Source organism: Psammomys obesus, unplaced genomic scaffold (genome assembly GCF_907164565.1).
Source record: "Psammomys obesus unplaced genomic scaffold, mPsaObe1.curated_primary_1811, whole genome shotgun sequence".
NCBI lineage: Eukaryota > Metazoa > Chordata > Mammalia > Rodentia > Muridae > Psammomys > Psammomys obesus.
In genome coordinates this window covers 36096046-36168134 of record NW_026585895.1, presented here as the reverse complement: position 1 = coordinate 36168134, position 72089 = coordinate 36096046, and positions in this window count along the sequence as shown.

Here is a 72089-nt window from a genome sequence, read left to right as displayed (position 1 = left end):
GCTTCACACTTATTGCTTTGAAGATTTTCCCTTTTTAACCATAATTTGACGATAACATGCATCAGTGTTTGAATTGCTCTTAGAGGTGGGTTATAATACCCAAGATTCAGGAAGTTTCAGAAGTTATTTTATAAATCAAAAGTTGTCTTTGTAAGTCTCCCATGATATGTCTATTGAGTTGCTTGAGAGTGTCCTGCAAATCACGAGGCTTTTTTCATTCTTAATCACTGTTTTCCACCATATTGATTATACTATTTCACTATGAGTGACTAAAATCATGGATTTCTTTATAGTAACTTCTTCAACTCTTGGCTCTTCTCACACCATATATAGGTTCAGAAATCCCTTTTGATTATGAAAGCTATTTGTGTTCACTGTTTTATTTTTCTTCTCTTGAATTGTGTTCTTCACCTCAGTAATTTCTGTCCGCTTTTTGAGTAATTTTATTTTATTTTGATGATTTCTGATATTGCTAATTTGACCATTGTGGTCTCACTGCACATCATTAAAACAATTAATAGTTTTGCTTTAAATTAACATGTCATTTGCTTTTGGGAGGACAAAAAAGATTTATCATATATTTAAGGAGAACAATATTATTATTTTAAAATGTATGAACTACATATAGTGTGAAATATTTGTCACAATCCTGTTAATGATCATACCCATGATCTTTCAAAAATTTCTTATCACTAATTTTATTAGAAGTTTTAATTGTGATATCATCACAGTTCAAAGTACTTATATTTAATTTTGGTGCTTACCAATTGTACTGATTAATGGTTTTCACTTTGGTATTTCCATATGTTTTCATATCATGCCTTGATCATGTCTATCTAGTTTCTTACTTCATCTTATTCATCAATCTATACAAATTTTACTCTCAGGACCCATTCATGTGATTTTGCTTCTTAATTTGAATATCTCTATATTTTGATAGTAATTACTTTAAAATCATTATTCCTTTGATGGTACTACATTATACCTTTTCATGTTCCTTAGTGATTTACATTACTGTTTTCATATTTGAAGTAGCAGCCACCTCTTCCTGTATGCTAGTCTTTCTGGATGGCATTAAGAAATGATAATCCTAAATTTGCATCATTCCTCTTAGTACAGAATATCCAGGCTCTCTGCATAGGAAACCAAGCAAGAAGGAGGACCCTAGGTAGGGTGATCAATCCTCACTCAAAAAGATAAACAGGATGGACATTGGAAGAAGGAGAAAACGGGAAACAGGACAGGAGCCTAAGACAGAAGGGCCTCTGAAAGATTCTACCCAGCAGTGTATCAAAGCAGATGTTAAGACACATAATCAAACTTTGGGCAGAGTACAGGGAATCTTATGAAAGAAGGGGGAGTTAAAGACCTAGAGAGGACAGGAGCTCCACAATGAGAGCAACAGTATCAAAATATGTGGGCACAGAGGTCTTTTCTAAGACTGATTCTCGAACCAAGGACCATCCATGGAGATTACCTAGAACCACTACTCAGATGTAGCCGATGGCAGCTCAGTATCCAAGTGAGTTCCCTAGTAATGGGAACAGGGACAGTCTCTGACATGAACTGTGTGGCTGGCTCTTTGACCACTTCCCTTGAGCCGGCTGAACAGTCTTGCCAGGCCACAGAGGAAGACAATGCAGCCAGTCCTGATGAGACCTGATAAACTAAGGTCAGATGGACTTGGAGAGGGGCATGAGAGGAGAAGAGGGAGGGAGGGTTGGATTGGGAGGGAATGAGAGAGGGAGCTACAGCTGGGATATAAAGTGAATAAACTGTAATTAATATAAAATAATAAAATATTAATAATAAAAAGAGTTCCATTCATTTCATGAAAACCATCCACTGAAATATCAGGGATTAAGAATGTAGTTTTAGCCCCCTAGACTCTAGTCAGTTGTTTATGTATGCTTGTGCATGATCTCCAAAAACTGCTGCTTAATGTATTGGGTCATCAGCAAGGGATATGAAATGTATAATCTATACATGAGCTATTTAGGGAGACTAATGAATGCAAAGTACACTACAAATTTCATGTTTGATCTCATGATAGAATTCATAAAGACATCTGTAGAAAACATTCTCTTCTTGAGTTAGACATCAAGTTTCTATGATTCCTCACCCCCACTTCCTCATTGTTAGTTTCCCCTTGTGACTGGGATAATCAAGTTTTATAATATTAATTTCCTTATGGAAAAACAGAGAGGCTGAAGGACATTATTGATAAGTAGAACATGCATAAACTGTTTTTACATCTCTCTAAAGTATCAACTTTATTAGTTTTGCATGTATGTGTAAGAGGTTGTATATTTAAAGCTCCAACACCAATGGTATACTGAGATTTCTCCATTCGTAGTATAAAAAGTGGAGGTCACTACCCTACAAGTCACTGAATAGGGAGACTCCAGAAGTTTGTTTTAAAGAACACATTATAGTGCTGTTGCTTTTAGTCATCCATCCCAATTACACATAGGACACTTTTACTGAAGACACCACTTTGGTTACAAAAATGGAGAAACTTTATGAAAGAAGGGAGAGATAGAAAGACCTGGGGTGGGGGGAGGTCAACAGAACCAAAAGTCTGGGCCTAGAGTTTTTTCTGAGACTGATATTCCAACCGAGGACCATGCATAGAGATAACCTAGATCCCCCACACAGATGTAGCCCATGGCAGCTCAGTAGCCAAGTGATTTCCCTAGTAAGGGGAACAGGGAATGTCTCTGACAGTCTCAAAGTTAAAAATAAAAAAAGTCCTTCCAGGTAGATGGCTTTTTTAGTACTTGGAATTGATATCCAAGTTGCTAGGAGAGGAAAGCCATTGATGTTCATATTTAGTACTGAACAGTACAAGTCACAATATTGACACATCAAGCTACATCTACCCATTAATGTAATAAAGGTATAATTCTCTCTGGTTAGATTTGATGCCTGCTGCACAGGAAAAAAACCCATGGCAGCTACTCTAAACCCTCTCAAAAATCTCAGGAGTGAGGAGATGATAAGCCTTAGGGAAGAAACTACTATTATTATTTTGTTAGGAGATCCTATAATCATACTGCCATTTAAAATTATTGTTTATACTCTGATAGGGGCTACTCTCAAAAAGAAGAAGAAGAAGTGAGAGAAGCTTATTTTTGATGTGGATAGGGGTGAAGGCAGAGATTCATACTGCCAAATGGCTGAGAAAAAGTTACCGCTGGGAGCTCAGCCCTAAATGGGATATTTTATAAACTGCTCACCAAGGGTAAGAGAAGATTGTTCAGAAGAGGAAGCAGAAAGAATGCAAGAGAAAGAGAAAAGAGTGCTGTGAAATGTCTTTTGGGCATTCTATGGCTATTACTATTATGAATTTGCGCTCTCTGAAACACAGGACCTCCACAAGAGCTAACCAACCATAATGCTAGGATGAATAGAAGAGAAACTCAGGAAATCCTACTCCTAACTGAAAAAAAAAAAAAAAAAGTTGGTGGAGATTTGTTATTTTTGGTGTGATGATCACTCCAAGGTGGCTTATGCTCAGGTGGCTGTCTTCACACCATGAACATATGGGTAACATTTATTTTACTTACTTAATTATTAAATTCCCTTAAAAATGATACATGTTTTTTCCAGTAAGATTTATTTTCTTATATATAGTGATATATGTAAATGAAACTAGGACTTTACAGCCAGTCCTGAAGATACCTGATAAAACAGGGTCAGATGAAAGGGGAGGAGGTCCTCCCCAATCAGTGGACTTGGAAAGGGGCAGGGAGGAGATGAGGGAGGGAGGGTGGGAGGGTTTGGGAGGGAATGAAGGAGCGGGATACAGAGTTAATAAAATGTAACTAATAATAAAAAATAAAATAAAATAAAATAAAAAGAAAATAGGATATATATATATATATGTATGTATTCTCAAAGAATATATAGTTTTGAAATAAAATAAAGCATTTTGTCTCCTAACAAAAGAAAATTTTGTGTGTCTACATCAATTTTATACAGAAAGATAAAAGCTGAAACTTACCCTTTCGTCTGCTGCGTACCACTGGACACGGTGAACAAGCTGCGGTACATTCTTGAAGTGTTACAAAGAGTAAACCACACAGTACCATTCTTTACTTCTGTGGTAAGTACTTTCAGATATGGTGGGAGAGCCATGTCATGATCCATGTCTGATCTGTATGTAGACACAATCACATAATTGTAACACTGAAGGATATTTTACCCAAATAACTATCTGCAGATGAGATAACCTCTCTAGTGTTTAAGTTTGACTAAGTCATAGAGTAGTTTTTCATAAAAGATTTAAGTTTCTTTGGCAATAGGTGCATTTGAAATCACTTAAGGAGACTAATGATGTTTATCTTATGTAAATTAAAAAATTAAGTCTAGGAGGTTTGCTCACAAAAATGAGGTTCACTGACTTTAATATAACATAAGGATTAATATTGTGTCTCAATGATTTATAATCTATAACATACATAAGAAATTTAAAAACAAAATATTGCTTAATACAAAGTGTCCAAAAATAAACAATGAAGAGTTTGAAATCAATTTTAGCTGGTTATTTAATAAATTTAATGAGCACTTTAACTTTATCTCACACATTCACTATGGTTTTCTACTATTTAAAAATATAAAATAAATCCACATATGTTATGAGTCAAATTGCACAGACACTAGCTCACATGCAATCTATGTAACACTCTGTGGTGATGTTCTAATTATTGGTCATCCAAAAGTTAAGAACTTGCAGTATTTCTTCAAGCATTTTTAAATTTTTTTTAATCACCATTTTACTAGAAGAAAGGTCTGTTTTTGTTCCTATAAGTTTCTACATCTGCACACCAACATGAAAAAAGCATTTTGAGAAACAGACATGGTAATTCTACTGATAAATAAGGGAAAAATACAGGTCTACCCTTTAATGTTTTATTAGTAGTAAATAAGTAAAAATGTCAATTAAATTTAGCCTTGTTTAATTAGCAATATTACAAATAAAGTTGAGTAGGATGCCTTTTCCTTTATGATTTGATTTAGTCTATTTTTAATTTTAACTTGTCCTTTTTGGAATTATCCCTATGTCTGTGAGGGATATGTGCACATGAGTACCACTGACACTATAGGAGAGAAAAAGCATGGAGTCACTTGCAGGTAGAGTTAGAGATGGTTTGAGATGCCTGATATGAGAACTGAATTGGGGTCCTCTACAAAAAGAATATGCACTCTTACCTGCTGACCATCTGCACAGCTCTTAGTCTGCTTTGATGTAACTTTTCATAGTTAGGAATACTCCACTAAAAAAAAAAATACATATGGACCTTTCTTTTTCCTTGAATGATGCTTCATACCATGAAATCAATGATTCCATGATGTTTTGGGGACTCCAGAACTCTAAGATATACCTTTTCTTGTAAAGTACACAAGTTTGGGTTATAAAAAGACAAACCACAGATAGATAGGTATTTGTAAGTACAGCTCACTTAAAATATTTTCTTTTTATTATTTATTACAATTTATTCACTTTGTATCCTAGCTGTAATCCCCCCACCCCCTTTATGGTCTCCTCCCAGTCACACCCTTCTTCCCTCTTCTTCCCCTATGCTCCTCCTCCAGTCCACTGATAGGGGATGTTCTCTCCCCTTCTATCTGACCCTAGTTTATCAGGTCTCAACAGGACTGGCTGCTTTGTCTTCCTATGGAGTCTGGCAAGGCTGCAACCCCCATAGGGAGGTGATCAAAGAACCACCCACTGAGTTCATGTCAGGGATATCTCCTGCTCCCCTTACTAGGGGATACACTTGGAGACTGAGTTGCCGTGGGCTATATCTGAACAGGGGTTCTAGGCGTTCTCCATGAATGGTACTTGGTTGGAGAATCGGCCTCTGCAAAGACACCTGGGCCCAGATTTTTTGGCTCTGTTGCTCTCCATGTGGAGCTCCTGTTCCCTCCAATCTTTCTATCTCCCCCCCCTTTTTTCATAAGATTCCCTGCACTCTGTCAAAAGTTTGGCTATGAGCCTGAGCATGTGCTTCAATACCCTGAATACCCTGATCAGCAGAGTCTTTCAGAGTCCTCTGTGGTAGGCTCCTGTCCTGTTCCCTGGTTTTATTCCCCTTCCCGATGTCTATCCTGTTTGCCTTTCTGGATGAGGGTTGAGCATCTTTCCTAGGGTCTTCCTTCTTGTGTAGCTTCTTTAGGAGTACAGATTATAGCATGTTTTTCTTATATATAATATATTTAATATTCACTTATAAGACACCAACAAACCAAGCAATCTAATTAAAAACTGGGATACAGAGGTAAACAGAGAATTCTGAATAGAGGAATATTGAATGGCAGAGAAACACTTAAAGAAATGCTCTGAAATGTCCATTTACAACCACCAGAGTGGCTAAAATCAAATATCAAGTGGCAACACATGCTGGAGAGGATGTGAGGAAAGTGGAACCCTCCTGAATTTCTGGTGGGGATGTGAACTTGTACAACCACTTTGGAAATCAATCTGGTGCTTTCTTATAAAATTAGGAATACAGCCACCTCAAGACCCAGCTATTCCATTCCTAGGCATATACCCAAAATATGCCCAACTATACAAGAAGGACATTTGCTCAACCATGCTCATAGCAGTTTTATTTGTAATAGCCCAAATCTGGAAACAACCCAGCTCTCCATCAACTGAGAAATGGATACAGAAACTGTGGCACATTTACACAATGGAATACTACTCATCAATTAAAAACAAGGAAATCATGAAATTTGCAGGCAAATGTATGGAACTAGAGAAGATCATCCTGAGTGAGGTAACCCAGAAACAGAAAGACACACATGGTATATACTTGCTTATAAGTGGATAAGTATTTTTTATGTATTTTTTTTGCATTTTATTTTCTTCACAATTTATTCATTATATATACCGATTGAAGCCCCCTCCCTCAACTCCCCCAGCCCCATCCTCCTTCTCTGTTCCGCTCATTCCTTTCTCCTAGTCCACTCCTGCCATCTGCTCATAGTTTGTTTCATCTCATCAGAACTGCTTGGATCCTCTTCCTCCATGGCCTGGAGAGGTGAGTGATCAGAGAGCAGTCAACAGAGTTCATGATTGAGGCTGCCCCAATCCTCTCACTCAAAGATCCACAAGGAGACTGACTTGCTTATGGGCTACATCTGAGTAGGGGGTCTAGGTCCGCTCCATGCATAGTCCTGTCTTGGTGCATCAGTCTCTGGGCTTTTAGGTTCTTAGTCTACTCATGGGGCTCCTTTCCTCTCATGTCCCTCTTATCCCACCCCTATCTTCCTCCATAAGACCCCCTGTGCTCTGCCCAAAGTTTGGCCTTGAATCTCAGCATCTGCTTCAATCCCATGTTGGGTGAATCCTTTCCCAGGTCCCTCTATAGTAAACTCCCATCCTGTTTCCTCTCTTCCACTGCTTTGGTGTCTATCTTAGATGGTTCAGCCATTAAAGGCTAGGTTCACAACCATCAAAATATTTTCTTAATGCCCCACCTCAAAAAATTTAACATCATAGTCTATAGTATATAGACTATGTTTATATAGAATTCCTCTTTATTTGATCACAAACCTTTATAATATCTAATATTAGTTCTATTCCATGTGCAAATATTTAGACTCCTTGGGATTATTTCACTTCCAGAGAGAAAAAATAATTTTTTGTAAATTCAAATCATCATGATAGATTTTTATCACCCTGGCCAGGTGGCCGTTTCAGGCCACAGAGGAAGATAATACAACAGTCCTGATAAGATTTGATAAGGTGGAGTCAGATGTTAGGCAAAGAAAGCTCCCCTTTCTGAAGACTAGGGGAGGGGGATATGGGTGAAGAAGGAGGGAGGGTGAGACTGGGAGGAGACAAGGGAATTGGCTACAATTGGTATGTAAAGTGAATAAATTATTAAAAAAATAAATTTAAATAAAAATCTAACATATAACAACTAAGAAAATTTCAGACCAAAAAAAAAAAGAAAGGTTTTGGTTCTGAGCCTAGCCTTTACATTTGTACAATGGAATACTATTCAGCCATTAAAAACATGGAAATTGGAGGTTCCAGGATGGCAGCGACCAATGTGTAAGGTGTCTGAGGGGCAGAAGATCCAAAACTCCAAAAAACCCCTCTCTCATCTTCTCCTTGTCCCATCTTTCCTCTCTCTTGCCCTAGTGTAACACTCCTCTAGTCCACTGATAGGGGAAGTCCTTCTCCCCTACTATCTGACCCTAGTCCATCAGTTCTCATCAGGACTGACTGGACCTTTTCTTTCCCTCTGTGGCCTAGAAAGGCCACCTCACTAGGGAGAGGTGATCGAAGCACATGAAACCCAGTTCATTTCAGAGGCTGTATACGCTATTCTTACTAGGGAGTCCACATGGAGACTGAGCTGCCTACAGCACTTTCTCAGAAAACAGGGAATAGTGCTCCCTCAAAACTCAGCTACACCACTCCTGGGCAACCAAAAGATGTTTAACCATACAACAAGGACATTTGCTCAACTATATTCATAGCAGCTTTGTTTGTAATAGCCAGAATCTGGAAACAAACTACGTGTTCCCAAACAGGAAAATGGATACAGAAATTGTGGCACATTTATAGGATAGAATATTAATCAGGATTAATAAATATTAATATTTATAGAATGGAATATTAATTTAAAAACAAGGAAATCGTGGAACTAGAAAAGATCATTCTGAGTGAGATAACCCAGAGGCAGAAAAACATGCATGATACATACTAACTTATAAGCAGATATTAGCTATATAATATAGAATAAATATATTAAAATCTATAGACCTAAAGAAGCTAAATAACAAGGGGGACTCTAGGGAAGATGCTTAATTATCATTCAGAATGGAAAAAAGGTTAAACACTGGACATGGTAGAAGAGAGAGAACAAAACAGAAGCCCACTACAGATGTCTTCTGAAAATCTCTACCCAGCAGGGAATCAAAGCAGAAGTACAGACTCACAGCCAAACTTGGGGCAGAGCACAGGGAGTCTTATGTAGGAAAGGAAAGATAGAAAGACCTGGAATGGACAGGAGTTCCTCAAAGAGACCAACAAAGTTAAAAAAGAAAAAGAAAAGAAAGAAAGAAAATCCAGCCAAGGACCATGCATGGAGATAACCTAGCCCATGGCAGCTCAGACTCCAAGTGGATTTCCTAGTAAGGGGAACAGAAACTGTCTCTGGCTCTTTGATCCCCTCCCCGTGAGGTGGGAGCAGCCTTACCAGGCCACAGAAGAAGACAATGCAACCAGCCTTGATGATACCTGATAGGCTTGGGTCAGATGGAAGGGGAGGAGGACCTCCCCTATCAGTGAACTTGGGAGGGGCATGGGAGAAGATGAGGGACTAAAGGTGGGATGGAGAGGGGAGGAGGGACAGGGCTACAGCTGGGATAAAAAGTGAATAAACTTTAATTAATAAAAATAAATAAATTTAAAAGTAATAATAATAAAAATTGGGTCATAAAAAAATTCTGGGCCCATGGAGACCTGCAGAGACTTATGCTCCAACCAAGGACCATGCATAGAGCTGACCTAGACCCTCCCTTACTCCCTGCACTCAAATGTAGCCCATAGGCAGCCCAGTATCCTTGTGAGCTCCATAGTAAGAATAGCATGGGCAGTCTCTGACATGAAATGAGTTGTGTGCTCTTTGATCACCTAACCCTGGCAAGGTGGCCTTACTAGGTCACAGAGGGAAAGGATCCAGTCAGTTTTGATGAGGACGGATAGGCTAGGGTCAGCTAATAGAGGAAAATGACTTTCCCTATCAGTGAACTAGGGGAGGGTCAGAGGAGGGCAAGAGAGAGAAAGGGTACAACTTGGATAAGATGAGACAGGGGGCTACAACTAGAATACAACGTGAGTCAATTGTAATAATAAAATAATAATAATAAATCACAAAATAAAATAAAAACAAGGAAATTATAAAAATTTCAGGCAAATGAATAGAAGTAGTAAAGGTCATCCTGAGGTAGGTAACCCAAAATGAGAAAGTCACACATGGTAAACACTCACTTACAAGCAGATATTAGCTTTATGATACAGGATAACCATATTGAAATCCACAGACCCAAAGCAGCTAAACAATATGGAGGACTCTAGGGAAGATACTTAATTCTCCTTCATAAGGACAAGTGGAATAGACACCTGGCATGGACTCTGCTCCCTGGTCTTTGATCACTTCCCTCTGGTGGGGCAGGCCTTATCAGTCCACAGAGGAGGAGGATTCAGGCAGTCTTGACAAGAGTTTATAGGCTGGGGTCAGATGTTAAGGGAGGAGGGCTCCCCTCTCTAAGGACTAGGGGAGGGAGGGAGTGGGGGGAAGAGGGACAAAAGGTGAAACCAGGAGGAGACAAAGGAGGTGGCTACAATTGGGCCATAAAGTGCATTAATTTTTAAAAATAAATTTACATTAGGAAAAAAACTGAAAACTTTAGCATAAAATGTTTTGATTTGGTTATTGTTATGTAACCCTCTGTATAAGTCAATAATATCTTATATTTGTAATAAATACTTTTTAGATCTATAGTTTCATTGTAAACTAATATTACCAGAATTCAAGTGTAATATAAATTATACTGTAGAATACACTTTATTTAGTGACTGATGCAGTTGATTTAAGTTATTTTGTAGCCAAATTAGTGACAATTCTCTCAGGTGGTATGGGAAGTTTATGGGAACACAGTAAATTTTAAGGACTTGGAGGAGAGGAAGAACTGAAGAAGTTATGAAAAAACACAGAGGAATAAGGTCGGTGATGGCATGACTTTGAGACCCAGGCTGATATTGCAAAACAATGATGAACTCAATTTTATGAAATGATTACAGTGCATTTGGGAAAAGGTATAGTTTGATATAATCTTAAAATTGTAATCATATGATCAGGACATCTGGAAAATAACAGTCAAAATTAAACTGAACTTCGTCTGGGTATTGCAATTTTTACATGGCTCTGTCAAATGTCAGGTTTCCCTCTCCCTCACCAATTTCAAAGATGTTTCCCCATGATTTCTAACAGTGAATCATCCTGTCCTGTGCCAACCATCTGTTTTGTCTGCCCCCTCATCGACTCAAATTAGATGAGGGAGGGCAGGGCAGGTTCTCAAGAGCAGCCATTAACACTGGGGGAAAGGAGATTCTGGCAGCAGACTTTCCATTGGAAATTATGGACTATTAAAACTGGCAAGGAGAAACTTACAGGCACACTGCTTAAGGGAAAAACAAAACTATGAGCAGAGAGAGGTGGAGAAATAGAAAAGTTCAAATAATCAATATAAAATAATAAATTTCCAAACAAAACTCAAATACTGCAATGCAACAAAAGGATAAAAGAACGAAGTGTAAAGTGACAAGCAACATTGGAATAAATCTTCGCACCACAGAAAGTTGTGTTCATGGCAGAAACTGCCATCCTCCATATTTCAATAATTAAAATGCATATTCATATAGAAATGTTGTAAAAATTATTTACTATCAATCTTTTGGTATTGATGCATGTTAAAGGGAATAAATAACAATAAAATGGGATTCTATATGTGTTAGATAATATATGTGATTCAGGAAAATTCTTCTAGATATCATGTAAAAGCGAAGCTAAGAAGACTATGGTGACCATAATTCACTCACAGGTAAAATTTATCATTTTTATTTGAAGTAGATATTCTTAAACTCAAATGAAATGTATTTACACAACTAAAAAGATATATGCTATTATGTAGCAATATTTAATGATTATTAATTTGAGAGATTTATTATAGATAAATATAAAAACATACAACTTTTAGTAATTGATTTTTAAAATATGTAATGAATATAAATATAAATACAGAGTAAGTAAATAGAAAATAATTAAATAGAAAAAAGGAGAATGAATGAAATGAAAATTTGTTTATTTGCATAAATAAACCTCTACATTTCAAGTTAATAGACTCTTATCTATCAATTTTCCAAACTCCTTTTTTAATCATGAGAATGAATTTTAAGATGCCCGTTTGTATTAATTTTTGAAGAGCTGTGTAGGGATTTGTTTAATGGAATTGCTGTGTGTGGTGCCAGAGTTTGAATCCAGAGCTCTGGACATGTGTTGTTGTAAATAAAAATAATAAGTGTTGGGCTATATAATGTTTATTATTAACCCTATGATTATCATGGTGGTATTATTTAACCCGCTATCACAAATAATAAGACACAGGTACCTGTTAGATATATAATTGTCTTATTTACCTTGGGCCGGGCAAATATTTTCCTGACACTGTCTCAATATCCTCATCATCTGTCTCCCATTCCCCATCCAATGCCATCTACCTTAATCCTCCTCATCTGGTCTACCTTCCATACATAATCCCATAGTACTTGCTTGTATTCTTCATCTGGGCCTTTGTACGCCATTATTGAAGTCCTTTCTCCAAGCTCATGACATTTCTTCTCCATGCTAATCCATTGTGGGGTCCACCTTCCTCCTCTCTTCCAGTCCATTTGATTTTCTATTGATCCAAAAAGCCCAGGAACCTTAGCTACACGTAACTCATTCTGCCCTGCCCAGGTAGAGGCCATTTAATCAACCAATCAGTTATGTCTTACACAGGTTTACAAAACAAGGATAGGTGTAACCAGATCTTGAGAGCCAGTAACACACATCAGACCAACCTCCAACAGGCATGTTAGGTAAATGGTCTATGGCTCAGCTAGATCCCAGACATCCAAATATTACACTTTTATTATTGTACCTTTCCTAAGAATATGGCAAATTATACAAAATATAATTTATTTTGAAAATTATATTTGCCACATCGTAGGACTATTTTTAATGTCCTGGTAAGAGAAAAAAATAGAACAAATAATGATTTTGAAAAAGTAACTACCATCTTTTTATTGTTTATTATTATTACATTTTATTAACACTGTATTCCGCTCCCTTATTCCCTCCCAATCCCACCCTCCCTCCCTCATCTCCTCCCTGCCCCTTTCCAAGTCCACGGATTGGGGAGGACCTCTTCCCCTTTCGTCTGGCCCTGTTTTATCAGGTATCTTCATGGCTGGCTGCAAATTCCTCCTCTGTGGCCTAGCAGGACTGCTCCTCCCTTAGGGAGTGGGAAGGTCAAAGAGCAGCGTTTCAAAACAGATACTACGACTCGTAACCAAACCTTCCACAGAAGGGGAGTTAGTATGACGGGGAAAGGATAGGAGCCCCACAAGGATCATATATATCTGGGCACAGGGTTTTTTTTTTTTTTCTGAAATTATAACTACCATCTTCAAGAAACTTACAACTTAGGTGACTGGAAGAATATGCTATATCCTTACAGCAGTGTAGCTAGTTCTTAAGCAACCTTCCATCCATACTCACGCTGCAGTAGTGAAGATCCTGTGTGAAGACAATAATTCAGTTAAGGTCTACATCTTAGGGCGTGTTAAAACTGAGATATTCTTTAATGAGAGAAAGACAGGGAAGAATAGTTTCTCAGATCCATAGGCAGGGAAGGGTAGGAAAAAACAACAATAATAGGACAGAAAAAACAGTAGGAAATTTTAGATAAATTTTTAATGTATTCAAGTTATTATTTATAAAATAAACACAACACAGGTAAATTGCAATTACATTTTCATGTGTTGTGTAAGTTGGATGAATTGATGCCTGTAAATCAGAGTTGAAAACTGAGAGATACCGAGTAGCCAAATTCCTGGTATGTAGATGGCACTTCTAGAGATGATTAGAACACTGAGCTTTGGAGCCAAGGGCATACTCTAGATGTGCTATCGGTAAAGTATGAAGTTGTCTAATATGAAGGTTTATGCACAAAGATGTATGCATATTATTTGAACTGATATGATTTTATTTCTGGGGAATTTGAATCAAAGTCACGTATACAGAAAAGCTTGAGAAGAAATGAAGACCAGAAGGGAATATAGGCTTTATAGTAAACCAAATATGTTCTGTAAGTAACAAGTCATGTGTCCAAGCAGATGACAGAGTAATAAGAAAAACTAAATAAAGGTTTGGCAGTGGTACAAAAAGTAAGGAAATATTGATGTTTTGCATTAATAACAAAAAATGCTAAAAGTAAATGAGTGCTTGTCTGTAAAAGGAACTTTTACTTAACCCGGTTCAATTGTGTATTAGAAAATATTGTCTCTGTCTGCTAACTGAGGCCTAGTTCTGGAAGCTTCTAGTCTCCTTACAATCTAACTTTGGCCTAGAATGATTCAGCCTTTGAGACTTACTGCTGAGTAAACTCATCCTTTCCTCTTTCTGAGCTTCAACTCAGCTGTTATAACTATTCACCCAGCTAACTTATTCAATCTGGCTTTCTCTTGGGCTCTGCATTGCTCTGCTTGGCCTCAAACTAGCTCCAGCAATCTGCTGTAATTGCCTGGCTTCTTCTCATTTTGTGGCTTGTTCTGTCTTCACCTTTATCTAACTTGTAGTCTCATTCAGCCTCTCTCTATAAAACTTTCCTAGTAAAACTGCCTCCTCCCTCATTTTGTATTGCTCCCATAAATAGATTCTCTCTCTTCCTCTGAGAATTGAGCACATCCTATTCAGTCAAATCTTTGCTGATTCTTCACTTTCTTTTTCTGTCATCACTTTCAAACATAGGTGCTTCCTTCTACAAACTAAATTTACCTTCATTGTTTGGGATTAAAGGCGTATACCACCACACCTGGACCTCAGCTTTTCTTACCTGATACTTGCTCTATACCAGGCTGGCCTTGAACTCAGATATACTTGCTCTGTCTTTTGGATTAAATGCGAGTTGATATTCCAGCCAGAACACACAGACCTAGAAGGTCCTTGGAAGTGATCTCTTGCCAGAGCAGCCATGTTCTGAATTAAAATTCCTATATACTTGTCTAATTTATATCCCAGTCAGCTTCGCATATCTCTAAGATTTGTTCCTACAGCTACAGTTCTCATACATTCCCATATACAATTTTTTTTTTCAGGATTCCCTTGAATATTTTGCTATATAAGTTTTCTATTTCTTGCCACCCCTTCCTCCTGTTATTCTACTTTCAGTTACCTTATTTCTCCCTATTCCTTTATCCTCTTTGTTCTCTTCTTTATCTCTCATGTACTTATTTAAAATAAAATTTTTTATTACGTGTAAAAGAAGTAAAATAACAGGACAATACGTTGAGGCTGCGTGCAATATATTTTATAATTAGATGGTTCGTATATATTTACATAATTTCGTAACTTAATATGATATATATGCATAATGGAATAAAAATAAATATTGATAGAGTATCGTTATTCTATTAATGTTTACTTATTTCTACTTTCCAGTTAGTAAAATAGCTATCTTTCAATAAGCGTGCTAAGGATAATTTTAGTGTTCAGTGTAAGCAGAGTAATATCTCCTCATTGTAACTGAATGAATGTCAGTTCTGCATTGCTCCCATTAATCATGCCGTGCTATATAGTCAGTGGAATAAGCGGACGAAGGCTATGAAGGCATTTTTCACAACGCAGAGAACATCACTGGACGCATATTTTAAGTTCCTACATTGAACAGCAAGTCCCCAAGTCCAGTTATCATCCAAGGAGAAAGGACATATAATCAATTTTGCAAGTATGGTGGTTTGAACTAGAAATATCCCCATAGTGTTTGAACACTCAGTTTTCAAATGATGATGCTGGAGATGGACGGTAGAGACGTGGTTGATGGAAGAAGTATGTCACTGAGCACGGATTTGGGGTGGTTTATAAGCCTGGCTATAGTTCCAGTTCTGTCTCTCAACTTCATGCTTCTGCCACCAGACCTGAAGTTGCTGCCATGCTTCTCCACCATGATGGCCTCTTCCCCAGTGGAACTGTATGTCGATGTAAACTGCTTCCAAAGGTTACTCTTCGTCATGGGTTTTGATCAAAGCAGCTAACAAGGTCAATGACATGTGAAGACCTCTGTAGACATTTATTTTTCTTCTGAGAAAGGGTTTCTCTGTGTAGCCTTGGCTGTCCTCCACTCACTTTCTAGATCACTATGGCCCTGAACTCACAGAAATCTGTCTGCCTTTGCTTCCCTGAGTTCTGAGATGAGAGGCATGTGCCACTGTGCCTGGCTTGTAGATGGATATTTAAAGCACTGAAGAGGTTTAGAATTTTGGTGGTTTGCAGAACCTTGGAATTCAGTTAGTATATTGTTTCCCCAGATAACATGAAGCTCTGAGACCTGGTGTATTGATGTACACCTGTAATGCTAGCACATCAGGAAGAGAAACAAGAGGCTCAGAAATTCAAGACCTTCTTAGCTGCATAGTGATTTGTAGCCTGGTACATCTGAGAGTCCGTTTAAATCATAATAAGAAGTAACAACAACACAGCTATAAATACATTTTAAATGCAAAGTTTATATATGTAACAGGCAAAGAGCACAGAAAGAGAATGACTTGTTAGTCCTGTTTCCCTGAGATTTGCAGAAATTCTGGAAAGAGGAACCTTTAATATGTCAACTACAGATTCCTGAATACACACAAGAATTTGGTATCCATTCTACATTTATTTTCATGACACAAGAAATGAGAATACAAGGAAAATAGTCAAGTTTCCATTATGAAAGCCTAATATTTTCCAAAGTCTAAGAACACAAAACAAAATCAGAAACCACACTCGACATGATTTATGACTACATTGACTACAGTAAAATAAACTGGAGACTCATTTGGACCAGGATTAGATACATGGAGAATTTTAGTCTAACATTAGTCACTCAAGTGTTGATGACCCCCAAATATTGCTCTTTCACATAAGACTTATTAATGGAGCACATTTTGAAAATAAAGACTGAATTAAATATAAGCAAATAATGCTATAAAAACTCCAAAAGTTATTAATATGGCTACACATCTAAGCATCAAAACTGTTAGCGACTATATATGATGACTCTATCGTAAATGCATGTACTGTATTTGTCCTATCTTGCTAATTTATTTAAGTATATAGAGATATTAGTTCAGGTGGAGACAAGTACCTAGTTAAGTCATGGGTCTCCAGAAATAGAGCCAATTTTGTTTTAAATAAAATAAAATAACAGACATTCCAGCTTAAATGATCTAGCTAAATGTCTGTGTGGGGAAGTTCACACATCCTCCACACTTTCTGCTTCCCTCTAATCACAGCCATTAGTCTTCTCATGCTTTTGAATATCAACTTCACCTGCAGTGGAAAAATACACTGCTATTCTTGTTTCCCCTATAAAAATACTAGCTGCAATCTGGAAATCATGCTTCACTTTTATTAAGAGACATCGCTTTCATTGAGAAGACACTGGTACTCTATATAATAATCTTCCCAACTCATTTTCTTTAATTTATTCATGAGACCTAATTATACACAACATGTAAACAAGTTGGGAGAATGGCTAAAAACTCAGGTGGTACCTTTCTATTCTAACAGAAATTTTAGCCTTCAAGTCTTTAAGTGAGTCAGAGCACAGAAGTTAGCAATTCTGAAGTTGGAATCAAGTGATGAAATGAAAGAAATAAAAAAAGAGAATTGGTGCACCTGGCATTTCAGTCAGTTCTGTGGTTCCTGTGCCATGTGCCTCCAAGCCTCAAAAGGTCATGTTTCTCATCTATAAAATAAAAGATGGTTCCTGTCAGGCAACTTTTGGAGTTCTATGGATAAAATGAGGGATATGTGTGAATGAACATTTGTGGAAGGTTATTGTTTTGATCAGGCATTGATTGCATTAAAAGAGCATACCCTTCCTTCTAATATATTCACTTCTGTTCATGAAGTACTTACTTTACTGAGTTTTTTTTCCTAAGTAATCTATTATTTAATTCAAATAGCCATTCTGTAAAGAGGGAATATTCATTTTATAGTTGAAAAACTGTAGGACAGTGTTAGAAGAGCCTTTCCAAAGAACATATACCTAGCGTGAAGGAAGCCTTAACTGAATTAATGAGAGTTCAAAATGAAAAAGTCATTAAAAATGCCTTTTCCATTCCCACTTCATAATGTCACAATAATATGGCAGGTATCACAAACGGCTTTTACTTTTGATTGTAAGATTTTAAATACCTAATATAACAAGCCTAAAAGCCTGATGAAGTATCATTTGCTATTTTTATTGGATGTACCATTGATTTATAAGGACTTTTCTTTTAACTCAGGGGGAATATTTGTCAGCCCTCATATTTGACCCTTTTGACCCACAATTGAATTCATTTCATTTAAGAGTGTAGCTAAATCTATATCACTGAATTTGTACAGATGAGAAAAATGAAACTACTTTGCCAAAACAATCACATTAACCAGTACCAATTATTTAATAAGCAGAAACATTTTAAGCCTATTTTTCTGTGTAAGTGACTTTATGGAATGATCAGCTCCTATGTTCTGCAAGTACATAGCGTTTGAATGATAAATTTTCAACGAGTCCCTTTTTGAAGATCTTCATAAAATATCTCAGAAGTTCTCAGCAGGTTTATCTGGTGCAGCTGATGAACAGTGGCCTACTTCTGTCAATAGTTTTCTGTTTGAACATTTCTGTAAAGACATTACTTCATCTAAAGCAATGGTTTCAAATATTGGTACTTGAGAAACACTAAGACTCATGGGTTTTTTTGTTTTTGGTTTTTGTTTGTTTGTTTGTTTGTTCATAGTTAGGACTCAGTACAAAATTGTTATCAAAGATTAATTAAAACGGAAGTATTATACTACTTGTGTGTTCATATAAAACTAGGTAATTTATAAACAATGATTTTAGAAACTAGTAGGGTCAAAATCTAGTTGTCAGCAGGATCAATGTTTAATTAGGAAATCTTTCCTATAAACTCACCCAGTAGAAGAGTGAAAGAATTGATTCCCACAAAGGACTTTTGTAAGGGCAAATTGCATTCTTGAAGGGACTGCCTTTCATGACATTATCACTTCTAAAAAACCACATTTTTTTTTTGAGGAGGAGGAGGTTTATATGTTTTTTTTTTTCTTTTTCATTTTTTTATTTATTATGTATTACCATTTATTCAAATTGTGTCACAGCTGTGGCTCCTCCCTCTTCTCCTAACCCCACACTCCCTCCCTCTTCTCCTCCTATGCTCCTTCCCAAGTCCACTGATAGAGAAGGTCCTCCTTCCCTTCTATCTAAACATAGCCTATCAGGTCTCATCAGGACTGGCTGCATTTTCTTCCTCTGTGGCCTGAAAAGGCTGCACCTACCCCAGCCCCCGCTGCCCCAGAGTGAGGTGATCAGAGAGCCTGCCACTGAGTTCATGCCAGAGACAGCCCCTGCTCCCATTACTAGGGTACCCACTTGGAGACTGAGTCTATGAGCGACACCTGAGCAGGGATTTTAGGTCCTCTCCATGTATGGTCCTTGGTTTGGGGTATCATTCTCTTCAGGGCCCCCTGAGCCCATTTTTTTTTTGGCTCTGTTGGTCTCCTTGTTGAGCCCCTGTCCCCTCCAGGTCTTTCTATCTCCACCTTCTTTCATAAGATTCCCTGCACTCTGTCCAAAGTTTGGCTAAGAGTCTCAGCATCTGCTTTGATATCCTGCTGAGTAGAGTCACTCAGAGGACCTCGGTGGTAGGCTCCTGTCCTCTTTTTGTTTCTCCCTCTTCTAATGTCCATTCTGTTTGCCTTTCTGAATGAGATTTGATCTTACTCAGGGTTTTCCTTCTTGCTTAGCTTCTTTAGGTGTGCAGATTTTAGTATGATTATCCTATGTTATATGTCTATTAGCCACTTATAAGTGAGTATATAGCATGTGTGTCTTTTTGCTTCTGGGATACTTTACTCAGGATGATCTTTTCTAGTTTCCACCATTTGCCGGCAAGTTTCATGATTTCCTTGTTTCTATTTGCTGAATAGTACAAAAATTCTACCAGAGAACTCTGACAGCTGATAAATATATTCAGCAATGTGGCTGGATACAAAATTAAGTAAAAAAAAAAAAAAATCAGCAGCCCACCTGTATACAAAAGACAAAAGGGCTGAGAAAGAAATAAAGAAATTAGGGGAACCACACCCTTCACAATAGCCACTAATAACATAAAATACCTTGGTGTGACTCTAACTAAGTAAGTGAAAAACCTGTTTCAAATCTCTGAATAAAGAAATTGAAGAAGATATAAGAAGATAGAAAGATCGCCCATGTTCATGAATTGGTAGGATTAACATAGAGAAAATGGCCATCCTGCAATTCCCATCAGAATACTAATAGAATTTTTTTTTACCAATACAATTCTTTACAAAAATTGAAAGAACAATCCTCAATTATGTATAGAAAAACAAAAATCCCAGAAATGCTAAAACAGTCCTGTACAAGTCATTTGGAGGTATCTCCATCGAGCAATATTAATAAAAACTGCATGATACTGGCATAGAAACAGAATGGTAGATCAATGTAATCAAATAGAAGACCCAGAAATAAACCCACACATGTACTGATACTTGATTTTGACAAAGAAACCGAAACCATACAATGGAAAAAAGATAGCAGCTTCAACAAATGGTGTTTTTCTAACTGGGTGTCTACATATAGAAAAATGCAAATAGAATCATATTTATCACCCTGTACAAAAGTAAAGTCTAAATGGGTCAAAGACCTCAACATAAAACCGGAAACACTAAACCTGTTAGAAGAAAAAGTGGGGAAGAACCTTGACCTCATTGGCACAGGAGACAACTGAACAGAACACCAACAGCAGAGGCTCTAAGATCAACAATCAATAAATGGGACTTCATAAAACCAAAAAGCTTCTGTAAAGCAAAGGACACTGTCATCAGAACAAAATGACAGCCTACAGTTTTGAAAAAGATTTTCACCATCCCTATATCTGACAGATGGCTAATATCCAGAATATATAAAGAACTCTGGAAGTTAAAACACAAAAATCAAGTAATCCAATTAAAATATGGGGTATAGATTTTTTTTTTGTTGTTCTGTTGCTCTCCTTGTGGAGTTCCTGTGCCTTCCAGGTCTTTCTATCTCCTCCTTCTTTCATAAGATCCCCTGCATTCTGCCCAAAGTTTGGCTATGAGCCTTAGCATCTGCTTTGATACCCTGCTGTGTAGAGTCTTTCAGAGACCTTCTCTGATGGGCTCCTGTCCGGTTTCCTGTTTTTTCCTTCTTCCAATGTCCATCCCTTTGCCTTTCTGAGTGAGGATTGATCATTTTACCCAAGGTCTTCCTTCTTTCCTCGCTTCTGGGTACAGGGGTCTTTTCTGAGATTACACTCCAACCAAAGACCATTCATGGAGATAACCTAGAACCCCTGCCCAGGTGCAGCCCATGGGAAATTAGTATCCACGTGGGTACCCTAGTAAGAGGAACAGAGACTCTCTCTGATGCAAACTCAGTGGCTGGCTTCTTGATCACCTTCCCCTGAGACTGGAGTAGCCTTACCAGGCCACAGAGGAAGACAATACAGCCAGTCCTGATGAGATCTGATAGGCTAGAGTCAGATGGAAGGGGAGGAGTTCATATCAGTGGACTTGGAGTGGGGCATGGGAGTTGATGCTGGAGGGAGTGTGAAAATGGGAGGGAATGAGGGAAGAGGCTACAGCTGATATACAAAGTGAATAAACTGTAATTAATATAAAAATTTTAAAAATGTGGTACATAGCTAAACAGAGAATTCTCAATAGAGGAATATCAAATGGTAGAGAAACACTAACATCCTTAGTCATCAGGAAAATGCAAATGAAAAAGTCCCTGAGATTTCACCTTACTCCTGTCAGAATGGCTAAGATCAAAAACTCAAGGGACAACACATGCTGGAGAGGATGCGGAGAAAGGGGAACCCTCCTCCATTGCTGGTTGGAATGTAAACTTGTACAACCACTTTGACAATCGATCTGACACTTTCTCAGACAGTTAGGAATAGTGCTTCCTCAAGATCCAGCTCTAATACTCCTAGGCATATATCCAAGATATGCTCAAGTACACAACAAGGTTATTTGCTCAACCATGTTTTAGGAGCTCTATTCGGAATAGCCAGAAGCTGGAAACGACCCAGAAGTCCTCAACGGAGAAATGGATACAGAATTCCACACTCTTAATTCACCTATATTGGCCTGTGACTTTACCTATAGAGACTTTGCAAGGGACAGTCAAACCCTAGTATCACACATTATTTTTTCATTTTTAATATTGCCTGCTATTCAGTTCATTTTGCATAAAATATTAGCTAAATGAACTAGAATTTAATATAATTTGCTCCATTTAGATATTTTCCAAAGCAAAAGTATGGAAAAAAATTTAAAAATAAGATTGATAATATTTGAACCAGGAAAGCAAGTAAGCTGACTGCAGACTTCATCTTTCCTTTTGCTTCTCCAAATATAACCCCAGTCTCATCCCCAGCTCTGTAGCTGAACAGCTGCTGTGATCTCCCACAACCAACCTTTCTTAGCCCATTATCCTCACCCCAACCCTGCCCCCTGACAGCAGGCATTTCCTAGAGACACAGCAGCTAAGCAGACCAGGGAATCAGATCCTTGCCTTACTCAGCCATCATCAGAGAAGTTTCCTCCTGCAGCAGACAGAAACAAATACAGAGACCCACAGCCAGACATTTCTGGAGGGAAGAAAGGAAGGGAGGGAGGGTGAGAGGGGGGAGGGAGAGAGGGAGAGAGGGAGAGAGGGAGAGAGGAAGAGAGGGAGAGAGGGAGAGAGGAAGAGAGGGAGAGAGGGAGAGAGGGAGAGAGGGAGAGAGGGAGAGAGGGAGAGAGGGAGATCTTAGAACACTCAGATGTAAATGTGAGGTCTCCATCCATTCCCTCCCTCTATTTCAGGGAACCTTGTGGAAGAGGAGGTGGAAAGAGTTTAAGAGCCACAAGGTTTGACACCAGGAGAAGAAGGACCTCTAGATGAACTGGGCAAAGTTCACAGATACTGAGGCATCATACACAGGACCTACATGCAGGCCATCTGCATTGGGTCCTCTGATATTTAGCTCTTAATTTAGTGTTTTTGTGAGAATCCTGAGTTTGGGAAGCAGTGAGTCCCTGACTCTTGTGCCTTCTTTTCTGCTCTTTTCCTTCTCTTGGCACGTCTTGTCCATCTTCGATGTGATATTTGTCGTTGTTTTATCTTATTATATTTTGTTGGTATGCTTTATTTTTTTTTCTCTTAGAAACTTTTTGTTTTCTAGTGATAGACAGAAACGGAGTGGATCCATAGGGAAAAGGAGGTTAGGAGAAACTGGGAGAAGTAGAGGGTGGGAAAACTGTAATCAGGATATGTTGTGTAAGAAAAGCATCTATTTTTAATAAAAAGGAAAACTGATAAATATTTGTGTTTGAAATTTGCTGGTTATTACCATAATATAAGGCCAAACTGCAGTTCCTCGGGACATGCAGTAACAAGTAGTCCAGAGAGACAAAGTAGCAAACTCTTGGGTGGAAAGTGAGAGCTGAGATAGTTACAAACATAGGATATATTTTTTATTTATATTTCTTCCATGCTAAGAAAAGTAAAAGTTAACAGTCATCTATTGAAAATGGACAATATCTAAGAAGCATCATTGTTCTCAGAATTTAGTAAGTAAGACAACTGTTGAATTTAAATAGCATTTAATTGGGCCAAACAGTCACATGGAAAAGTTTTCTCTTAAATTGAAAATTTTCTCTCGCAGGGAAAGTCCTTAAACAGGAAGATCACAACACAAAACTATTTCAACTTCCCTGAAACACACCAGATTCACCAGGCTCCTCTCTAGCAGAGTAAACTATAAAAGCAGAGTCCTTTTCTGACTAGGGAAGCCAAGTTGCAACAAAGACCCAGGATGGACCAGCAGCCTGGAAGACATAGAAAGCAGCCAACCTGTCTGGAAGTGGCATAGACCAACTGTGGCACCTGGAAGGAACACTCTCCAACATATTGGGCTGTCTTCAGGCTGTGCAGTGTGCACCAGGTTCCAAGATATCACCCATGCTGGGGTGAGCTTTGGCGACACATCTGTCTTTAAGTCATGTATGCCTTTGCAAGTAACACCTCACCCATATTCTTGTGACTAACCATAATAAAACTTACTGGTTCACCAAGTTGAGTTGTCATGATATTATTTCAGTACGTTGTGAGCTTTCTATCTGGGCTAAGTAGCCATGTGTGTTCTGTCTCCCCATGAAAAATGTTGTCACACAATACCATATACACAAAATGAATAAAAATAAAAATCCAAGAATAAAACCCTATACCACACTAACCTAATTTTCCACACAGGTGGCGAAGCACACATTAAAGAAAAGTCTTCTTGCAAATAGAGCTTTATAGTTTCTTTAACAAATAGAACTTCAGTGACTGGATATTCTCATACTGAAGAGTGATGTATGGAAATAGTCAGTAGCTTAACAAATAATTGCAAAAACTAGGAATGGTGGCACATGCCTTTAATCCCAGCACTCAGGGAGGCAGGGGCAAGTGGTTCGCTATGAGTTCAAGGACAGCCTGGTCTACAAAATGAGTCCAGGACAGCCAAGGCTAGACAGAAAAACCCTATCTCAAAAAACAAAACAAGAAAAAAAAATAAAGCAACAAAAGAAATGATGGCAAGAATGGATTACACAGAGTGAAAAGGCTGCCAGACAACAATACACATTCAAAAAGGCAGGCTCAGGTATGGGAGAAATGTCTCTGCTGGCTAGACATTTTGCATGACGTTAGTATCTAGAATACACACAGTGGAAAAATTAAATTTGAAACAACACAAGTAATCCAAACAATCAATAGGTGAGTTAATAAGATGAACATATACTTCCCCAAAGATAAAACAGAAATGTCGAGAACCTATGTGAAGAACATTCACTACCTTTAGCTATCAAGTAAATGCAAATATGAACTACAACTAGATTCCATCCTATTCTAGTGATAATGGGTATTACTAAGGAAACAAGAGCGTTAGCTTTGGTTCTCACTCTACTGCACCACCTCCTCTTTAGTATCTCCTGAGCCTACCTTAACCACTCAATACAGATAGATTATTTTTTACTGGGTTGAACAGAGATAACCTTTCTTGGTAGATAAAGCTGATACCTGAAGGCATAGATTATTAAATGATACTCTTTTGCCAGGTATGGAATATTTCCCATTGACTTGTATTTCACGAAGTCCTCTACGGCCCATTGTGTGTGCGTGCGTGTGTGTGTGTGTGTGTGTGTGTGTGTGTGTGTGTGTGTGTGTTTGCATATGTGTACAAATGATAGTGCTCATGATTTCCACCAGAACTAATTATTAAGATCATAATGCAGACAATGCTAACATCTGTTAACAAGACATAGCAAAGCCAAGCAGGAAGTGTGCTAGGAGCTTTCTCCATGTTTGATGTCTCTCTTTGTGCTAACAGGGTTCAAGCAGTGAACTGGGACAGGACTTTTACTCTCAGTTACTTAACCGTGGATTTGGTGTGCAATGATAGTGACAGGCTAAACAAAATGTGCTTATCCATGTGATAGTGGCAAAATCTGGTATGGTAGTGACCATAGACCTAATTTCTGATTAGATTTTATGCTCACTCCACAGGAGGAAGTTCACATCTGGTAACATGAGCCTAATTGAAAGCAGGTGGCCAAGGAGGTAATAGGCTCTAGTAAAGAAGCTCTTGCTATTGTTTCGCTAGCTAGATGTGATGGCCCTAATAAATGCCTACTAAATAGCTATGGTTATGCTCATAGAACAATGCTACTGTCAGAAATGGTCAGAAAAACCAATGAGGAAGAATGGAGAGACATTTTCTTCATGGCACATCCATAGATTAGAAGTACATGGTCCTACAAACAGCTTGCACATACACTTCCATGAACAAATCTAAAGGAACTCATTGGGTCATAAGAAGAACTATGGTTGAACAGTGGTTGATTAGGAGGAGGAAAGGAATTAATGGATGTGAGAACTGGATAAGAGTAGATAATGGGAATGAATATTATAAAAATTTATTATGTATATATTGCCTGTACATCTCATAGCAAAGCCCATTATTGTAATATGTACTTATATATGTAATATGTACCCTTTAGTAATATGTACTAATAAAACAACTTTAGAAAGAAAACAAATGTCAAATCCTTTCCAAAATAAATGAGCAGTGTCTTACTTTGCTTTTTGTTGCTGTAATAAACTTCATGACCTAAAACAAAATGAGGAGGACATTTTATAGCTCATCACTGAGGGAGGACAAGGGTGAAACTCAAGAAAGGGGCTGGAGGCAAAAACTGAAGCAGCAGCCATGAAGAAGTGTTTCTTACTGATGTGCTATTGTGATGTTGCTCAGTTTGCTTCTTCTATAACCCAAGACCTTCACACAGTTAACAGTAGTCAAGAAAATGTTCCACATACTTGTGTATTGGCAGTCTAAAGGAGGCTTTTCTCAATTGAGGTTTCTCTTCCCATATGACTCCAGATTACACCAAATTTACCTCACCCCCCCCCAAAGTTAACCGGGAGTGTGGGAAAAGGAATTGTTTGCATGGCTAATAGCCATTGTGAGTAAAAAACATATCCAAAGAACACCATTTTGTATTGGCGAGCATGTAGCCGGCCCTTTAGTGCGGTTTGTCTATTCATTTGCGACTCTAGTGGAGAAATTTTTTTTCTTTGTGAGTGATTGTCACTTGGTAGAAGCTTCTTTGGTAGGCATGGTGGCTTGTGTCTACTTCTCTTAGTGTTGGGATCCCACCTGGCTTAGACACGTACTGTTGTTTTGCCCCTGTCCCTATGAGTTTTATGTGCATCAATTCTTTTGTATCTAGAAGGCCTTGTCTTTTTGGTGTCTTCAAACCCTCCTTGTGCCTACTCTTCTGCTTTCTCTTCTGCCAAGTTCCATGAGCACTGTGGGGAAGGATTTGATGGAGACATCCCACTTAGGACTGAGAGTTCCAAGCAAGCTCACTCTCTGCTCATTGTCTAGTTGTTCTCTGTTTTGTTCCCATTTTGCTGAAGGTGGATGCTTCACTGATGAGCAAGGCAGTGATCTACGAGTATAGCACAATTTCTTTAGGTGTCCTTTTATTGGTATGTTCCTTTAGGAGAACAGTTTTATTGGGTTTTCTCTAGGTCCACAACTTATCATTTCTCAAATTTTTGCTCACCGGAGAAGTGTCAGGTATACATCCATTCTTGTACAGTTAGATATTTTAAATTTCATAACACTACATCTGACAGAGGGCTGATATCCAGCATATATAAAGAACTCAAGAAGTTAAACAGCAACAAATCAAGCAATCCAATTAAAAATGAGGTACAGAGCTAAATAGAGAATTCTCCATAGAGGAATATCAAATGGCAGAGAAACACTTAAAGAAATGCTCAATGTCCTTAGTCATCAGGGAAATGCAAATCAATATGACCCTGAGATTTCACCTTACACCCATCAGAATAGCTAAGATCAAGAACTCAAGTGACAACACAAGCTGGAGAGGCTGTGGAGAAAGGGAAACCCTCCTCCACTGCTGGTGGGAATGTAAGCGTGTACAACTACTTTGGAAATTAATTCGGTGCTTTCTCAGATAATTAAGATTAGTTCTACCTCATGATCCAGCTACACCACTCTTAGGCATATATCCAAAAAATGCTCAAGTATACAACATTTGCTCAACCATGTTCGTGGCAGCTTTATTCATAATAGCCAGAACCTGGAAACAACCCAGATGTCCCTCAACTGAGGAATGGCTACAAAAATTGTGGTACATTTACACAATGGAATACTACTGAGCAATTAAAAACAAGGAGATCGTGAAATTTGCAGGTATATGGTAGGAACTAGAAAAGATCATCCTGAGTGAAGTATCTCAGAAGAAGAAAGACACACATGGTATATACTCACTTATAAGTGGATATAAAACATATAATATAGGATAATCATACTAAAATATGTACATCTAAAGAAGCAGAGCTAGCAGGAGGACCCCGGATAAGATTCTCAATCTTCATTCAGAAAGGAAAATGGGATAGAAATCGGAAAAAGGTTAAAATAATAAACAAGACAGGAGCCTACCACGGAGGGCCTCTAAAAGACTCTACCCAGCAGGGTATTAAAACGGATGCTAAGACTCATAGCCAAACTTTGGGATCTTATGAAAGAAGGGGGAGATAGAAAGACCTGGAAGGGTCTGGAGCTCCACCGGGAGAACAACAGAACCAAAAAAAAATCTGGGCCTAGGGGTCTTTTCTGAGACTAATAATCCAACCAAGAACCATGCACGGAGATAACCTTGACCCACTGCATAGAGGTAACCATGTCAGCTCAGTCTCCAAATGGGCCCCCTAGTAATGGGAGCAGGGGCTGTCTCTGACATGAACTCAGTGGCTGACTCTTTGATCACCTCCCTCCAAGGGGGGAGTAGCCTGACCTGGTCACAGAGAAAGACTATGTAAGACAGTCCTGATGAGACCTCTTGGGCTAGGGTCAGATGGAAGGGGAGGAGGTCCTCCACTATCTGTGGACTGGGGAAGGGGCATAGGAGGAGATGAGAGAGGGAGAGAGAGCGGGATTGGGAGTGGACAAAGGTGGAGTTACAGCTGGGATACAAATTGAATACATTGTAACAAATAAAAAAATTATTTAAAAACCATAAAAAATTTTAACTGCATAAATGAACACAGCCTATACGTGTTTATCTTTACAAGCATGCATATATGTACAGCCCATATTTCCTGTTCCTTTTTCCATAATACTTGACTGAAGTATTCTGTGATTGTTTTCCCAGGAAATAATGATTTTTATTTTTTAGGAGCAGGAGACTGTGTGCCCACATTTTGGGAGAAATATTATAAGAAAAAAAAAAGTGGGTAGTGACAACCACATAGTTCCATGATACTGTCTTGAAGAATTTAGTATTGACTACATCCAAGTGCTCTTTCTTCTATGTGCCCCAAGTTGAGTTTGCTGGAAATATTCATGTATTCTTTTGGCTCTGTAAGCTTGTAGACATCACTGAACTGTAGTCAATAACCACAAACTTTTACTGTTTATATCTCAGCTAGTATTGAGTGAATTCCAATATGAAAGCAAAAAAAAAAAAAAAAAACAAACAAACAAACAAAAAAAACCAAAAAAACCAACAACAACAACAACCAAAAAGAACTATGGTTCCTTGGTCTCACCAAGTGCCAATACCTAGGTCTACAGTAAGGTAATACACTACTCGCACTTCCCAGGTTATAAAACTCAACATAATGACAACAGCTCTCTGAGGAAAGCTCTTTAAATTCACCTATATCTTTGTGCTATGACCTGACAGGGTGATCTAAAATCTTACAGAACACTTTCCATATAAACACTTGGTTTACATAACACGTTACCTTTTGTATTCCTTGTAAAAATTTATTTGTTCTTGCAAATAAATATCTGGACGCTACTCTCAAAGACAGATTGAAATATTGTAGCTTTACAGTGTGTTACACAGGGAATGGATTTCTTACTGTTTAACACAACCTCCAAATATTTTATTTTTCTCTTTTCATTTGTTTTAAAGTGGATGATGTAGCCCAAGCTGACCTTGAACCTATATGTAGCTAAGGATGACCCTGAATTTCCTGATGAAAGGATTAAACTTATAGATGTCTGTTACCATGCCTAGCTTTATACAGTGCTGGTCACTCCCCCCAGAACCTCATGCTAGGCAAGGATTCCACTTAGTAAACCACACCCCTATCCCTCAAAGGCTTCATGTATGTAGTTCACTTTAATCATTACAAAAATTCCAGTTAGCTAGCCACGTACTTTCTAACACTATGATTCTGCTACTGGAAGATGACAAAATTCTCTCAGGAAACTTTGTTTTCTACATCATTGTAATTTTTCATTTTACGGTGTTTTTAATCCACTGTTCTATAAGTACTTTATAGGAAATGTGATTTATAATTTTCTGTACTAGACAGATAAGACTTATATGTGTCCATAGCAATTTTGAACAAGTGAGAAAAAAAAATACCACCATTTCAGAAATGAGAATATCCGTTTCTTTTTTGTAAGGCCTGTTAGGATTTAATATAACACACTGTCTTAAGCAAGGATCTATCTTATATTCCTAAATATGCTGTTTCCTAGAGTCAAAAATTAGCACTAAACAATTTTTATCTCCTCTTATCTTAAATTTTCATACTTTTGTAACAACCCCAAGAAGTGTGTGCCAGACGTTTATATTTTACATTGATTCCCTCTGTCTCTCTCTCTCTCTCCATGTGTCTCTCTCTCTCTGCTTCTCGCTCTTCCTTTCCACCCACCTCTGTGCTTGTGTGTGCATGCACATTCCATAACCTTAGTCAAAAGATAATTTACTAATATTGGTTCTCTCCTTCCATCTTATAGGTTCCACTTATAAAATTCAGAATGTCACTTTCATAGCAAGAACCTTTAACAACAGAATCATCTCACAGTCTCCTAGAGAGGAAGTCAGAAGGTACAGGACCTCCCATGATAAATCCTAAGAAACATAAAGCTTCCCTGAGATTCAGTTGTGGCTCTGAAGGCAGCCAATAAAATCCTACGTACTAGCCAATAGATGAGAGTAAGATAGAACTTGTACAAGTAGTCCTCAGAATGAAGACATTACATTGAATAACTTGGCAACACTCTACAACCTTAGATAAATACAAAATTATGCTAATTCAACAACTGCAGCAAAGAAGGAAGGCCGTGTTTAAAAACTAAAAGAATGGACACGTCACAGTGAGCTTGACAATGTGCTCACTCATGAGGTCAGTGTGATTCTTCAGTCTTGCAATGACTTGCCTAACTGCTGAAGAAATAAAGGTGGAAAAGGAGAAGATTCTATAATAGAGTTTAAATTGGAAAGAGTTTACTTCCAAGGGTAAAGTTTTCATTTCTTCTTTTTCTAAAGATATAAGGTAAGTTAATTCTATAATAAAAATGTTTTTAAGTTGTTTGCCTATAAAATTTGCAGGTTCTAGAAAATGAAATCAGCATGCTCATTGCACATTGGAGGGGCTGTGATACTTTTTTTTTTTTAACTAATACTGTGTGTTTCAACATAACTGTAAGATTGAAAATGCAGGTGATTCTATGTGCTTGCAAACTCACTAGTAACATTTCACTTTTGTTCTTTAGTGCCCTAATCATTGTTACCATATAACAACTAAAGAATTCATAGAATATTTCTTAGCTATAACAAATGTAAATAAGTCTTAGAATTACATCCAGTAGTTTCCTTTTACTCAATGAATTACATGTATTATTTCAAAGCAGCAAAATTGACTAGAATAAAATGTCTAAAAACAGAATCCCTTCTACTGTAGGAACCATCTTTACTCCTTAGATGAATTTGATCAAAGTGGTTTTTCATCTGAAAAATATTTCCAAACAAACCGTACCCCATTTGGGGCCAAATACGGGAAAACAAAACAAAACAAAACAAAACAAAACAAAACAAAACAAAACAAAACAGAAAAACCCTTAGATGGCTATTCTAATACTTTCATATACTTACGCATTTGAAACCATCTGACCTGTTTGAAAACATTTGCCTAGAGCTGAGTTATGAGTGAATACATTCACTCTCTGTTCTCTGTTCAGTACAAAGTGTGCCATCAAAATGACAGTGCTGCTGACAGTGTCCTAAATGTCTCCAGCATGACTCTGACCAGGTAATCAGAAGGCATGACAGAGGATGAACAAAACTTAAAACTCAGCATTCCTCAGAAGCCTTGGGAAGCAGGGTTTCTGTTGGTCAGGAAAAGCCATTACTTCCCTTATCTGACCCCCAGAGCCAACTCCTGGCAAGAGCTTGTAGTTCACACAAACAAGCCAGTAACAGATCAAAGGCCCTCACTAGTTCTCAGCCTGTTGTAGCCCAGACTCCCCATCAACTTTCAGGCAGGTCCAGGCAACTCCACCCCCACCCTATCCCAAGAGATAGCCCCATCAGTTTGAATTCCCCATTAACACTTTCTTTTAGTATAGGGTGTGAAGAAGGAAAGAAGATGGGACTGGGATGAGAGAAGGGTGGGGTTATGATGGGTATGTAAAATGAATAAATTTTGAAAAATAAATTCAAATAATAAAAAACAAAGAAAAGGGGTTTCTTTTCAGCCATGAGGGATCTAGTTGAGTGGTTTTGCTGTCCCTGTTTTACATTTTATTCATTAACCATTAATTCAAAAAGATTAAATATTTTACATTTTTTCTAAACCCCAAATTCAGTTGAGTGAACTTGGATGTATAATACGTACTGTTCTTATTGCTGTAATGTCAAAAATAACAGATAAAAGCCACTGAAAGGAAGGTATAATTATTTTCTTTCACAGTTAGGAGGGCAGAGTCTTTCATGGAAGGGAAGGCTAAGTGGCAAAACAGATAAAGCAACCCTCCAAAGTGAATTTGCACTCAACTGATAGAATGAATGGGAAGTAGACTTGGGAAATAAAACATCCAAGCTCATCCTGAGTTCTCTTCTTCCTCCAGGAAGACTCTACCTCATGAAGGTTTAACAACTTCACAAAACAGTTTAACACCAGTATTACCAGCTAGGGAGTAAGTGTTCAAAGAGTCTGAATAGGCCATTCAGCCTCCCCCACCCCCCCAAAAAATGAAAGGTGATATTGGTTGTATGATAAAGACTAGAAAAAGATAAATATCAATACTTCATTTGGACACATTTTCTTTTTAGTACCAAATTTGGGGTCACAGGTTGTGTTCCAAGACAGGGTCACTATTAATCAGCCAACCAAAAGAGCAAAATTAAAAATGGAAAGTAGAAAGGGGATATTTATTCAATGTGGCTACATTGGGAAAAGGGACAAAGAGGTAAAGCAAAGGCATCAAGTCTGTCTTTGAGTCCTGAAATGATTTCAGTTTAAATAGAGGGTCATGTTTATGCCCTTCTAAGCACTCCTGGTCAAGGTGTGATCCTTCCCACCACTGTTTGTGTTTGGTCTCATTTTGCAAGGTGATCTGATAAGTTGGTAGAACCATCTGAATTCTCTTTTCAGAGAGCAGGATCATCTGCTCGCTGGTGCCCATTCCTTTTCCAAAATCAGATTCCTATGGAAATTACAATTTTAGGGGATCCATTCTTTCATTATTTTGATAACCAGATTGAGAGACACTCCTCTCTATTCTTCCATTCTGCCATGATAGTTATACGATTTTCCATTGAGCTATATACCCTGGAAACCTTTCCTAGATGTGATATGGGCTCTTATTGATGAAGAAGAACAACAGGTGAAGAATAACCAGGTGAAGGTTCCTTTAATTAAAGACAAGATACCATGAGCTGCAAAACTTTACAAGAAAGATTACAATAAATATTTGATATCCCATACCATATACCATTTTAGGACACAACTGTAGATTAATTCTTCTTAGGAAGTATGGAAGTTTGGAGATATTGAGTAAAGTCATGTAATTGGACATCAACAAATTCATTTTTCAAATTCTTGGCAAAAAGTACCAGCCACATGCAAATCAAAAGCTGTGATCACCCAACTCTGATGATCACTTCACAGAACAATGTCTACTCTATTTATGTCTTACACCCTGGTCTTCAAACAGGATTTCAACTTTGAAGTCCATTTCTCCATGGCAATCTCATGTGGTCCCAGCTTCAATTATCAACTCTGTGGGAATGACTCCCTTGGCCAGCCAATCATTCTTCCTTTGTGTTTATTTAAAATCTCCAATTTCTTTCTTCCAGGAATAGCACTTTCTGCATCCTTTTGTTCTGGTCATCTACAGACCTTTTGGGTCACCTTGAGAACATTACTAATCCAGCCTGCCCTGACTCTCATGATTATCTTAGGTGAGATCATTTCCTAGCATTACATTCCTTAATAACATTCACCTCCTCTTAATCCAATCTCAAAAGCAAGCAGATCCTTTGGAATACTTGCAAAGCCAATTCACTCCAATTGTGGTCTTTAAAATTACTGAAAGGAGCCATGTATGAACCCATTCATGCCCTATAAAATACTTTCTATCTTTTACAATATTTTAAGTTTGGAATAAAGTACTTTCCACCTCAATCTATGTATGTTTTCTTTTCCTTATCTTGTCTTTCTCTGTGTATTTTAATGCTGCTTCTTCTTAACACTTGTTTATATTGTCTCTCCAGGTACTGTAACATTAATTTCATATTAAAGCCTTTGTCTCCATTGAATGTCTCTCTTGATTCTAGGAAATTTATGCCAACATGTGTCTATTCATTTGGCTCTTTATTTTTCACAAGAATGGACTTAGAATGGGTCAGGGAGGAGATGAGGGAAGGAGGGTAGGATTGAGAGGGAATGATGGAGAGGGCTGCCACTGGGACACAAAATAAATAACATGTAATTAATATTAAAAAATAAAAATTATAATAATAAATAATTGTATCAATCACATTATTTCTTAGCCTCTTTTCCTTCAGTAACTTTCTGTAGGTTTAAAACTGGTTTGGAGAAATATTCATCATTGCTCTGCATGCCAATATCATAAGGAATGTGAGGCCTGAAAAATGATGACTTTGCCAGTCACTGAAATATGTATGCATAATGTGTGTGTATATAATTTTGTGTGTATGTTGTGTGTGCATTTAGTTTTTGAGTATTGAAGAAGTAGAAACTGGGGGCTTTTTTTCTACGAATTCAGTAGGAATAGATAAAATAGTAGGATGATGCTGCCTGAACAATTTGAGATTCAAAGATGAAAGAATTGATGCCATGCCTTCCATGGAAACACAACTTAAATGAACATTTGGTACACCTTATTTTTCCTAGTGGCCATCTAAGAAAGTACAAACATTCATCTATTGGCTGTTGTAAAATGAAGACACTAAACCAGAGATACAATCAAGGTGAAGCTCTGGTGTGTACTTGTTCTCCCTTGTCGAAGTATAGCCACTTCGCAAAATGTGCAAATTCATATTGATAAGTATCACACATTGTTACTGTGGAGTACTGAGACTTTCTGAGTAGTTCTCTGGGTATGCTAAACAGGCTTCCATGGACACTAGTGCTCAGTGAGTGTAATCTGTTGATTCACTGTAGCTCCGTGGAGGATTTATCCCATGTGAGCAAAAGGCATGATTTCTATGCTGCCTCAGATCCTTTTTATTCTATTTATTTATGGCATTCAATGTTCTCTTTTCTCCTCAGAGAGATCTGACTTTAGATTGTAAAAAGCTCAGCAGATGTTCCCCTAGGTAGAGTCTGGAAACCGGTTTGATACTCTTCAGAGAATAGTACAGAGGAGATATAACTTCAGGCACTTGACTTTAAGAAATCGGATCAACTACTGGACCCACAAAAAGGAAGTCATCTTAACACTTCAAAATTCAGCCTGAGGATTAATCTTTTGTTTCACAATTTTAAGTCGTTTCAAATGTGAATGCACCTGTGTGAAAATAAGTTCTAGATTATATCAATGGAATAAAGCTGAGACACAAAAGTTATACATAGGACAGTCACTGCTTTAAAATTATGTGGGGAATTAAGGGAAGAATAGGAATTGGTGCTATAACTTTATTCATTTAAGAATAGTTTTAAAGATGACAAATTCCAAGATACTGAAAACATCCTGGTTAGTCAGTCATCTTCCCAGAAAATTTACTTACATAACTATCTTATAAACAATTTTTCTTAAACTTCCTGATGCTGTGACACCTTAATACAATTCCTCATGTCATGTTGGCCTCCAACTATAAAAGTATTTTCACTGCTACTTCATAACTGTAATTTGGGTATCGTTGTGAATCTTAATGTGAACATCTGATATGCAGATGCTCTTTCTCAACACCTGTTGTTTGATCCCCACAAAGGGGTTGCAACCCAAAGATCAAGAATTCCTGTTCTCAAATATCCAAAGCAGAGTAACTTTTTAGATGATCATTACATTATATGGTGTGAGCCTTCTTTGAAATGGTTGTGTAATGTTATATGATTCAGGGATCAGCTTATATAGTTTTACATATCTGCTGTTGAATGTTACTTTTTGAATAGAATAAAAATAGAAGAAACATAATTTGTATTCAGTTGCTGGGCTTCTAAGAGATATAAAATCATAATTAAATGTGGAGAGCTCCAATACAAATGCAAACATCTTGCAAGTTCAAAAATCATAATAGCATGCTTTAATGTTTTTAAGTGCGTGCTAGTGAAAATGAAAGAATAAGTATGAAAAGCAAACAATGCAAGTGCCTTCAAGAATAACAGCTTCTAGTCTGCTCCAGGAGAATTTTAAGTTGGGTACATAAACCATTTTTTGGAAATTAGAGATGGGAACTAAATGTGCTGAAATACATAGTTGAGAGGAGTAGGGAAAGAATGTCACATCGGCCATGGACGAATTGGCAATTTCTTCCTCTGGTGAGTTGTAGCCCTTATGTTACCACTGAAGTGAAACCTAGGTTTTAGGAAAATGACAATATGTAGGTATGCACAACCCACATCCAATCAGGAAAAAAGGCCCACCGCATAAATGTATGAGATGAATTATATTGATGCCTGTTATAAATCCCTAACATAACTCAGGAGATCAATTAAGATGTTCAAGCAGCTACAAAAAGGATGATTGAGGCAAATGGTAGCATCAGGGTGACCATATGGTAAGGGGAAACTAGGACTGCCTGGATGTAAAATGAGAGCCATCGGAATTCCAGCTACAGTCTAACTATGCAGAAAAGAGAGCAGGAAGAGGCAGCCAAGGAAAATACTACACGGAGCACAGGGTGTGCCGTGATAACAACAAATGCCAGTGTTTCCAAGTCAATTAACAGGTGGCAGGAATGGGGCAACATCATCAGTGCTTGCTCTTTCTCCTTCCCCAAGTCCTGGTGCTTGATAGCTCACTATAGGGTCTGTTATTGGTCAGAGAATTAACTGCTAAATTTTATAAGTAATGGTAGATGCTTTGGGGACAGTGTTTAATTGAGGAAAAAAAAACTATTCCTTAAATGAGGCCATCAAAGGTTGTATTTCCTGTGCTTTATTCAGGAACAGAGCATGTTAATTGTATCACTCTCTGTATGATCCCAGACAATTCCTCTCAATGCTGCCCAGTAGGCTGTACGGCTACAAGCCATCATCACCCCAGGAAACAATGGCCTTTGGAAAATTTAGCTCACGTAGAAATGCATTATCAGATGATAACAGCCCTGCTAGCTCATGTCACCCCAGTAAGTAAGTAAGTTTTAAAAGGCTTTCATCGTGGAGGTTTCTTCAGACTGCTGACCTCTGATAGGCAATTTAGCCTAACTTTTCACAGCAGTGCTAAATCCATATTTACTAATGATTCCATCATATGGTGAAAGGAATACACTTTGAAAATCTTCATCAGTTAAGGATATTGAGATAGAGGAGCGTAACCCAGTGGAACATTTCCTTTATAAGGTATGCGGAACTTTCCATTCACAAATAAAACCAACAATGAAGCTGTATGTAACTAAATACAGATGGAAACTAGAGAGCATTCCATGACCAGGAACAGTAATCTTCAATCGTACTGACACTGGAAAGAATCATCCCCAAGATTAAACATGAGTTTTAAGGCAATGTTTGGAACATAGTATTTATGCAAAAGCAGGCAATTCCATTATCGTGAGCTTCAAAATTCAGATGGAATTCAATTTCTCATAAATTGGTATAATGGATATTTTTCATTGCTATGACCAAAAATATTTTCTTCTGCTTTCTTTTCCAAGGACTCTAGTACATGGTTGTAGGAACGGTATGACAAAAATAGCTCAGGTCTTGAGTAGATATGTGTGTTATGAAAACCCTACATGCCATGGTGATTAAGCCAAACTTAGTAACTTTTCTCAAATGATATAATGGTTTTTCTTTTTAATTAAGTACACTGTTTGTGAAAATCCATACCTTCTAGAAATTACCATATAGATTTCAAGTACTTTCTGTACCCTAGTCCCTAAAGAAAGCAAAATAAATTAAATTTCACATTGATTTTTAAGATAGAGAATTTGTGGAGTGAGTTATTGTTACCCAATTTTTGTGTACAATGAGAGTTGCAGGAGGAGTTAGAGTAATTAGGTCCCGTTTCTCCAGCAATATGATGGCCAACTTTTGTAGCATATGGGGAGAGTGCTGGTGAGCACAGTCTTGATGAGATAAGTCTGAATATCATGGTGAGTAACAGAACACGGATTCTCAATAACACTCAAGAGAATTTATTCCTGCTGCTGTTATGCTTTTCATTGCCACAGAATTATAGGTACGGCACTGCAACGTATTCTTCATTCTTCTCCTTTGGTGGCTTTGGGAAGAAAATATGGTCATGACATATGGATATAGAATGCTTGACATATGAGAAAGGCAGTGTTAGAAGACTCCGTTCTTATTCATGTTATGCTATTTTGATAAGAAGGTAGCAGGGACATTCCTTTGTTCTGCCTGTTCACAGGTTCTCTTAATTTTAGATGTTGGTGGGAGAAATATCTCCTTCAGTGTTAGGTAGGTAAGAGTGTACTGAAATCATGGACAAGTTAGATGTCGGATATTCACATAGCCTTATGTATTAATGTCAGTGCAATGTGTCAGAAAATGTAAAGCGAGCAGGCAGAGGACATGCTCTGTGGCTGGAAAGCTCCTCAGCAGCTTCTGACAGACTATACTTCTCTCCTCATGTACTCGTTATCAAATAAGTGATATTTGATATCACTTTTTGTAAATGATGTTTTAACTCATTAATATCAAACTCCAAACGCCTTTTTTCTACAGTAGAAAATGACCCTCTGACTTGTTTAGCAGCTAACTAACTTAGAAATCACACATAAAAATATTAATCATAACAAGGTGATACTCAGTAAAACAATCAGTATATAAAAGAGGTAAGCTTTTTTTAACTTTTGAACCTACAGAAATAACAAAATCATTCAATTTTAGAAAAGCACTTTAAATAAATAAATCTTTAGAGTTATACATAAAATGTTTTTCAATGCCATTTCAATCAACTGTGTTTACTGTAACATTAGAAATACTAAGGTGGCTAATAACATTGAAAGTGAAGTAATCAAAATTAGAAGAGAGGAACATTCATTGTGGATGGTTCTTGGCACATCACTCTGTGAGCATCATTTATTGTGAATTCCTAGTATCTTGGAGAAGTTCTGTCTGCTGAGAAATTTATTTTTTTTCTTTCAGCGATTCTTCTGAGTTATTTGAAAATATAAGCTTACGATAAAGTTGACACTAAGACATATATAAGCCTATAAACAGACTCCTAAAAAACCTTTTTAAGATATATGTTTATTTTATATATATTCATGTTTTGTCTGAATGAGTACATGGATATCACATCTGTGCAAGGTTATCAGATCTCCTGCAACTGAGGTTGCATACAAATGGCTGTGAAACACCCTACAAATACAAGGAAAAGAATCTGAGTCCATCATACAACAGCAAGTGCTCTAGCTACATTCAGTGTTTAAAAAGAAGGAATCAAGTGCCATGTGTGGTGGTGCACATCTTTAATGCCGGCACTCAGGGAGGCAGAGACAGGTGGATCACTGCACAAAACAAACACACACACAAAAAGACATCAAAATAGACGGGAGAAGAGGAAAGGTTTTAGGAAAGAGTTAGGATGAGAAAGGTTACTAGTGATTAAAAATACACACAAGAAATCAGTATCCATGTATGGATTAAGGGACTTTTCAGAAAGCAAAAAATTAATAAATGATTAATTATATTTTCAATATTTTGTCTAAAATTTGAAAATATTACGTAATTAGAATTACATTCTTGAGCATAATTGTGGGTTATTTTATATGTAGACAAATTACCAGTGGCTACAACAATGAAGATGATGACAATCACTTCCCCATCATTCATTAATTGCCCAAAGTCTTTTAATTTTGTCCAGGTACTATTTCGGGAACTACAGATGCAGTGAGTTCCTGAGTGGCCATGTCACGCCTGGGGAAGAGTGTTTTGTAGTACCCTTTCCCATTTATATTTATATTCTACTTAGCCCTCCTGTGGATATTTCCTGAGCCAAGAAGGAAGTGGTATGGATATCTCATTCAGGGTTTAACGTTCCACAGTCACTTATTTTCTGCACTTTGTCCCATTGTGTACTTTGACCCTATTAGCCCAATGCAGAAGAGAAACTTCACTGACAAAGAGTGAAAGCAGCACCAATGTGTAGGTATAAGCATAAGCATTTAGTAGTTGGATGGGTATTAGTCTACTTAGAGAAAACACTATTAGGCTCTTCTTTGGTGCACAAGACTTCTTCACTCATGTGCTGTATACTCTTGTCCAAAACAAGAGTCCTCTTCTATTGAATGGACCTCATATCTAAACAGAAAGTGGCTGGTTACCCACTATCAGCATGCTACCATTTCATCAATCGGCATATTTTGTTAGTCACGTCATCAGTATATCTCTTGGGGTCCACAGCTGAATAGGGCCATTGAGGACATTTCTCCACAAGAGTTTGCATAGCACTTTCTCAAATGAAGAAAGCTACCCAACAGTTGAAATACAGCTTCATTTGTCAATGTCTTATAACCCAAAAGCATGGTATGTTTGACAACAGGACCTTATGATCTAGAACTAGAGGGCAAATGATGACCTAGGGAATAGTTTCAAATCTTTTGGAAGCCTCTGGAACTTCCTTGACCAACAGTTAGTAGGTAGATATTCTCCATTCACATACTGCTTAATAACAGGAGGCTGCTGGGATGAGAGTTACCCTACCATTCAAGGTACCTTTGTTCAAACACTTCTAAATGCATTTTAGCATTTTAACAGAATTACAAAATAATAGGTTTCCATGGAAGTTTTTACAAATGTACTTTGTTTAGGATAACCCTTTTACTATACTTTCTTCTCTTATTCTCTCACCATCATCCCCACATAAATGTTTGTGACACCAATATTCTCTGACATGCTCTATTTTTGCATCAAATATATTCTGTCAACACCCATTCTTTAAGGTATCTTGTTACTTATCACTTTTTGAGTTTTATTTTATTTTTTTATTTATTACACTTTATTCACTTTGTATCCCTGCTGTAGCACCCTCCCTTTTCCCCTCCCAATCCTTCCCTACCTTCCTCTTCTCCTCCTATACCCCTGCCCCAGTCCACTGGTAGGAGAGATCCTCCAGCCCTTTCATCTGACCCTAGCCGATCAGGTCTCATCATGACCGGTTGCATTTTCTTCCCCTGTGGTCTGGTAAGGCTGCTCCCCACTCAGGGGGAGGTAATCTAAGAGCCAGGTATTGTGTTCATGTCAGAGACAGCCCCTGTTCCCCTTACTAGAGTAGTCCATGGCAGCTCAGTCTCCAAGTGGGTCTCTAGTTACCTACCCTTCTAATGACCCCATTTTAGTTCCCTGGACCTTCTTCATAGACACTCCAATTTAAACAAACTAATCTAAGAATTCAAAGCAATTATCAACATATGAGAGAAAAACTGTGATATTAGTCTGACTAGGCCAGGGTCATTTCATTCAATGTTATTTTCAGTTCCATAATTTTATTTTTTATCATAATAAAAATTAATTGTATGTATACATCTTAATTTCATTATCCATCATTAGTTGATTTGTATACAAGCTTGTTGCATTTCTTGTCAATTGTGGACAAAGCATCAGTGATCAAGTGCATGCAAAAATCTATGGACAATAAAGTTTACAGATTTAAAGGAATGAGTAATCTACATTTTGACATATGAATAAAACACATCATTTAAAGTAATATTTCTATTGTCCCCAAATGTTTATTCAAATGTCTTTAAATTTCATCTTTTTTTCTTACATATGTCATAATCTGAAAATATAGATTATTTTTCATTTCCCAAGACTTTATAGAGAGTTGCATTAATTTCACTACTTTTCTTAGATAGCTTTAGCTAACATGACTTTGGAATTATTCGAAGTAATGTTAATAAAGACTCAAGATTAGTGTCTTGTTATCTAGATGCATGACAAATATTTTATTTTGTATGAATTGTTGAAATCTTGGGATGTTTCCACTTTTAGTCATTTTCAGCTATAGGATTTTGACTTGAAACTTGGGTTATTGTCCATGTAAGCCAGAGCTGAGAATTCCATGGCTGGATGGTTGTGGAGGCACTTGTTTCATTTTTTATAAGATATCAAATTGTTTTACAAAGGTTTTATAACAGGACATATTCTTATATGAAATTACAGCTGTTTCATAACCTTCCTATTCTTTGTGTAGTGAAAGTATTTAATTTAATCATCTAATATTTTTGTATTTACAACTTATGATTTAGATTTCCTCTGACTCCTCTGATGACTGCTCAAATAAAATTTCTCATTGTATATCTGTTGCATTTTGACAAATATTTTATCCAGTATCTATTGAAATGTGGGTCCCTTTATGTTTCAGTTTTTCTTTTTCTTTGTATAGCCTTGGCTGTCCTGGACTTGCTTTGTAGAATAGGCTGGCCTCAAAAGCATACTTACCTGTTGAGATTGCAGGTGTTCACCACCACTTCTGACTTGGTCCCATTATCTTATGATACTTTTTATAATAAAAAAGAAAAAAAAAACACTTTACACCTTCTTTTTGAAGTACAAAGTTAAGTCTTTGATTTATAAATATGTTGTTTGATTAGAACCTTCAGCCTGTCTGTTTTATCTAAGTAATAGCGTAGCTGAAAATTTGTTTAACATAAATTTTTTGAGAATTTCATAAAGAATACCATATTTGCATCTTTTAGTTACTTAATAGATTCTACGAGGTCTATTTAGAGTTACTCTTGTTTATATATGTTTAGTGCAGACTGTGTGATTAGAAAGCCAGCCAGGCACAGGAGAAAACTGATTCCTTTTGCTTACAATAGCCACTGATTACTTTTAGCTCTTCATCAAAAATAAACTTTTTGGTGATCACTGTCTTAATTACTTTTAAATTTATTTTATAAGTCATACAGACTAAACCAACTTATAGAAGAAATGAATTACTGGGGCTTACAGTTTTAATGAGTGAGTCCATGACAATTGCGGTAGAGACTATGTCAGCAGGCAGATAGGCATGATGCTGACTCAGTAGCTGAGAGACTCCATCTGGTCTACCAACAAGAAGCAGAGAGAGCTACCTGGGAATGGGAGGTATAGTGGGACTTCTAGGATGCACCAGCAGTTAAATAATATTAATTTTAATCTTTTAAAATTTTAGCTAGACATACCTCTCAGCTGGTTCATCTAAACCATTTTAACCCATGATCTGACATGTGGCTAGTTTTAACCTCTCTCTCTGCCACTCTACATCTGTTCCTTTCTGTGTCATGCTGGTGATTATCTCATAATCTGAGTTCTTCCCCCAGAAACCCTCTCTCCATCTGGAAGATTTGCCTTCCCCTTCTTAAAAACAGTGAACAAGTGAGAAAGGTGAGTGTTTACAAAATATGAGACTGGTGATGGTCCATAGATCTCTACTAGTGCAGAAATAACTAACTGTTGAATATACAGGGACACACTTTCTCACAGTGTTCCCCTACAGAAATTAGCTACATCAAACATCAAAGTGACATATGTCCTTCAACCTCTGTCTTTCCGAACCCTTCCGAAACAGTTCTACCAACTGGGGACCAAGTATTCAAAAAATGTCCCCCTAAGGGTCATTCAAACCTACTCCAGTGGTGAAAGCTAAACTTATCTGGGTATAAAAGGATGAGTATTTAGAATACAACTAGAAACTGAAATTATATTAGTTTAGAATAGGCATATTAGTAGGTTCTACTCTAAGGCTTATGACTTCTCCAACCATGAGTAATTGTCTAGGTTTACAGTACCAGACATGTGTTCCCTTACTTTTAAAGTCTAGTGAGACAGCTGTTGGTTACCCCCAGGATAAAAGTATATAGCACAATTAGTCCACATCTTGATGGTCTGGTCTTATGATTCACATGAGTCTCAGAAGGATAAGACCTCTGATTGCTTTTCACCCTTGCTAGGTTGCATATTACCTTCAATACTATGATACTACATCATCTAGTTTTCAACAGGAGGTGGATTCCAGGTCAGTTTCGACTTGGTTGCTCTAAGTCTTATGACGGTATGTCATTGGTGTTTTCAACAACAGAGCCTTATCTTTAAATTCTGAGAGGCAACCAAGTGATAAAATCTTGACTAAACTGATCTTAGGCATGTCTTGTGCAATAACTATGGTATTTCACAGCTTTTCTCCTCTTTCTCTGATTCTTATATCCTTTTGACCCCTCTTCCATAATCCATATTCTTTGATATTATGAGTTTATAAAGCATTTGACACTTATGTAATATATATATACATATAATATAGGAAACATATATACTTGTAGTATATATGCATATATTATACAATATATTTTATATTTTTATATATAGTGATATTGAGTGTTATATTTCACTGTAATAAAATAGAATATATTTATGACCTCTTATAAAGAAAAAAATAGCAACTTCAAAATATCTTCCCTTACCAAACTAATATTTCTAGATGACTACTACATTTCAGTTTAATTTTCTGTTTTATTAAAACACGAACAATTCCTTGAAAAATAGAGAAATGAGGGGCCTACCACAGAGGGCCTCTGAAAGACTCTGCATAGCATTGTATCAAAGCAGATACTAAGACTCATAATCAAACCTTCGGCAGAATGCAGGGTATCATATGAAAGAAGGGGGAGTTAATATGACCTGAAGAGGACAGGAGCTCCACAATGACCAAATATATCTGGGCACAGGGGTCTTTAATGGGACTGTTTCTCCAACCAAGGACCATGTATGGATATAACCTAGAACCTCTGCTAGGATGTAGCCCATGATAGCTCAGTATCCAAGTGGGCACCCTAGTAAGGGCAACAGGGACTATTTCTGACATGAACTCAATGGCTGGCTCTTTGACCTCCCCACCCCCCACCAACGAAGGCGGAGCAACCCTGCTAGGCCACAGAGGAGAACACTGCAGCCAGGTCCTGAAGATACCTGATAAACCAGGGTCAGAAAAGGGGAGGAGGTCTTCCCCTATCAGTGGACTTGGAAAGGGGCAGAGTGGAGATGAGGGAGGGAGGGTGGGATTAGGAGGTAATGAGGGAGCTGGATACAGCTGGGATACAAAGTTAATAAACTGTAACTAATATTAAAAAATAAATTTAAAAATTTAAAAAAGGAAAAAATGGAGGAATGAATACCTCAAAATATGTAGTTTTCATGTTGAGTTTGCAAGGAGTTTATGATATGTTTCAGTAGTTTTGTATTCTTGAAAGAGTCATACTACTCTAAATGTGTGTGAGTCTAATTTTTTCTCTTCTAAATATGGTAAACCTAGAGACACATGGATGAAAATTCCTTCCTGAATGCCTACATCCATAGACTCACTCAACAGAAAGCACTAAAATTGCTGAAAGCATACCTGAGGAAAACAGACACTCTCTGATGTCTATTAGAAGGAACAAAAATGTTAAATTTCCTCAAATAAATAGTCAAGATTTATTTCAAAAAATGTGTATGCCTTACATACATGAACGTATCTGTGATGCTCAAGGCCATCAAACACTCAACTTCCTGTTTGAAGGTTAATTTTAATAAGGCCTGTGGGTACTTGGCCTCATGTCAATTTGCATGGCTGAATAAATCTTCCTATACAAATCTCCTGATAAACATTTCAGGGTTTCCCAGCCTGTATAGTCACAATAATTAACCTAAAGTTTCTGTTGTCACATAATTCTATATTATCTAAGGGGACAGGGAAACATCTGGACCCTATCATCTATAAAATAACTTTTAATTTGATGAGATTTCTATTGTTTTCCTTAGACCGTTTCTCCTTCAGATTAAGCAACGTCAGTTTCTTTATGCATGGTTCCTATTTTCCACAACTTTTCTTATACTTGCTTTGTCATACCTCTGGGTCTCATTTACAGATTGCTGTCGAGGTCTTATTGCTCTGGGTTGTCTATCTCCATATAAATGTGCCAAGCCTGCACCTTAAAAGTCCACATGCCTCAAACTTGTCTGTCTGTTTTCCAGGATACATTCCCATTTTCAATTTCACTTGGCGGTATCCTACCTTTCCTTTCCTCAATAGAACTCATTTGATTTCTAAAACATTAGAAGCTTAACTGCAACTTAATCTTAAAATAGTGAAGTACTTTAAAAAAGAAATAAGCATTATACGACAAATGCCTATGACATATGAGGGTTACAGAGTATTTAATTTTTGGTGAATACATATTTTGTTGGTATAAAGAAACATTAAGTTTAACAGTTCTTCATATGAGATCTACTGGTAAAAAAGGAATAAGGAATAAGTTGCTTCAAAATAGACATTAAGTAGATGCAGCTTTAGAACAACTATATTCAGTAAATAAAAAAAATCTGTATGGATAGTCATTCTACTTTAGTTGTGCTAAAATATACAAAAGTTGTAGAGAATTGAGGTTATTATCTCAAAAATGAAGGCCAAAGAATACATTTTGCCTGAAACATATAAATAATTGTGGCAAAGATTTTATAAAAACATCTGGCTCAGAAATCTATTTTACTTTAATTTGAAAGCACAGCCTGAAGTGAAACTCAGTGTCAACAGGGTTAATACTTCCAAGAAATTCCAATATTAATATTTTCATCATTACAGTTCCCAGGATGCCATAACCAGAAAAAAAATGTTGCAACAATTTAAGAATCTTTAGACATAAAAATAAAAACCTAAAAATCTGGTGTTGCCATTTTAAATGACTTCCTCTGAGAAGCAGGGAAAATAAGAAAAATATCTTACATCGGAACTGTGTTGCAATGTCAGCACAGACTTTTAACTCTAAGCTGGTAATTTTAATTGTACAGTTATAATTTTGTTACTTTATTTTGCCTGTGCTTTTCTCCCGCAATTATATTCTGTATTTTCACAAAAATATAGATCCAATATGATGAACTATTTAAGAAAAAAGGCTGTTCCAAGTCACAGTGATGTGAAGGATCTCTTACAACTACACAAGTTTTTTTGTTTCTTCCTATCAGAGTGGGAATTGCCAGAAATAAATTTAAAGGTTTTCAATTTATTAATTTATCACAACAATTATTTTAGCTTATTAATTATTTGACTGCAATATTATTTATATTACTTAGATTCAAAATTCAAAGCACATATTTAATAAAAGATTCATAGAATTTTATTGAGTATAATAAATCAGTGAGTTTCTTGAGAGCAGGATCTATACATGCTTCACTTGTGTATTTCTCAAATCTGTCAGCATATCAGGACACTTGAGAAAAGTACTGGAATATTATAAATGTGATCATAAAGGAAAGAAGTAGCAATTTCTAGATTTTCCATCATAAGATGTGATGAACATCTTCATTTGGAGTTAAGTCTAAAAGTTGGACATAAGAATGATCGCCAATATTCATGTGAAGTCCCTTATATAACAGCTTATTTTCTTTTTACAGCATGGTGCCTACTTATTTTTTCCAGCCTAATTGAAACATAGCCTGATGGCTGCAGCTTTCACTGTTTTCATATATAATGATCGATTTCTAATGTAGCACAACTATAACAAAAGTTTAATGAGAATGTCAACAGGGACCCTGAAATGTCTCACTGCGCTGAGAACTAATCTCAATGACAGGACAGTCTCTTTCAACTCCTCTATTTTCCTTTCTCACTTGATCTCCTTTCTTTGCTGATGAGTTTTAGAAATTTAAAACTCAATTAAAACAATCAGATTCAACATATCACTTATTGCAACCTGCTTGCCTTCTCAAGCAGACCGTATCTAGGTTTTAGAAAACTAGACAAAGCAATACATCTTAAAGTTCTGTATCAGTTTCATTTGGGATGGAACAATTTTAAGAAAGACAAAAGAAAGGCGATCCCAAGCTATAAAGAACTGTGAAGGTTAAGTCTACTACATGCTTTAATCTCTAAGTGAATTAGGCTCTACAAGACAACACCATCAGGACCTTCCAACATAATGCTGTCTTGTACTCTTAAAACCATAGAACATTCCCCTGGCCTCTGCCCAAAGTTTGGCAATGAGTCTCAGCATCTGCTTCAATAAGTTGATGGGTAGAGTTTTTCAGAGGACCCTTGTGGAAAGCTCCTGTCCTGCTCCATGTCTTCTCCTGCTTCTGATGTCTATCCTGTCTGCCCTTCTGAATGAGGATTAAGTCTCTTCCCTACGGTGGTCCTCCTTGTATAGCTTCATTAGCACTATAGATTGTAGTATGTTTAGCCTATATTATATGTCTAATATCCACTCATAAGTGAGTATATACAATGTGTGTCTTTCTGCTTCTGAGTTACCTCACTCAGGATCATCTTTTCTAGTTTCATTCATTTGCCTACAAGTTTCATGATTTCCTTGTTTTAATTACTGAGTAATATTCCATTGTGGAAGAAGGGGGAATAGAAAGGCCTGGAGAGGACAGTAGCTCCACAAGGAGACCAACAAAGCCAAAGAATATGGGCTCGGGCTCAGGGGGGTCCTGCAGACACTGATAAATCAATCAAAGACTATGCATGGAGAGGACCTAGACTCCCTGCTCAGATGTACCCCAAAGGACATAAGTCTCCATGTGGGTTCCCTAGTAATGGGAACAGAGGTTGTCTCTGATATGGAGTCAGTGGCCAGCTCTTTGATCACCTGCCCTTGGTGAAGTGACCTAACTAGGCCACAGAGAAAGAGGATCCAGGGAGTCCTGATGAGACCTGATAGGCTAGGGTCAGAGAATAGGGAAGGAGGTCCTTTCCTATCAGTGGACTAGGGAAGGGACATAAGTGGGGGACATAGAGAGGGAGAGTGGGACCAGAAGGAGATGAGGGAGTGGGCTACAGCTTGGATACAAAGTGAATAAATTGTAATAAATAACAATAATAAAGAGAAAACATAAAAAACCGTGGAAAATGCTAACATTATTCAATGACTGTCATGTTGTATTTTAAAAATGGACTCAAAGTTTCAAACTAGCTCTCATTGGAAAACCTTATAGTATAAAAAGCCTAAAAAAATGTTTTTGTTGTTGCTACAAAGATACCACTATACACAGCACTAGAGGGAAAAAAATGACACAAAAGTTGAATTCGAACTGGTACACATATGCCCAACCTAATGAAGCTGTAGGATGGAAAAGACAGTGTGATAATGCTAAAATTTACAGAAGACATGGAAGAACAAAAAAAAAAATGGCATCAGAGATGGATGAAGGAAGGGAACTGGGTGGGAGAAGGGGTGGGAAGTGGAAACTAGGCTAGGAATCAGGTATGGGGAGAGGGGAACTGTGAGAGAGACTGTTGGTGTGTGGGGGTCATCTCTGGGACTCACCAGAGTCCTGAGACAGGCGAAGTTCCTGAGAGGCCATGGGGATGACACTAGCTAGGAATTCTAGCAGCAGGGGATATGGAACTTGAAGTGGTCACCTCCTGTAGCCAGTCGAGATTTCCAGTGTAGGGAGGCAGATACCAGCCCACCGACAAAACTTTCCACCCCCAATTTTTTCTGCCTACAAGATGTGCAGGGATAAAGATGGAGCCAAGATTAAAGGAATGGCCAACTAATGACTGGCTTGAGACCCATCTCATGGGAGAGAGTCAATCCCTGACATACTAATGTTACTCTGCTAGTTTTTATAGATAATAGCCTAGCATAACTGTCCTCTGAGAGGCTTCACCCAGCAACTGATGGAAACAGATGCAGAGACCCACAGCCAAACATTAGGCGGAGCTGGAAAAGTCTTATGAAGAGATGGGAAAAGGATTGAGGGAGCCTGAGGGGTCAAGGACATCACAGAAAGACCTACAGAGTCAATTAACCTGGGTGCTTGAGGGCTCACAGAGACTGAACCACCAACCAAAGAGGGCTGGGCGTGGGCCCTTTACACATATGTAGCATATGTAGAGATTGCTCTTCATGTGGCTTCCCTAACAATTGGTGCAGGGGCTATCTCTGACTCTATTACTTGCCTTTGGATCCTTTTCCCCTAGCTGGGCTGCATTTTCTGGCCTGTGCTTAGTCTTACTGAAACTTAAAGTGCTGGGGTAGCTTGGTACCCATGGCGGAATTCCAGAAAGAGAAAGGGGAGTAGAGAAGGGTGTGAGGGTAGAACTGGGAGGAGATGAAGGAGGGGGGGCTGCAATTTGGATGTAGATGAATAAATAAATTAATTAATGAAAAGGAGAATTGGAAAAAGAAAAATAGAAAACAATGTGTCAACAAAGGAAATTAGTCTAAAGTTTTTATAGCTTTTTCTGCTGCCACTTTAACTTAACAATCTGTTTATGACCTATTTTAACAAAAGGAAAAGTGAAGACGGTGATGAAAGGCACAGAGTGTAATGACAGTTCTTAAAAGCCTAGTTTTCTATGTCACTTGTTTGGGACATATTAACGTGGTGAACACTCACTCTTGTCTTTACTAGGGTCATAGCTATACATAGCTAAACTCCTAATTTACCTGAATATTTCCTGTTTTTTTTTTTTTTTTTAAAGATAATATGTATTAGTCCAATCTGCCTACAACATATGCTAGGTATTCATCTCTAACCAAGAACATGTTTGCATGTATGTTTGCTGGAGATTTACTATCCCTCTCAGGAGCATGAGCCAATTGAAAATACAGAAATAATTCAGATCTTCCTGTTGATTTAAAACTATGAAATATACAGTCCAGAAAGGAATCTGGAGAAGCATAGAAGACACCCTAGAACCTAGCAAGAGTCTAGAGACCCAGCTTCCACAATGATGGTGATGAATTTTTCAACAATTATAATTAACAGAGTAAATCTAGAACTTCCAGAAAGTAATAGAATTCTTGGTATATGTGGGTCCACGAGTCTAGAAACAAAGGATGCCACATAGCTTGCTGCTAAAGAATAGGTCTTGCAAGGCTGTGTTCAGCTTCAAGAAAAATTTCCCCCATGAGAAAATGTGTTTTGGAGGGATGCGGGTAATGATCATTGAGAGCAATAACTCTACCAACTGTTACCATCAATTTAGCTGAGAAGTTAAACCACCCTTAAGTTTTTAGAGAAATTTTGTTCTTACTGCATTGCTTTCAAGAAAGGAAAGTTTGTAAATGAAGAGTTATCATTAACGAAGAAAACTGCACCTGCCACTGAGTTCATGTCAGAAACAGGCCCTGTACTCCTTACTGGGGGACTAGGGGATACAGCCTTGCCAAACCACAGGGGACGATGATGCAGCCAGCCTTGATGAGACCTTATAAGCTAGGGTCAGATAGAAGAGGAGGAGGTTCTCCCCTATCAGGGGACTAGGGAAAGGGCATAGGGGGAGAAGAGGGAGGGTGGGTGGGACTGAGAGGAGGGGGCTACAGCAGGGATACAAAGTGAATAAATTGTAATAAATAAATATATAAATGAAATTAAATATCAAAAAGAAAACTGCTCCTGTAGAATCATCCACATATATGTGTGTACATATATATATATATATATATATATATATATGCATCATATGCACATTAATATACATGATATACATCTATATGCATGTACAAATTAGAATTTACGTCGAGTGTCTGTATAACATAGTGGCAATGTCCCTGCCCTAGACACCATTGACTATAAATGGGTTACCTCTTTTGAAGCTTTGGTCAGTGGAGTCCAACATTCATATCAGTGAATATCTAGCCTGGGTTATTGATAAACACATATAACCACCTATTGTAAGTAAATAGCTATAATTCAATAACTTATAAATGGGAATGTTATAAAAGTCATAAGAAAGAAGATTAAGATAAATACTATTGTCACAACTAAAGTAAAATGAAAGCAAATGCCATTTCTTCTAAATAATATAAACTCCATTTCTGCATTTTTTTCATTCAATTTTTAAGATTTTATTTACAATAAAGTCATATACTATTTTGGCATGTTAGGCTTGTTAGTGGATCAAACAAATTCCCTACCCTCTTTGAGCATCCAATCTAGAAAATAAATCAGAAAAAAAGTTTTATTAAAGCCAACTAACCTGAAACTAAATAAAACAAGGTTGAGACTTATTTGGCATTTCGTGGCTGTACAGGGCTTTGTGACAGATGCCAGTAAATACACTTTTGACTGACAAGCAGGCTCCTGTCAGGTTATTTACTCGTTACTCTGTACTGTATCAAGATAGACATAGGTTACAGGCTGTAGCTTTGTCCTATTCAACGTTCCACTTGTATTTATTCACTTTGTGCACATTTGACATCTAGAAACCAGGCCGCATTAAACATTACACAAGTTTCTACAGTGAGTCTGGCTTCCTCGAGACATCTACAAATGAGTCTCTTCACCCAGGGTGCGTTTGGACAAGATCTACTTTTAATTATGGTCAAAATGCCTTTGTGTGTTTTTTGAATGCTACCAATAACTTTGGACAATTATTTTCATCATGTGTGCAAACAAAAGTAACACAAAGAGACACTAAAGGTTATTTTTAATGATAAAAGGTCATTGCTTCACGTTAGACACCTACGTGCACCATACGCTGTGTTTCCTATCCATGGAGGTTTTTAGCTACTTGAAATCAAATTATTTTTAAAACTTATGCATAAAAATTTAAATGAGAGGAATCTGACATCTGGCCCATTTTATGATGCACTGAAGCAGAGCTGGGAACTTGGTATTCCAGAAACCTGTCTTTGATTTTCATGAAGATGCTTGCATCATCCATTCAACCCTTGCTTCATCAGGCATCCCTTCAAATGCCACCTCCGAAGGAGTCATTTTTACAAGGAGTTTCTGGAGAGAAGAATGAGATCACATCTCGTTCCTCACTGTGGGCAAATTTCTAAGTGCCTCATATCCTGCATATTTAAAAGTACCAAATTATTAAATCAGTTATTCCGTACATGGGGTGGGATTCAGACAGTCCCAGAATTAAAGCAATCATTTCAGAAATTTTGTGAGGCCGAGAGTTATAATTTCTCGGCCATGTAAATCAGGTCAGCATTGTAATCATTGCGTGTGCTCAGGTCTCAACTTAGGTTAAGGAGGAATTGTGTCTTCATTAAAGGTTCTGCCACCTTAAAGAAATGCCCCTTACCTGGAATGGACTTTAGATTCATAGTTGCTTAGGTTGGCAAGTTGTAAATATGCTTTTTGCTTTCATTTTCAATCAGAGTATATGTGTACCTGTTCCTCTGTTGTACTTGTGTGTTAAGGGGTGATAGGGCCTCTGGTCACATGTAGTAAAGGATGAGGTCTAATCTCACTTGTTTGCACAGTCGTTCTTCACATTAGCTTTGAGAAAGTGTCTCTGAATGAATTTATGACTCACTGAGTCTGCTACACCGAAGGGCTTCCAAGTTCTACGGATCTCTGTCTCTGACCTTCCTATCACTGGGATTATAGGTGTGTATACTGCTGAACTTGCCTTCTTCAATGGACACTAGAGATTTAAACTCCAGCCACTTTGCTTATGCAGCAGCCACTTTACAGCCAGGGCCATCTCCTCAGTCCCCAGACGAAGGATTGCTCATACGATGATCTTTAGGCACGAAGAAATAGCCTGAACAAACCAATTTCTTGCTAGCAATACTACTTTCACCCCGTCTGACCTCTAACCTTATGCTTTGTCCAGATGATGATGGTAATTTTAAGGACTGGGAGTTATAAAATCTTTCTTGCAGGCTTTTCCTACTGCAATTGGTGAATCAGCTAAGGCACATTCCGACGGAAAGTACCTTCTGTGATTAAATGAATGAGTGTGGACTTGGTGCAGAATGGACAGTCCTGTCTCAAAGTCATGCAGAATGCAGCAAGCAGGCTCGGCTTGGCTTTACTTTCTTCCTCATTTTGGCTTTCTGTTCACCCAATATTTGTCCATGAGTACTGTGAGCTGACTTTCCACCTTCTAGAAGTTTTTTTTAATGCTGTGTTTTTTTAAAGTAGGAACTGTCATTAATTTACAACCACTAAAAGAAGGAGAAACATTCTCTAGCATATCTCCAGTCAGCAACTGCTCTTTGTAAGCAGATCTTCAGATAATGATGAGCAGGAAGTAGTGCTTTTCAGCAGCCCTGGTTTCCAAAGTGCGTGAAACCCCAGCCTGACTCCCCTTCCTCTCACAACCATCATGCTGCCGTTCGGGAGCTGCTTATTTGCGTTTTGAACACCACCTGTTGAAAATAAAGACCTCGTGACATTTGAAATCTTGGTTCATCTCAATGTAGCTGTACACAGCAGTCTAACTACACAGTGCTTAGCAATGACTTTTATTAGTTACTCCACCCAATGACCACATGATGTCAGAAACTTCATCTTTTCCTGTCTCCATTGCTCTGATTCTTGTAATCTCTCTCTTTCTCAAACACACACAGACACACACATACACACACACACCACACATCAGCAAAAACATCTTAACCCAACCATTACATGCACTAAAAACACGTTTCACGTAACACAAATAGAAGCATTTGAAAGGATAAATATCATTGCTGTAGCACACGAGAGCATCAGAGACTTGAAGGAGTACATGTTTCTCTAATTAGAGATTTGGTTTGGAGACATGCACTTACATAGGGAGTTAGGAGGCTTTTTCTCCTGGTGCTGTGGCTCACAGTCACTCTTGGAACCTTTGCCAGCCCCCATTTCTTCACTGGTTAAAAGGAGGCAGCTGGATGGCTTCCATGGTGTCCTTTGGGGATATCGTTACACAGTTTTGTTTTCTTCCAAGAGTGCATGTAAGGAAGGAGAGCGACAGAGCAGGAAGGAGTCAAAGTTTGCTGGTCCCTGAATGGGCTGTCCTTCCCGGAGCTCACACGCTTCTGAGCCGAGTCTCAGAGGGAAAGGCTGGATGCTTATTTCTAGAAATCTTGCTTCTCGTACTTCAGTCACAGAGTTTACTGAAAAGTTAACTTTTAAAAAAAAAAGATTTTTTTTAAAGTTCTTCAGGATTGGTTTCTTCCTGTTATTGTTGGATATTTGCTTTCTCTGGTCATTTGGTAAATAAATAGCTCTAAATGGGAAATAAACAATATTTTGTTTTTGTGCTACAAGGTTTATGTGCTAAGTTGCAGCCACAGTATGTACTAACAGCTTTGTGCTTCAGGGGGTTGTGGGGACTAGGAATTCTTGACAGGGCAGGGCAGGGCAGGATGTCCTTTTCTATTGCTCCTGAGTCATGGAGGACAAATGCCATTTCAGGAGTTCTGCACTGGTGATTTCATTCAAGTTGCAGAGGCTCTTAACCACTTCCCTAAATCTGAGAGAAGAAGCAGCTTCAGGCTGTGTGAACTATTCTCAAACACTCTGATTAAATGCTGAAGGGGAATCTAAAATGCACCTCTCAAGTTTATATAGTTATCAAAGCCATACAAGAGCAGGAGAGCCTGAGACAGAGCAGAATCTTTGACACACGCCCTGCCTGTCTCAGGAACAGTTTACCAAGTATGTGTCCTGTGCCTGAGCTCCTTTGCCTTTGGGGCCATAACCTCTGTGTTTAAAAAGGCATGCCTTACACAGAGCATGCTCCCTTGTAGACACAAGTACAAGATTGTGTTTCGATTCCAAAGGGTTAATCCCAAAGTGAATTCTTTGCATGTGTAATTCAATACTTCATAACTGCTGAAAATTGGAGTCCACATAATTTATTTTCTTTGGTCGGGCACATTTGCCTCATGCTTGGCCGAGGCTGACTTCAGAGAGACACACCTAAAACTCTCAAGGGTCCCACGTGGCCCATGTCAGTTGTACAGAGAGATTGTGGTACTTGGATGGAGCCCAAGGATTAGGTGTTCCTGAGAAGGTTTTTTTGGCTCTACAAAGCCTCACGATGTCATGGGAATGGGCTGCACTCCCTTTTCCCCCTCAAAGGCCACATATCAACTGGGTATCTAGCCACTCAGAGACAGCCTTTACACAAAGGTATACATTAAAATAAATAGAACATGCAACCAGAAAGAACCAAAGGAGGCATGAGTTGCAAAGCGGAGACAGGAAACAATTGCCTCATTGTTGAGGCAGAGATCTTAGAAATGCAGAGTGCAGCTCCATCTACAGGACTATTTGGAAAGTTGGAGCTTTTCACTTAAAATGCAGGACAGAACTTTACATGCTGGTTTTAATCCTCCTTTCTTTGAAGGGGCTTCACCTAAGTCATAAAACTTCTATTTTTTTTTTTTCTGAAGAGAATTTGTTTCCTTTTGATGACAGAGAAAGGCACAGGTAATGAGTGAGAGGGACTGTCTCAATCTTTCGATGTTCAATCTATCCTTCTCATTTTCAGCCGCTTCTTTTTATTATTTCTCAGTTGGAAGGACGTGCATTAAAAAAAAAAAATCCAAGGCTGTGTTTAAATGAACACTGTTCTTGCTTTTCCTTCGTGACATTTGACTTAAGGAAAGTTTAAGGCTTAGCAGCAGCTGAAAAGCTTTAGAGTGTGTAAAAGCCAACTCTACATGCATGTCTCCTTCTCCCCACTTTGTTTTTTAAAGCCATGCCTGCCAGTTCAGTGGCTGCTATCTAATGCTATTTCAACAGGAGACCTAGGTTTTAGGATCAGATCCAGGCCATAGGGGAGAGTTGATGGCTAGTAGTTTTAGGAATGGGATTTGGAGTCCTTTTTTTCTAGGTCACTGGTTTGAATAGAGCCCAGGTCAGTAATGACTGAGAGCTGTTGCCACCCAGTGCCTACTCTTCCCCAGCTGACCTGAGGTGGCCTGCCACTCCATCTCAGGCGCTTGTGGTACATATGCACTAATGGCATACAGTGACAGGTTGGCTGTTACAACTTAAACTGAAATGTGAGGCCAGCCAGTCTCTGAAGTGTGCAGAAAATTTTTCCATTCAGTTGACTGTGTCTTCAGTGATGAGAGAGAAGAGACAAAAGATGAGAGATGAGAGACCAGAGACGAGAGAAAGGAGAGAGAGGAGGGGGTCCATTCTAATTACTCTGAGTTCCAGCTAGTCTATTCTAAATTACTCTGAACCCAAACATCTTATCCTTAGCAATGCAAACGTTTAAAAAAAAAGTCCATAGAAAAACACTGAGCCACAAAGGACAATGTTGGCAGGCACTGTACTCTAAATGTATATATTCTGAGATGGTTGATTTAGAAGCCTTGAATTGAAAACTATTTTCTTAGTTTCTAGTGCCAGGTAGATCTTTAAAGGTAATGCTTTCTAGATTTCAAATGTGTGCTTACTAAAGTTTAGAGATCCGCAGGTTTCTAGAGTTTATGTGAGGTTTGAAGAAATAATGATCACTTTGTTTCTTTCTTTTTTCTATTTCTAAAGAGAGACTTACATTCTTCAAAAGGATGGAGAAAGAGGAGAGGCTGTGAATCTATATTGCTGTGACAGTATGCAACCAGGTCCCTTTTGGGCTTGTTCTCAAAGTCAGTCTGTGGTGATGCAGCTGCTTTAGAAAGAGGGACAGCTCTCAGCCGCCTGCCAGTCCCTGGCCCTAGAGCTCAGTCCTGTGGGGTCCCCAGGGTACCGCATTCCTTCCTCCGGGGCGTGAGAACCTTGCTCCTCAGGAAAGAACTATGTATTCATAACCAATTGAGAGACTCCAATTGTATTGAGATCCATTTACAGCAAAGTTCTATTTAAATTTCCTTTGTAGACCAGTGGGTTCTTAACAGCATTGATTTTAGCATTCAGTCAATATCAGGTGCTCACAATATTGCTGAGATACCAGATGAGAAGTTTTACCTAAAGAGTCAGTTAAAAGGCACAGCAAGAAACCCAGGGCCCCGGTCTCATTTACTGAGTGAACCAGCATCTCTTTTTTTTTATGTCCTAGATATGCCTGTTTCTTATTATTTTTTTTGAGAGGTTTTTGTGTGTGTGTGTGTTTGTTTGACTTTACTGGTAAAAACACGAGTCTTCTTTTTATTTTTTCATTTTATAGGATTGTTGATAACCACGATTGCCTATGTTTTTGCACCTAGGTTACTGGAAGATAGATGATTTCTCAGCTCTGACACTTTGAGCAGGCCATCATGCTTTAGTCCCAGTGATATTGGAGCTGAGACAGTAAGAGTGATCTCCTTGAGGGCTGTGTACTTGACACAATCTCCATTTCCACCTCACAAATCTTTCTGCATCGTTTACATCCTGCCCATTCTCAGCTGGACAGATGAATAACATCTATGCTTCTCCTGATCTCCATAGAGTCCTAGCATCCTAGAATTAGATATAGTCATAGTTTCATCTTGTTCTCTGATTTCTGTGGTGGGAATCTTAATTCTGATTAAATCACCTTAACATGGAAATTACTTCTCTTCCAGGAACCATACCCTCTTTTTGTTCCTATCCTGCTCTCAAATTTCACACGAGTCAGAAAAGAGCTGTATTGGTAGGTAATTTGTATCTCTGAGGTTTGGAATTGAGCATAGAAGTAATAATCAAAAAATAAGAGCAAAGATGTGAACGCCTGCTGAACTTTGTATGTTGTCATCTCTACCAGATGGCTCCATTCCATGTCCTTCTCTCATGTCCTTCACTGTTCTCTACTATTTTGGGTGCTTTTCTTGTACATGATGGCTCTGGAGGACATCTGCCCCATTCCAATCATGCTCTTTCACTAGCTCCTAGAGTCTTGAGACACTAAAGGGAATTAGTGTCTGGCTTTTTATCCTTTGGAAATAATAGCTTGATAAGAAGCTAAAAAACTTGTACCTGAGCTTAGTGGCTTCAGAAAATAAAATTATCACTTCCGTTTGTTAAATGAGTAGTTGGATCAGATTTGAAAGAGAGAAAAAAAAAAAAACTTATGTGAAGTATCTGCAACTGGAATGTAGTTTTCCTATGGAAAACATTAGTAAGGGACACGAGAACTGAACATTATAACAATTACAGTGGAACAATATTATGGAATGCTTTCAGTAACATCTAAGTACCAAAAAACCCTCACAGCACTGATACCTGTATCAGGGAACAGACATGTATTAGTACATGCATTTTATGTTGATTTGGCTTTAAACCATTGAATATACTGCCAGTTCACAAATCACAAATTTTAAAGTTATTTCTGATTTACCAAAATTTTAATAATTGTTAAAAAAAAATCCTGAATTTGGAAAAATAACAGCAGAAAAATTTTTACTTTTTCCTCAACCTAGAATTGTGAGTAGTTACATGACTTTCTTCCAAAGAGTTTAGCATAACTTTAAAGCACTGATTATTATATTCAAACTGCAATTTTTGGATAAATAATACTAATTATCAGGTTTACAGTTACAAGAAGAAAAGAAGGAAACTTAAGAGGAAAAAAAAAACATTAAGAAATGGTACTTGCTCCTAGGGAATGTAGACTCTTCAGTCTTTAGACCTAATTTCTAAGAGCAGAACCTTGATGTTTTAAAACATGTTTATGAGGAGAATAGTCTTATTCTAAACTCTTGTAGTTATGTCAACCAACTATGGGATCCAAGACCTAACATCATAATTCTGAAACCTTTGTTTTTCTCCTGTGATTTGGATACTGATTTCAGACATTCAGGGCTGAATTGTGATCATGAAAATCACAACTGAAAATTTGCAGGTGTTCTACTGACTTGAGATGTAGAGGAAGTTGATTCATTTCTTCAAACCTTGTTTTTCTGTGCTGATAAGGCAATGAGAATAATATCTACACAACATAAGCTAAAGGTTGACCTCAAATCCCAGCAATATGATTCTTATACTAATGCTTCACATATCAAAGTGTAGGTCTTTGGCAGTGCTTTATGAAGTTAGAGTGTGTTTCAGCATTTATGACCTGGCTTTAGGTGGCAGCCCATCTGGTTAACTACTCTCTATCATGGTGACTCTGATGCCAATTCCAGATTTGCGCTTGGAAACAAGTCTGCACGGTCCTCTCTGGAAACAGTAGTTGAGTCATAAGAAAGAAGTTTTGAGTGCCAAATGGGGTTCAGTTCCAATGGTTTTTCTTCTAGGACTTCTGTGTATTAGCTTTCTGCTTCCTTCCACAGAGGTGCAGTTTTCTTTGCTACCTGAAATGCTTAGCAAATGGGACTTATGTCCTTAATTTGCAACAATAAAGTATGGCTAGGCCACATGGCAGGAGATAAGGAAGGGAGGGTGGGATTGGGAGGGGATGAGTAAGGGGCCACAGCTGGGATAGAAAGTGAATAAACTGTAATTAATATAAAAAAGAAAAAAAAAGAAAAACTGTGGAAAAAAGTTGTCTCAAAATGCTACCTTCTATAGTCATATAAATGGAAGGAAATGTAGAAAAGCATTTGAGAGAGAGACTGAGAGAGAGAGAGAGTCTGTAAAAAGAAATTAATAATTAGGTAGAGAAAAAGTACATGGCATTTGGGCAAAGGGATTACTATTTTTGTTTGTTTCTCCTAACCTCTCTTTAAAAAATAAATACTGAAAGCATGTTAGCATAATTGAAATATATTATGTGAAATTTCCATGGCTGAACTTTTAAAATGGTTCTAGCAATGGTGGGCCTGATTTAACTTTTGAACCCCATAAAGCAAGAGCAAAAATCAGCAATGAGACCTGACCGCTTAGTCCCTTCATGTGATCCCAGGGGCCTTTTACTCTAATATTCACCAGGGTTTCTTTTTCAAAAGTGACCATGTCAATCTCAAGTGGATGGCTGTTAAAATGTTGATATGGACATATTATGTATGAAAAATGGTTAGCTCAGCATTTGCAGAGGCTGATTTTCATGCATTAATAATCTGACCATTTAATTAAAATATAATGCCGGAGAGTCCCAATCCACAGAAGAGAATGACCTCCAGAATGTCCTGTCATTGAAGGGTAGTAAGGAAATATGAAAGAATCCTGTGAAAAGAAGGACATTCTTGTGTCTTTGTGTCATTTATTATGATAAAAACTTACAATTGTCTGAGGCAAGTGCCCATACCTGGTCCGGTCTTTAGTTCTTCACATGATCCTTAGTTTTATCCATTTGGTGGAGGAGAGGGTTGTCCAATTCTGGGACCACACAGCAATGGAACACAAATGTGCAAATTCTGGCAGAAGTCCTTGGTTCTTCTTTGGCTTTATGAAATATTCCATCAGTGAGGTACCCCAGACAGAGCAACACACTGAAGACCATTTTTTTCAGCCAGTGTAACCTGGAGACTCTACAGTAGGAGCTGGCTGAATGTGCTAATAACTTATAACCAAACTTTTCAAGTTAAGCTCTCTTTCTACTTTGTAAACCCCTAACACAGAGGTATGCTAAACAAGAATTAGATAATGACTCAGGTCTCTAGAGCCCAAGAATTAGAAGAGAAGACTTCTTTTTTTCCCCTTGATTTTCTTTTTTTATCAAATTTTATTTTTTATATTAATTACAACTTTTTTTTTTATTCTAGCTGTAGTCTCCTCTCTCATTCCCTCCCAATCCCATCCTTCCTCCCTCCCTCATCTCCTCCTATGCCCCTCTCCAAGTCCACTGATAGGGGAGGTCCGTACCCCCTTCCATCTGACCCTAGCCTATCAGGTCTCATCAGGACTGGCTGCATTGTCCTCCTCTGTGGCCTGGCAAGGCTGCTCCCCCCACCAGGGGAAGATGATCAAAGAGCCAACCACTGAGTTCAACTCAGAGACAGTCTCTGTTTCCCTTACTAGGGTACCCAATTGGATACTAAACTGCCATGGGTGATATCTGAGCGGAGGTTTTAGGTTATATATATTTACGGTCCTTGGTTGGAGTATAAGTCTCATAAAAGACTGCTGTGCTGAGATTTTTTGGTTTATTTATTTATTTATATTTGCTCTCCTAAGAGAAGACTTCTTAATTACAGCACCAAAGGGTTCTTTCTACTCATTGTTAGTTTAGCTGGGTAATGTGTTATGTTCTCAAGTTGTCTTGCTTTTGCATTGACAGAGCCAGGCCTCTACTCACTCTTGATTTAGATGGGCAACCAGCAGGCCTCTTAACTCTGATCTCCTTCAAGGACTGCAATATAACATTCTCAGAAGAATATAATGACATAATTTTTATTGTACTTCTTTGGCCAAGTATAAACAATGGTAGTCCACTAAAAGGGGAGGTCCTCCTCCCTACAGTCTGACCCTAGATTATCTTGTCTTTTTTTTCTTTCTTTCTTTATTTGTTATTAGTTACATTTTATTAACTCTGTATCCCACTCCCTCATTCCCTTCCAAACCTTCCCTCCCTCCCTCCCTCATCTTCTCCCTGCCCCTTTCTAAGTTCACTGATTGGGGAGGACCTCCTCCCCTTTCATCTGACCCTGTTTAATCAGGTATTTTCAGGACTGGCTGCAAAGTCCTCCTCTGTGGCCTAGCAGGACTGCTCCTCCTTTGGGGGGTGGGGAGGTCAAAGAGCCTGCCATTGTGTTTCTGTCAGAAATAGTCCCTGTTCCCCTTACTATGGGAAACCATTTGGTTACTGAGCTACCACGGGCTTCATCTGAGCAGAGGTTCTAGGTTATATCCATACATGGTCCTTGGTGGAGTGTCAGTCTCAGAAAAGTCCCCTGTGCCCAGCTTATCATGTCTTATCAGGACTGTCTGCATCCTCTTTCTCTGTGGCCTAGTAAATCCACTCCACCATGGGGAGGTGATCAAAGAGCAAGCAACAGAGTTCATGCTAAAGACTGACCCTGCTTCCCTCTAAAGGACCCCAAATGCAGACTCAGCTGCCCATGGGTTACATCTGAGCAGGTGTCTAGGTCCTCTTAATGCATAGTCTTTGGTTGATTCATCAGTCTCTGCCGAACCCCTGCGCCCAGATTTTTTAAAGATATATATTTTAAGAAATGATATTTATATAAAAACTTGGAGTTACCTTTGTTTCCTGCTCAGAGACAGGAAATACATACACTTCACTGTAAGTGACTCAGGATGTAGCATCTATGCTACCTTGAGGCAGAATCAAGGAGCTCTTGTCAGAATATGCATGCTGTGGGGAAGTGTTCTGACAGGAGTTCATTTGGAAACAGGAAATCTCGGTGAGTCTGCCTCTGCCATTGTGAGAACCATCAACATGCTTATTTTTGCAAAATGGAAGACTGGAATAGGGAGTTAATTTCTAACATTTTTTTCCTCTGCATACTGTTATTTATTTGAAACTACTGTAAATTTTTATACAATTCTGTGTCTTTGTGATATTTGTTTGATTAACCACTTTGGCTACCTTCACTCTTTTGAAAAATACAACTGATCAGCTGAGGAAGAAAGAGACAGACTTTCTCTTCCTAGAAATAGTTGGTGTGTTAAATCAAGTGCTCCCACCCTTTGACTAAACTATTCAGCTAAACTATTCAGCTTAAAATGTGACACAGACTATTTATGATGTAATAAATAAATAATAAATAACTTGACACTGTGAAGTTAACAAATGCTATTTAAAATTTTTAGGTTCAATCCCAAATTATTTATTTTCTGTCATTCACATATGTAATTCATTTGCAAATATTTTTTGGAGAAAAAAATGAACAAAAAACAATCAGAATCTTTCCCATTTTCTGATCATATTACTAAGGGAAAAGAGGCCATAAACCCTACAACAAAGGACAAAAAAAGACCGGCCCCCCTTTTCTGTCTCTTATCCTGATGAATTTTGTCAAAATAAATTTAAAGCAAGAGGCTTTTTCTTGGCCAAAAGAACCCCAAAAGAAAGTAGCTGCAGTTTGCATCCTGATTGTGCTTTATGGTCAGCTGCCTTATCACAAGTTAAACTTGCATGCTGGGAAACTGCTCTTCCTTTGGTACCTTTTTTTTTTTTTTTTTTTTTTTTTTTTTTTTTTTTTTTTGTCAGAATTCAATTCTAACAACAAAAGTTTATAAACAATGAAAATTCCAGCTGGTCCAAATCAGCATCAAGAACCTTTCTCCTCCCACTGATACAAATATTTACCCTGAGCTCTGGCAAAGCTTTCCTTGCCAGTGTCACCCTTAATCATACATTTTTCTTTGATTGAGTTATGCTTTCCAGTACGTGATTTGCCCTGGTTTACTTTTTAACACATCCCAGAGGCTTCGTCAAAATCAACTCTGAGCAGGCCATGTCATTTGGTAGCTGCCAAACATGTTACTGAAAGGGATCTTGGCAAATATCAAAACAGTCATTCTAACTGTTCTAATAAATGTGTTTATTCTTTCTGACCACCCTTTACTTTTTAGGTCTCTCATATCCATAAAGGAAGGAGCCAAGAAAGTAGAGTAGAAAGAGTAATTCCCTTTGCTGATTTCTCTCTCTCAGGCACCCTAAGTGCAATGAAGTTGGAAACTTAAAAGGTTTCATCAATGATTTCTCATTTCCGTCTAGAAGACACAAGGTTATTTTCAAAAGGTTAAAACAACGGATTGATGTACTGTGGTACTGTAGTAAAGTCTGCTAGAACAAATATTTGCCACACCAAAGTCACTTGGGGAGGGATTAGCACAAAATATTGCAAACATTTCTACCTAGTTTTCTTGGCAAAATAAAACGGGTTCTCTAAACAGAACACTTGAAAAACCATTTTAAACTACATGAGCAGTGTAAAAATCAGTGGGCTTTTCCTCTCCACACTGAATTTCCTGCTTGAGTAGGTGATGGATTCCTATTGAAAGAAAGTATAAATAATTATTTCAATCACATGTCTGTATTTATATTGTTTATTGTTTTTTTATTTGAGAAAAACTTATTGTTATATAAAACCTTCATATAAGCATTGTATATGTCTCTATCATGTGCCATTCTGTTGAATATTAGTTGAAAATTAATTCTTCAATTTTAGTGGTCCAGTCAAAAAACACATGTTCAAAACAAGACAGAATCATAATGTCTGAGGTAGTCACTATGTTATTATTGGTAGCACTATTGCTGTGATCAGATGGTGTACAGAAATGTAAACACAATCTCCTGTTTATATACCATTCTACTTTCCCCTTGCAAACCTGAACTTTCACCTAACTGGAGGTTTGTGTTTCCCTAACCATATCAAAAGTGCAATGATTTGTAACAACTCATACTAACTGCAGCTCTTAATAAGAAAACATACCTGAAGAACATCATTAATAATTGCTGTACTTTAACATCTGGCCAGAATATTTTAAAATTATTTTTTCTATTTATTTATTTATTCATTCATTCATTCGTTCATTTATTTGTTTGTTTATTATTTATTACAATTATTCACTTTGTATCACATCTGTAGCCCCCTCCATCTCCTCCCAGTTACACCCAGCCTCCTTCTTCTCCCCCTATGCCCCTTCCCTAGTCCACCGATAGGGGAAGACCTCCTCCCCTTCCATCTGACCCTAGCCTATCAAGTCTCATCAGGGCTGGCTACATCATCTTCCTCTGTGACCTGGTAAGGCTGCTCCCCCCCATCAGAGGGAGGTGATCAAAGAGCAGGCCACTTAGTTCATGTCAGATACAGCCCCTGTACCACTTACTGGGGAACCCACTTGGAAACAAAGTAGCTAATTGGCTTCCTCTGAACAGCTGGTCTAATTCTTCTCCATGTATGGTCCTTGGAGTATTGGTCTCTGCAGGGACCCCTAGATTCAGGTTTTTTTTTTGTTGTTGTTGTTGTCTCTGTTGTTCTCCTTATGGAGTTCCTGTCCCCTCCAGGTCTATCTACCTCTCCTTCCATAAGGTTTCCTACACTCTTCCTGAAGTTTGGCTATGAGTCTCAGTATCTCCTTTGATACCCTGGTAGGTAGAGTCTTTCAGAGGACCCCTTGGAAGGGCTCCTGTCCTGTTCCTTTTTATTATTATTAATATTATTTATACAATTTATTCACTTTGTATCCCGGCTGCAGCCCCCTCCCTCATTTTCTTCTGGTCCCACCCTCCCTCCATCTCTGCCCCTTTGCCCCTTACCAAGACCACTGATAAAGAAGGTCCTCCTCCCTTATTATCTGTCCCTGGCTTATCAGGTCTATCAGGATTGTCTGGATCCTCTTTTCTGTGGCCTACTAAGGCCACTCGGCTAGGGGGAGGTGATCAAAGAGCAAGCTACTGAGTTCTCTTGCCAGAGACTGCCCCTGCTTCCCTAACTAGGGAACCCCTGTGGAGACTGAGCTGCCCATGGGTTACATATGAGCAGAGGGTCTTAACAGCTTAGAATTTACAAATTTGTACTCCTCAGTTCCATGGACTGTGATTGGAGCTTCTCATTCAAGGAAGCTCATTATTTCTTCATTGCTATAACAAGGAAGGACTGTACAATTAATGTAAAAATAAAAGGACTACGTTATGAATAAGTGTGAGGGAATTAGAGCAACTTCCAAATTTTCTAGGCTGCTGTTTTAACAACAGCAAAGAAACGACATGCCTGAGACACAGTGCAAAGCACAGCGAAAAAGGAACGCTCATCCTCACTTCTCCACGGCTGTGGACAGATCTCAAGATCTGCTCTCTGACTCCCCAGGGCAATTCAACTATCAGGTGACATCAGGACTGCCACCTTAGCTGTATATAAGACAGAAAACTGAGTTCCAACTATCACCAATTGGGGTAACAGAGGGCTGTAGTTTGGTTTTGGCAAATAGCTCCTTAAAATGTTCAAGATAGAAAGGTTTAATGGTTAATCAGGTAGGATCTATTCTCACCTGTCTATTGGAATTATCACACCGCTTAATTATTGAGGATTTAAAATGAAATAAAAAAAATACATTGATGTTTCTTAGCATTCTGTTTTAATCTGGAGCTCTTTAGTGGGTCATAACAGCCAAAGGCTTATTCGGGCTTTCATCCCTGCTCTGCACTAGGCGATCCACATTTAAAGATTTATCTTGTGTGTGTTTGTGTGTGTGTGTGTGTGTGTGTGTGTGTGTGTGCATGCTTCTGTAGATGCCAGAAGAGAGTGTCCAAACCAAAGCCTGCATCTGGACCGAATGTCAGTTGTGAGCCTCCCAGTTAGGGTGCTGGGAACCAATCCCTGTACTTTGCAATACTGACAAACACTCTGAATCATGTTTCCAGAACTCTCTCCAACCCACTTTTCCAACTTTAATATTGATGCACTAGGTATAAGCATAAGACTTTGTTTAAATTTAAAGATTTTTAAATCTTTGTTTAAAGATTTTTTTCAAGATTTAAACTTGTAAACGTGGTTGAAATAACCTGAATTTTATAATGTACTTGTTTTGTCATTTTAAAAAGTTTGAAATATCCCTTAGATATACACAAAAATTTTAATCAGATTCTAAGTTCATATCATCCAAGAGCTCATAGAGCTCAAATCACCTTGTCATTAATACTTTGCTCAATATAAAATCACTTACTTCTTAGATTTTCACATAGTAATGAGTTACATATTCATACCAGTTAATTTATCAGATCTGTCTCTGAGAATTATATAAATAAAATTGCTTTTATACGTTCCAGTAAGATTGTCTATCCATGGGGACATATTAATAAGTTAAAGTATAGTTCTCTATACTTCTGGATCTTTGCAGATTGTATATAAGACATAGCTGACCAGATAGTAGTTCTTCTTTTAATTTACACCTCATGGGTCATTGTGAATTGGACATATTGTTTCTGTGATTTCAGTTCCCCATTTACAAGATGGAAATGCATCTAGTTAGATCAACTCCCATAGTGGGGAGCTCTGTAACCCATGCTCATGAGGTTATGTATAATCATTCAGATTTAAAATCACTTATTTATTTTATTTTCATTTGAATTCCTTCTCCTTTCCCAGAGAGAGAGTTTGGTCTGTGTATATTGCTTCCTAATTGCTTTAGGCAGCACACCTAAGGCCAGACTCCCTCACTGTTCTTTCTAGACACAGATAGAAGTGAGCGAAGACAGGTGAGTATGGTGGGCTGACGACCTCCACTTACTTCAAAGTGGACACTCACATGACGTGTTTGTTGGCTCTCCTACTCCAAATCCTTTTTACATGAAGTGGCCTCTCTCACTATCCTTCTCCACGCATTATAGAAATACCTGACATATTCGGGATGCTCAGCCTTTATGTGTTGCATATAAAAGACAAGCAGGCAAGCCGCCATTCAAGGTGAAGTGTAAGAAGCTTTCATCAGCAGGTTTTTTTAAAACGTTTAATCTTACTGTTCCTGAATTTCCAGCATGTAATTCATCCCTTCCTCTTTATGGCCTTTGGTAGTTCAGTTTTCCTTTCCTAATTTGACTTTTAATACTTCCTTACAATCCTCATTTCTTATAGAGTCCCTTCTTGGTCTTCTCTCTTAAGCATAGCTAATCAATCACTCTTCCTCTTCTCAACTTCCCAGAAGACACAAGTCCTCAGAGCATAACTGCTCTCCCAGCGCTACTCTCAGACCATGACCCATGCTGGCAAAGCTTCTGCTCCCATGTGCCCGCATGTTTCATAAAGAGAGCTACTAAAATGCAGGCAAGCAAATCGTCTTAATTGCTTGCTAGTGGGCACTCAGCCAACATGCTGTTAGCAGAATGAAACCCAATCTTAGAGAAGAAGTGCTGAGGCCTGGCACTAGATCATCCAGCCCCATATGGATTGCATGTGTTTTAGAGAGATTTGAGAAAGATGAACTCTTTTTCCACTTCCCTGGGTGGGAATATCAGTATAAGGGTTTCTAGAACATTTTAATTTTTGTGTAATAATTGTAGCTGCAAGACAGCTCTAAGAGGAAACTCTGTGCCTCCTTTGTGACTTATGACACGGACATATTAGAACATATTCTGATTTTTTTTCTTCTGTGAAAACAGTACTTTCATTTCTATTTTAAAGAAAATTATTGCTTCTCAATACTCCCACATAGTATTGTGGAATTTTTAAGGCTGGTTCTGTTATTTGCTAAATATTTGGTCTTTGCTGATTAAATATTGTAAACCTCAGTTGACTTATCTTTATACATGGAAAATGTGCTGCCTTCTTGAGTGGCTGTGAAAAATCAATGAGATCAAAAGCTCTTGGTATTGTGTAGCTTACAAAGAAAATGTCCAATAATGGCTGGATTTTAATTTTATTGCTAAAACATATAGTCTAATAACATTCTCACTGTGAAAGCATCTTAATATATATTAAAATATTTTGTTGTATATTTTAGTATTGGTGCTTTCATTATGTTTTTTTGATCTTTGAATTAAGTTCTATTTTATCTTTTCTAAAGAGCCAAAGGATGCCTTTCAATTTCTAGGTAGTAAAATAAGAACATGAGTAAGACAGAAATATACATGATTAGATATTTTCACATTTTATTATTATAACAGTAAACCTCAACCAAACATTAGTCAAGCATGTTCTCTTAAATACTGGAGCACTGACAAGTGATAAAGACAGGATTGGAGATGAACTTTGTCTTGTTCTGAGCGATAGCACTTTAGAGAACTGTATGCCTCACTCAAGTGCTAGAGGAATTTTGCATCCAGTTTTAAATTGTATTCATTCCTGAAAGTTTTGATAACATTTTGTGGCCCATTGTTTGTAGAGTGTTCTTTTCACCAAACAGGGTTAGAACCCAGAAAGGAGAACCGTAAAAGTCCTGTCTCATATCACTCTAGAAATTTTAGGAAGGCCATTCAGTTGGCCATAAATTTGGGTGGCTTACCTTAATATCCAGTCATTTCCCAAGGGACATAGAGAGACAGTACTCTTGAGGGGGGGTGTTTTATTTTTCTATAATAAAAAAATTGAAACATGAAAAAAAAGTAATGTTAGCACTTTTTGTCATCAATTTTTATGCTGTTAATCTATTGTATGGTGCGTTAGCTTTTAGCTCAAAAAGAATTCACCACAGACTTCTGATTAATATTACAGAGGCAGGCATGTAAGTAGTCCATCCAGCATTAACAATTACCTTTGTCATTTTCTTGGTAAACAATAAGGTCTAGATTTGATGAAAAAGACATTATCCATATGGTAATTTGATATCTTTAAAAAAAATCATGTGAGGACATTTAAATTGCTAAGTTCAATAAAATGTCATTAAAGATATCTTATTCCCTTTCTCCCCAACCAATTCTGAACCCCAGGAAAGGGTTACCATAAAAGTCTGTTTAACTTTGAATCAGATATGACTCCCTCTATTTCTTCAAAAAAAGGGTAAGAATTAATTAATATTAATCTATAATCACATTGATGGAAAAATTAATGGAATTTTTAATAAAAATATAACCTTAACAGGATTTGAAGTTGTCCTTTGGAATATAAAGCTAACATTTTGTCCTGCTAGCAACTAACTACCAAATGATTAAATTATAAACCTTCATGTTGCATAAATCTTCTTTTCTTTGCTATATATAGGTAGATTTGTGAACTACAAAAATAATTGAAATTAAAGTAAATTCAGAAATTGATTAAGCCTGTTTATGGAACTTGTGAGATTATTTATTCAAAACTATTATTTTTCTAGCCTATTGAAATTCAGCTTGTATTTTTACTTGTAGGTTTAGATAAAACCTGTTAAAAATAAATTAATAAGACAAGTTAATTTGAATTATTGATATTAGGGGAAATATAAAATAATAGGAAGATATGTGAAACTTTAAAGTATTTGTTTTAAAAATTGCATGTAGGCTAAAATTAACGTAACATCAACATCAAAATTACCAACATCAAAATACATTTTCTAAAATATAAGCAGTCACATTAAAATTAGTGTGTGTGTGTGTGTGTGTGTGTGTGTAATTGTCCATGTGTATGTATATTGTGGTACTTAGCAAATTTACTCATGTATAGTGTTAGGAACTGTGTTATAGTTTAAAGAAAATTTTATCTTTTAAACTATTTGTTGAATATTTATAATGTTACGTATTATGCATAATAGAGAATAAAATGATATATATGATAAAAGACTATTATTTTCCACATTGTGTTCTTTTAGTGCTTATCAATATTTCAATGCTAATACTGGATGTTAAAAGCTATTTCCTTGTATTATATTAGCCATATTTTTTATTAGAAGGTACTTCATAGCAACAGAATAAGGATAACTTGGTTTTATAATGATAACTCTAAAGCAAAAAAAAAAAATATGATGAAATCCTTTTTAAATTATCAAAGAAAAAAGATTAAGTAGTACTAAAGAAAATGTTGTAATAAGCAGACTTTTATTATTACATCTAGTAACTTGAAAATTGTTAATTCATGTGTTTCAGTTACTTTGAGAAGATCAGAATTGTTTTATTAACTGAACAGAGAATGCTAATAGCATGCAATGACAGAACTGACAGTCTTGGCTTGGCTGCCGGGTCCACTGGTGGACATGCACAATGTGGCTGAAGCAGAGATTCTGATATCTACTTTGTGTCTTTACATCAACTCCAGTCATCTTGATAACAGTGAAGTAGTAAATAATCGGTCCCTTTCCCATTGCCTGCTTTCCTGAAAGCACTCTCTATCCCAGAGGCATAGCAAATGAGAAAATTCGCCTAAAGTGCCACTGATTCAAGGAGAAAGAAGCTTTTCTTATAAGAATTCTCAGTCAGAGACTTTTTTTTTCTTATACTAAATGAAAATTTACACAGAACTTTAGGACTTGAGGGTTCCATGAATAAATGGTGGCCTACAAGGGCCAAATCTCAACAAATCTTCAAGAACCCATCCTCTCTGAAATGTAGTTTTGAACTCTAAATATTTTCCTATTCCTTACATAAAATATATGATATAATTCTACAAAATGCAAAAATACTAACCCACTGTAGCAATGTCTGCCAGGCATTATAAGCATAAATAAAACATATTGGAAAAAGTATACTATGCAACTAAAGAGTAACAAAAACTCAAATCTGATCAAACAAAATAGTATAATATAATTGGTTAAAAGAGTACGTGAACATTTGAGCTCATTCCTATATATTACTGATGTAGTGAAGACATTTTTTCCCCCTCACAGCTCTGAAGGTTATGTTGCTAGCTATGTAGCCAATTATATACTGGCTCCTAGTTACTAGAGTCACAGATGTTGCTCAACTCCCCACAATGAAAGGGACATCCCCTGCAACAAAGAACAGTCACACTCAAAAAGATCAATACAGCAGAGATTTTGAAGCTGGGCTTTATACCCAGAGAAAACTAGTTAAATCCCACTTAATATAGCCCATCTGCAACACTATGTCGTCTCTTTCTCTCCTAAACTCAGGCACTCAGATATTTGCAATACATTATATTTCTTCAAAGTGAAAAATCTTACACGCCACTTATTTTGAATGTACTGTTGCTGTGCCTAAGAATATACAAACAGACCCAGAGCAGTTGTTCAGCCTTCAACACCGCCAGCACTGGACCACAGATACCCCATCTGGTGCAGTCTGATATGGGTAATAATGGTGGAGTGTCCTTGCTGTCTTGACTGTAGTCATTACTGTGATGTTATTTTAGGACTAAGTAGTGTTTGCCCATTGGACC